The sequence below is a fragment of the Argentina silus genome, assembly GCF_951799395.1.
Source record: "Argentina silus genome assembly, chromosome: 19".
NCBI classification, from domain to species: Eukaryota; Metazoa; Chordata; class Actinopteri; order Argentiniformes; family Argentinidae; genus Argentina; species Argentina silus.
Genome location: NC_139673.1, coordinates 5500244 through 5571939, shown reverse-complemented (window position 1 = coordinate 5571939; position 71696 = coordinate 5500244). Strand labels below are relative to the sequence as shown.

The 71696-nt window shown below is 48.2% G+C and overlaps 3 protein-coding genes across 3 annotated transcripts; all 3 read right to left on the bottom strand.

The window, feature by feature from the left end:
• Window positions 1–12848: 12848 nt before the first annotated feature.
• On the bottom strand, window positions 12849–42399 carry cskl (c-src tyrosine kinase-like). Its single transcript, XM_083691011.1, has 13 exons — window positions 42275–42399; window positions 25474–25553; window positions 24100–24213; window positions 23742–23854; window positions 19783–20002; window positions 17229–17322; window positions 16705–16770; window positions 16337–16436; window positions 16153–16243; window positions 15854–15927; window positions 15365–15560; window positions 14839–14925; window positions 12849–14475 (listed from the first exon to the last, which is right to left on the bottom strand). Exons 2-13 carry the CDS (start codon window positions 25486–25488, stop codon window positions 14293–14295), a joined length of 1353 nt encoding a protein of 450 aa, XP_083547137.1. The 5' UTR covers window positions 25489–25553; window positions 42275–42399; the 3' UTR covers window positions 12849–14292.
• Window positions 42400–44072: 1673 nt separating this feature from the next.
• LOC310820120 (enhancer of mRNA-decapping protein 3-like) lies at window positions 44073–61509 on the bottom strand. The gene is made up of 7 exons (XM_083691647.1): window positions 61442–61509; window positions 60881–61055; window positions 59747–59952; window positions 55443–55814; window positions 49574–49727; window positions 47853–48070; window positions 44073–47511 (listed from the first exon to the last, which is right to left on the bottom strand). Exons 2-7 carry the CDS (start codon window positions 61042–61044, stop codon window positions 47177–47179), a joined length of 1449 nt encoding a protein of 482 aa, XP_083547773.1. The 5' UTR covers window positions 61045–61055; window positions 61442–61509; the 3' UTR covers window positions 44073–47176.
• A 380-nt stretch (window positions 61510–61889) lies between these two features.
• Window positions 61890–65682, bottom strand: cyp1a (cytochrome P450, family 1, subfamily A). Its single transcript, XM_083690951.1, has 7 exons — window positions 65607–65682; window positions 64151–65023; window positions 63912–64038; window positions 63704–63793; window positions 63437–63560; window positions 63228–63314; window positions 61890–63133 (listed from the first exon to the last, which is right to left on the bottom strand). The coding sequence occupies exons 2-7, from the start codon at window positions 64988–64990 to the stop codon at window positions 62836–62838; spliced, it is 1566 nt and encodes a 521-aa protein (XP_083547077.1). The 5' UTR covers window positions 64991–65023; window positions 65607–65682; the 3' UTR covers window positions 61890–62835.
• Window positions 65683–71696: the final 6014 nt, after the last annotated feature.

Genomic DNA, 71696 nt, shown 5'->3' with positions numbered 1-71696 from the left:
CTGCTTATAAAAATCTCTTAAAAATGTATATGTCCACCAGCCTCCGCTGGTTGGGAGGATTAGGAGGCTATCCCGGGGGACTGAGAGGCCTCTATGGATGCCATCCTCTCTGATCCTCAGCCTGGGTGTGTCACACCTTTGTTTCCTCAGACGGGGGATTAGCGTCATCCTGCTAATATGCTCTGCAGCACACAGGAGAGGTGTTGGAGGAGCTTTGCCTGCCTGGGGATTAACACCAATGAGTTTGAAGACATGAGGTCGGGTTAGAGTGTGTCGAAGACGCTGTTCTTTCGGGTCCGTTTCAGTAAAGGCGAATGTCAGGAGGGCCACTCATTGGCGGAAAAACGATGACAACAAAAAACACCTGCATATCGTAAAAGATGCTAAAATGTCTAAAACGTAAATGGTAGCTCTTGCCTGACAGCAGAAACCCAGGGCAGTTTTTCCCCCTATTTCTTTCTCTCCATCAAATCTATTCCAATATCAAAGAGATACGTATCAGGAGCATAAGTAAGGGTTTCATAAAATATGGCAGCCTGCCATTGGCCTGTGGGTCGCATGTTTGACAGCTTTTAGGTGATATTGTAGGTGCTAAACCACACTCCCAAGTTCAAGGCAATAACTGTCACTTCTGCTAACATCACCAAACTCTGGGTCTTCTTTTAAATCTCTTTAAACTTGCATGTCATTGTGGTTAATTTATGTAGATGTTTAAGTACTTGTAGTGTAATGTTGTCTATTGGTTGAAATATTATTTGATTAGTCTGTTTTAATTAGTTTTGTTTTATTTCAATGACTTGCCTGATTCTCAAAGACATTTATCATTTGAATGTTGCTTTCTTTCCGTTTGGAATTTGACTTCTGCTGATATATTTCTATAGTAGAACTTTCTAACCTTGCTTAGAAAAGCACTATACAAATAAAGGTATTATTATAACTATTATTACTATCAGGCAGTCGCATAGCAACTTAGCAAAACATTTAGTTTCTGCTTCGTATGAAAAGCCACCATGGTGCAGGGAGTTTAATGAATGAAATACCATTCAGTGGGATGGCCATGGGTTATGAAGTGGCCCGTCACCAGACAGCAGTGGAATGATGCCGTTCTGAACCTTCTCAGAATACAGTCAATATCCTGAAGATGAGCATACGGAGACTTACCTAAGATAGGAGAAGTCAGGTCCATACCAGCTCCTGATTCACTCAACCTCCTCCCCTCCCCCCTCTCTCCGCCTTACTATCTCACATTCCCACCCTCCCTATCCCTCCAATTCCCTCTCCCTCCTCTCCTCTCTGTCTCCCTGTCTCCCTCCCTTCCTTCCTCTCACCCTATATTGGCCTGATGTAGAACAGTTGCCCGTGAGGAATAGCACAGAGCACAATAGCATTAGTGATGGCTGTGCTTAAATGGGCTACGATAAGCCGGAAATGTTCTTTCACCTGAATTGCTGAAAACAATCGGCAGTAAGAGGCAAGAAAGGGGAGAGGAAGGGTGAGACAGGGCTGCCCAGGGAGAGGGAGGGTGAGACAGGGCTGCCCAGGGAGAGGAAGGGTGAGACAGGGCTGCCCAGGGAGAGGGAGGGTGAGACAGGGCTGCCCAGGGAGAGGGAGGGTGAGACAGGGCTGCCCAGGGAGAGGGAGGGTGAGACAGGGCTGCCCAGGGAGAGGAAGGGTGAGACAGGGCTGCCCAGGGAGAGGGAGGTGAGACAGGGCTGCCCAGGGAGAGGAAGGGTGAGACAGGGCTGCCCAGGGAGAGGGAGGTGAAATGAGGATGGGGGAGAAGAACGTTTGCATTGTTACATCAGAATTATTATGTTTATTATGCTCATAGTTATTTTGAGCTGGCCTTCCGATGCTACGGGTATTCATTATGCTGTCAATCAAACTGGATGCTGATACATCCTCTGGACATAGGAAATATACCAAAGACATACAAAAGAGCACCATTTTGTGTTTGATGTACAAGGAGAGGACTCTGCTTTAGCCCCACTTACAGTGGTTCACGGTGAATGGTCACAGCGCACCAATGGAAAAGGAGACATTGAGCTCAATGAACATAATAAGCAACACTCAATTCTCCTCCCAAACCGTCCGTCCGGCATCTGGTCATGTCCCGGTGGGCCTGCCCCGAGCTAGACAGTCCGTCTGTTTCCTGTGTGGAGCTACAAAGCCCCCCCCGAACTCCCTTACCTCCCCATGGCACCTCCCCATGACCCCCCCCCCCCCCCTCTCTGTCTTACATAAACCTCAGTCAACGTATGGAGCTGGACCCCATGTCCCCCTAACCCTAACTCCTCCATCACCCACCATCATACACAGCCTTCTACAATCACAAACACACACACACACACACACACGCACGCACACACACAGGCACCACAGAGCCCGGCTTAAGACTGTCACCAAGACGATACCCTGGCTAGAAGTGACGTGTTGCTTGAGTCACAGGCGAAACCGTGTAATTCAAATAAACAGTGTCCCTGCGTGTTTACAATATCTCCACTGACTCCCAGAGAGAGAGAGAGAGAGAGAGAGAGAGAGAGAGAGGGAGTGAGAGTAGAGAGAGAGAGGGAGAGTGTCCTTGGATGGCCGGGTTTGAGCCCCTACTCTGAGTGCAGAGGGATTTCTAGGATTCAAAAAAGACACAAAGGGAGAGAGCTATGGAGGAGACAGTGTTTGCCTCGGGCCCGGAACACTGACCGATGAGCCTGCAGCCCCACATTTAAAATGTATTTGTGTGTTTGTATAGCACTAATGTGTGTTTGTGTGTTTCTCTGTCTGTCTGTCTGTGTGTGTGTGTAGGCATGTGTGTGTGTCTGTGTGTGTGTGTGTGTGTAGGCATGTGTGTGTGTGTGTGTGTGTGTGTGTGTGTGTTCTTTGCTGCTCACAAAGGCTGCTTAAGTATTTGCCCACTTGCGATTCATTCACTCATTGGAGTGCTGGGAGCGCATGTATAACTAGTATACAAGAATAACTCATGCTTCCACACTCCCAGCGGACACAGTCAAACTAAGAACAGCTGAACAACCACAGACCCGGGACCCTGTGGAGTCTGCCCCATAAACATGTGAGGAGAGACATGGAGGGAGGAGAATTAAGTCATGCCCAAACACCCCCCCCCCCCACACACACACACACTCTTTCTTTTTCTCTCTCGCACACACACGCACAAGCACACACACATTCTCTCTCTTTTTCTCTCTCGCACATACGCACACACACTGACTTACTCAAAGAGCTGTCGCCCTAGTTAGGCTCCAAGCATCATTCCATCCCTGACGCCTTCACCTGATCTCAGTCCCCTCACTGAATAGAGATCATAGTTGTCCTCAGATAACTGTCACACAAAGATCACTGTACACACAAACACACACACAAACACACACTAGAAAATCATGTTTCATTTTGGTTGACAAAATGAAACGAGAAGAAAGAAATTATCTGTGTGACAACGGTACAATGCTGTTATTGAAAATGAATACCAGCACAGGTCATTTGCAAGTCACGACCACCCCATGTCTGCCTGGGGGACTTTCTCAAATCTGGCCAAAACCGTTGATGCAAACAGGCACGCACTTTTGTTGATTCAAACGTAACCAAATGCAAAGTTTCCACGGGGGAAGAAAGCTGTTGCAACCACAAGCCAACGGGGAAAAATACCACCAGTCAGTCATCATTCTTCGTATTTGAGAAGGGCAGTTTAAGCAGGACGCTGCATAGAATCACCGATCTACAAATCACCTGCTGTAAAGAAATAACCACAGATTGTGTGATCAGTATCAGTGAATCTGCTCAGTGCCTTGGGTGAGGCTGATCCTCTGAAACGCAGAGCTTGTTTTTTGCATTTAATACTGCCCTTTATGTGCCCTTTCCAGGGTTGTGACTTGTAATCGGCTGCAGAGTAATGTGTTCCTTCTGCCAATTTGGCTGTTGGGAAGAGAATCATGCGATAGGATGTTCTGCAGTAGAATATGTTGGTCGGACAAGGCTTTGCATGTTTGTATGTTTGCACACATGGAAGTCAGTGATGTATGCTTATGGGCTAATGAGGCAATACAAATGTGAGACAATGTGGCTAAAATGAAATGACATTAAATTTTGACAACAACTATACTAAGACACACACACAGACACACAGACACAGACACAGACACAGCTGTGTGTGACAGAGTGGTCATGATGAGCAAAAGGTGGTTGAGGGGAGGCTCCATGGCCCTGTGTTGACGTCCTTTGGCTGGACAGATGAGTAACTGTTGGGGGCTCAGCCTTCCGTCCTCATCCTGTCAGCCTTCCACAGACTCCTCAGGTTCCTGGCCCACAGCCACGGGACAAGCACAGACACAGCTCTATCTATATGCACATGAACAACGTTCAGAGCGCACGCGCGCACACACACACACACACACACAGCTGCTGTCCTCACCACATACTCCATCCCCTCTGTCTCTGTCTCTGTCCAGGCCAAAGAACATGAACATGAGATGGGTTCAGTGGAGGACGACTGATAGCGATTTTGATGCTTTTTTGCCAACCAGACTTGAAAACTGCTGCCCCCTATCCCCAAGGCAGACACGTCACCCCCCCCCCCCCCCCCCCTCCCTTTACTGGAGCATCGTTGCTCTTCCCCTCCTCTCCTCTTTTCCCCTAACCTCGGTCCTTCGCTCAGCTACCTCGTTAAGGCCGGACCAATCAGAGCGGCTGTCCGTGAGCGTGCATCGCGGTGTCCGGAGGTGAAGGCTAGGTGAGCTCCAAACTGGGCCATCAAAGGCTGCTGCCGCCGCCGCCGCCGTGGCGTCAGGGCCGGACGCGGGCGCCATCAAACTCCAGCTGGACAGGCCTGTTGATTTATGTGACAGGCTGCCTGGAGACGTTAGCGTTAGCTCGGCAGGGCGTCAGGTCCCAACTAAAGTGATGTGCCCTGGCTGTACACGTGACCGCCATCGCACGTCCGCGGAGACCACGCCGCTCGTCCCCCTGACCACACAACCTGTCACACACTCAATACGCAAGGCCTCGGGTGACAGAGAGAGAGAGAGAGAGACACACATGCACACACACAGACCACTAGAGAGAAAATTGAGCAGTTACACAAGCATCCACGTCACATCGGCCCTGAACTCAGACAAGATTTTATAAGCTGTTGTTATCAATGAAGTTAAACTGAACTGGATTTACTGTTGGACATAACTCAAACTGAACAGCCAGAAAACATCTAGTCAGTATCTAACAGTGCTGAAGCTAGTGGGATTTTACTGTCACTGAGGGAGGTCAGTGAGAAGGCATTTTCCATAAGCCCATGGCTTCGTTCACTTGTATCTGTTGTGTAACTCTCTCTCCCTGAAGGGTCCCTGTCACTGACAATTCCCCAGAATCTGCTGCTACCCCCCTGATTCCCGCAGGTCCTGCTACAACATATCCCCCTTCCACCAACACACACACACACACACACACACACACACACACACACACACACACACACACAGGCAGACTCCGAACACACACACACACACACACACAGGCAGACTCCGAACCCGCACACACACACACACACACAACACTGAGCATGGACGGACGGACCGACGCACGGAGCTGTCGGGGCAGAAAAGATGGATGGCCTTCACAACCGATCTAATCACAGCTCGTCTGAGACGCGACACCTCTCTCCGCTGCGTTTGTCTCCAGAATGCCACAGGTCCAGAGTTGAACCCTTCATCCAGCACCTTGCAGCCTCCCTGGGCTCGAAAAGGCTCTCGCAACAGCGCCGCATGCACACCCACGCCAACACAACGCATCAAGGGGCCCAACAAAGGCTCTCATCAACAACCCCAGGCCAAGCCTCGCATTGTACTACACACATCCACTAGCCTATCGAGACGCTAGCTAGCTACCTAACTTTCAAAGCGATACTGCTGCTCGCTCTCCTGTTTGGCGCTGTCTAGTATAGGGTTAAAGCAAGCATGTTATGTGTGTGGAGAGAGAGAGAGAGAGAGAGAGAGAGAGAGAGAGGGAGCCACGTGAGTCAGGCCACGTCCGCCCGTGTCTGCCTGCAAGTCCTGCAGGCTTGGTGAGTAATCTGTCCCGGGGTCCTAGCCTGAGACTGAGGAGGTCATTATTGTCAGCTGACCCAGAGAGGTCAGACAGACAGCTAGAGCCCTGGCAGATACCAACACCCCGCTACCCCGTCACCCACCATCACACACAGCCTCCCCCAACCTCCCTCCCTCCCACACAGCCTCCTCCAACCTCCCTCCCACACAGCCTCCCCCAACCTCCCCCCCTCCATCACACACAGCCTCCTCCAACCTCCCTCCCTCCATCACACACAGCCTCCTCCAACCTCCCTCCCTCCATCACACACAGCCTCCTCCAACCTCCCTCCCTCCATCACACACAGCCTCCTCCAACCTCCCTCTCTCCATCACACACAGCCTCCCCCAACCTCCCTCCCTCACACACAGCCTCCCCCAACCACCATCCCTCCCTCACACACACACAGCCTGCCTCCCTCCTCACACACACAGCCTGCTCCAACCTCCCTCCCTCCCTCCCTCACACACACAGCCTGCTCCAACCTCCCTCCCTCCCTCCCTCACACACACACACAGCCTGCTCCAACCTCCCTCCCTCTCACACATCTCTGCCAGCACAACAACATGTGAAGAGAGGCACAGAGCCTGACCGTTAATATGATTTAATTTCTATTAGTTTTAATGATCTCATTATGGCCAAAGCAAAAAGAAAAGAAAAACAACTCTCAAGTGGAATCGTAATCCAGTGTGACAGTGAAGACAAAAACACTTCATTAATATCCCCTAACTGTTACAACCCACCGGGTCAGCAGCTACCCCACTAAGCCGTTGAGGAGACTTTTGAGGAGACTTTAACAACCAAAAAAAAAAAACAGACCGCTTTGTTCTGTGTCAAAACGGAGAGGAGCATTCCTGTCAGACAGCGCATTGGGGCTTCAGTACAGCTCTTTGGCAATTCAGACAAATGTAGTAACTTGGGGAGACTTTAACAAAAGACCGTTGTGTTCTCTGACTGTCCTGGATCAGGAGCAGTGTTGGTGTTTGTGAAAAACATGTCTGCTCACAAACAGATTGTTGGTCTGAGGCTGTGTGATTATCTGTGTCTCTTCTCATGTGAGTTGCCACAACGCATCATCTTAATTAATGTGAATGTGCTCGCAGGAGCCGCGAGTCATTCCTGCTCACGGTACAGGGGCTGTTGTTACATCACTCACACACGGCCGGCCTGCCTGAGAACACACACATCTATTTGGAGACATGTTTCAGTGTGTGTGTGGGCTGTGTGTGTGTGTGTGTGTGGGGGGGGGGGGGGTGTGTGTGTGTGTGGGGGGGGACCCTCTCTCCCCCAGCCCAACCTAAGCCCCCTCATGCAGACTGATCCATGAACCATGAGCAGAGCCACAGTCACTTCTGGGTGTGTTCGTCAGCCCAAATGTGTCTGGGTGGGTGGGTGTGTGTGTGTGTGTGACCTGTGAGGACCTTCCTGACCCACCCTCTCACTAGACCACACAGTGCACAGCGACACACACACACAGTTACACTTCTGGGTCCATTCGTCAGCCCAAATGTGTCTGGGAGCGCTGTCGTCTGAGCCTGCCGCTGTCCTTTCAGTCCTCATCTCGATCAGGAGCGAGGGGGTCCAGGTTTCTCTCCTCTCCCTGGCAGGGACCCAGGGGGCCAGGCTCCTCTCCTCCCCCTGCCAGGGACCCAGGGGGCCAGGCTCCAGAACGGCTGAGGGTACCCTAAGGCAGTCCATATCCCTGGAGGGACTGGGCTTACACGCTCTCAACCTGCCCCTAAGGTAACAAACACTGGAATGTTTTATTTACATTCGCACACAATACAGTAAGAGCACCTGCCCTACAATGTGGTCCCATAGACACCATTGTTGGATGTTTCCATACTTGCTGTTAGTCTGAATAATAACATTACATCCAGTGCACCACAGGCATTATTCACGGTTGGCTGTGATTTCACGTCATGAGTGTTTACAATGTGTTCACTGCGGGCGTTACAAGCGAAGACTCTCAACAAAAAAAACAACACAGACATTATTACACAAACCCAGATAAACCTCACCAGACCGGGTAACCGAATTACCCTTTCTATCAGTGCTCTCTTTGGTTCAAAGACAACATGGAATATTGTTTGTGCTTACGTAACCACTGTAGTAGGACGGTTATGAAAGAGATATGGAGTTGAAGTAGTCTGGAGTTTGTGATGAACCAGAATATGGAACGTGAGAAAAGCTTGCAGAAGCTGCTTGCTCGGGGTACCTGTACCGTACTAGCCTGCTGCCCGTGTACATGAAGTGATACCATATATCCACTAGCTGGTGACAGCTAGGCTGGGCTAGTTAATTTAGTCCTTATGTAAATGTCAACCACCGATGCACGTGAGCGTACGCGCGCACGCGCACATGCCTAAGATTTGTGTATGCACGTATAATGCATCTAGACTTGTTATTCCATGCCACCTCTGATGTAATGATGTTTCAGGTGGAGAGCAGAAGAGATGATGGAGGTTGGAGGATAAAGGGAGCCAGGGGAGGTGGTGGTGAGGGGGGTGGGGGTAGATGATGGTGGTCCCACGGTGCCCACGGGCCCCTCACCCTGCACGCAGAGAGATGTGTGTTGGCACAGTTCCCCCCCACCGGTATGCAGTGGGCGGAGGGCCGGGGGCAGAGGGGTGAAATGTCACGGACTAAATGCAAATTGAGCCTGACAACTGGTGCAGAAAACATGTTCTCTCTGACTCGAGGAACCTTGATATTTCACAAAGTCAAACGAACATGTCAGCCAGGGCCCGGGGCTTCCAATTGGGTTATTTAAAGACGCAAAAAACAGTGTTACGTCATGGCGATGGCTTTGTTGTTGATGTTCTTTCTCATCCTCCTCCTCCTCCTCCTCCCTCTTCGCACCTCTGACTCCCCAGGAGAGAGCGCCACAGATTGGCCAGATGGGAGTCACGTTGTAGCAGAAGCTGATCAAGAGTCAGAGTCCCACACTGGTTCTTGTGAGCGGATCATCACCATCTTGAACGCCGTCCAACAACATACTGTTAGACTGAACCCCTGCTGCTGCGCTATCTATCCATGATTTGTTATGCTACGTGTCACTGAGTCTATGCTAAGCTAAGCTATGTGGATCGGCTGCCGTGCGTCCTGAGTACAGTGTGAGTGTAACGTGCCTGTAAGCAGTTCGATACATCGCTCACAGGCTCGTCTCCAGGAACCTGCTGTCCATGGGATGACCCCCCGCCCGGCCCAGCCCGGCCCAGCGAGAGTGACGTCACGAGGCACGTTCCTACGGTCACAAAAGTGTATTGGAGGCTGTATGAAACATCTCTGGCCTGGGTCGATGACAAGCTCTGTCTGCAAGGTCACGCCTCATGTAGTCAGACATGAAAAACACACCGATTTGTCAGCTCCACTGAGAATCATACTGAGCACCATTGCAACTGCCACAACGAGACACTGAATATCATTACAAATGATAATTCAGAGAGCCTGAATTCAGCCGGCTCGGAATACGATTGCCCCAAAAAGCGATTCAGCAGACGTCTAACCGCACACACCAATGTGACACAAGGCAGTAGATAGTATTACAACCGACCAATCAAAGCCAAGGCAGGGCTGCCAAAAGACATCAACAATGGAGAATCATGCTTTTAACTCCATGGCAAAAGCCATCTGGCTCCACACAGCACAAGACTCAGAACGAGAAGGGCCGCAGTGACATCCATATCTGAAATGCAAATGCTCCTGTCTGCACACATAGCCCCAAATAGAAGCTAATTGCCAGGGAGACATCAGCTGAAGTAACAGCGCATATTTTTAGGCTGCTCAGTCAAGTGAGAGAGCTGAAGCCAGACAGAGAGGGGAGGTGATGCGGCTGTGTGACGGGGGGTTTGTCAGTAGTGCCGGAGAGCAGGGCTGAGGCCAACGTGCACAGCTGAGGCAGTCAGCCAGACATCGGCATGACATTGTCAATACTATTCCCTTCATCACCTCAGCTGCGCTCTCACCTCCTGTCACTGAAATGGGGCTGGAAACTGACAACTCCGCCCCCCACCCCCAAATATCCTCTGCTGTGACAGTACTAATTAACCCGGTCTAATGCTGCCTGCGTCCCTTTGCTATTATCAACAGGGATATCCACAGACTGAGAAGCCTCTCTATGTAAGGGCGGGTGCTTTTACCCCTGAAAAGATGTGAACAACGCAGAGGGCGACATGAGTGGCAGGATTTCCCCCCCCTCTCCATCCCCCCTCTCCCTCCCCCTCCCCCCTGTTCACATCCATGACGACTGTGTGTGTGCGGGCAGGGCTACGCAAAGCCCACAGATCGCATTGTTCACCGGCAGCCCACAGATCGAGCGGCCCATACACCGCCCCCACGGCCCACAGATTGACTGGCCCACCGGGAATTCTCCTGGCGCTCCAGATGGCCAATCCGCTACTGTATACTGGGTTAGGGTATTTAGCATGTCAGTGTCAATAGTCTTGTATGTGACAGAACAGCACGACCAGGCTATGTAACTGGACCAGGGGAGGCTGGTGGCGGTAGAAATTGGGAGGACGGGCTCATTGGAATGCATGGAATGAGGAATGTGTTTGATACCGTTCCTCATTCCGTTCCATGCATTACAATGAGCCCCCTCCTCCCAATTTACACCTCCACCCGCCTCCCCTGACCTGGACTCATATTGATTGAACTGTATGGCCACACGATGAGGTATGGGTTGCTATGACACTACAGCTGCAACACACGCAGTGAAGACAGATGCGATGACCTCATCTTCAGCATCCCCCCCCCCCCCCCCCCCCACCCCCCTCACATGTGCGTCTGTCGACTCACCTACTAAAAACAGCCAGAGGGGCGAAAATGTACGTGCCAACTCTGCAGTCCACACTGAATTACCAGCTTCCTCCTGGATTTACCCCCTCTCTGTTGGCGTAATCAGACTAATTCGAGGTTTAATTTGGTTCCTGTCAAGGACGCGTCAAGCAGAGATCCATAACTCATCAAAAGCTGATTAAAAACTATGCATCCACCTCCTCCTTGTGCTTGGCAGAGAAGAGAGCCGTGTGGTTGTCAGGATTATGGCATTTAAGCGTGAACCTGAGTGACAGAAGCCTTCCAGAAAGAAAAAAAAGTCATGGAGTGAACTCTGACCCTTCTCGGGCTCGGTGACATCATCCTGATACGGGCTGCCACATTAGAACATGCGAGAGAGGGGTGACAACAAAGCTACATCGTCAACAACGACGTGAGCAACAGCAGTGTACATCACAACGTCCCGTATGGATGCCCATTAAAGCGGGTCAAGTCAATTACAAGGCAACGCTGCTGTACAGCACGAACCTCCATCCGTCTTATCCACAAGCACCCTGCTGGAGCCCACTACACAGTGCCACCTGGAGGACACCCCCGGTAGTGTCCCGTGTCCCAAAGGCAGCAGCAGGAGGACAGGAGGACGAGTAATGAGCTGCACTCTCGTCTGCAGCGGGGCTCCCCGTGTTTACTGCAGCGTTGTACATACGAGTTAGACTGACGGGAGACCATGTGATGATGGGTCCTGACAGCAGCAGAGCCTTGGCCATGAGCACAACTGCCTGCCTGCCCGCCTGCCTGGCCGCCTGGCTGGCTGGCTGCCTGCCTGCCTGCATTGCGTAACAGGCCCATTGTTAGCACCCTGTCTGTCGGAGCCATGAACAGTCATACTGTAGGACTCGTACGAGTCTGGAATCTGGAGGACAACTGTTGGGTCTGTATGTGCAGCAACAGGGGGGATCAGAGGAGAGCTGGACCGGACAGGACACAGCCTCTGAACCAGAAAGAGCGAGACAACAGCTGGGGATAATTGAGTCAAAAACTTTTTTTTTTTTTAGACAGAGTACACCACACACACACACAAACACACACACACACACACACACACACAAACACAAACACACACACACACGCCATCAAAACTGTTCGATTGGAGCTGAGCCGTGCTCATTCCAGGCGGTGAGTCACTGGTTGTCGTGGCGTTTGCAGCAGGACTTGACCTGAGGCGAGTGGAGGATTGTAGTAATCGGAGGCCGGGCTCACTGCAATGCATGGGATGGAATGAGGAATGGTACCAAACTCCTCACTCCACTCCGTGCGTTGCAACGAGCCTGTGATACCATTCCTCATTCTGTTCCATGCGTTACAATGAGCCCCGTCCTCCGATTCCTACGATCCCCTCCAGCCTCCCCTGGGCTTTCAGTACGTGACCAGTGAAAACGAGCTCAGCTGACGCTGAACGGTGCTAAAGCTTCACACCTCTAAGGCTCTCGCTGGCACCTCGGCTATATCTGTTCACCGTCACACCACCATAACACTTGCGCTATCGGAAAACAGTGTGTGAGGATTATTTTAAACTCCCAATCTGCGACGTGAGTGACAGTCAGGAGGAACAGCAGAAATTCAATTCCATGGGGTAAAAACACCTTATTATTAGACCAGGCATATGATAAGATAAAGCGGACCCAGTGTATAGTTGAGTACAGAGGAGGCTGGTGGAGGTAGAAATCAGAGGGCGGGGCTCGTTGTAATGCGTGGAACGCAATGAGGAATGGTATCAAACATGTGGTTTGATACCATTCCTCATTCCGTTCCATGCATTACAAATGAGCCTGTCCTTCAATTTCTACCTCCACCAGCCTCCCCTGGTTGAGTAGATGTGTTGTTGCTAGCGTGCGTGTGTGTGTGTGTGTGTGTATCCGTAACCCTTTCCCTTGTCTGTGTGATGTCATCATATCATGCAGATGCTGTCTCCACACTGCGTCAGATGGAATGATTTATTCATAATCATGGCAGCATAATAAAACGATGAACATTGAAGAGCACTGACAGTTAAACCCAAGGCCTCTCACGTAGCATGCACCAACCCGCCCCGGCGTTCTCAGGGACACTGCACATCCTAACCTCAGTCCTCCTCTCTTCTCTTCTCAAACCCATCCTTTTTTGGAGTCTCCTTTTTCTTTTTCTCGTTCTTCTTCTTCTTTTTTTTTTTTTTTTTATCCTTTAAATATATTTTTAATATAAAACAAGCCCACGTATGATGATAATTGTCCATGTTTGTGACCGACCGACCGACCGGGCCCTCCCTCCCCTCCCCTCCTCCCTGCAGTCCAGTGTCCTGTGTTGACTTGGAGAGGACATCAGCTGGGGAGCACCTGTGTTCTGGCCCACGGCCACCACGCCTCCTCTCTCTATGTTCAGTTTCTCTTTGCGGACACAGACGAACCCGTTCCGGAGGGAGACGGCACAAAGCAGATAAACAAAGCAAGAAAAAAAACACAACAACAACAGAAAAAACAAAACACAATTTTTTTTAAAAACAACATTATTTAAAAAAAGAAAAAAAGGAATAAAAAACCAATAGTCCGAGAGCGGAGGAGTGCTGGAGGCGGGGTAGTCTGGAGCTCTGTATACTGGAGGCACTTTGGCACAGAGTGAAGACCCCACACACACACACACGGGAGGGGGGGACGGGGGACCGGGAGCATGCAGCGCCAAGTAACACAGAGATCCAGGAATGATCAGGGCACAGAGAGAGAGAGAGAGAGAGAGAGAGGGGGAGCGGAAGGGAGGGAGGGAGGTAGAGGGTGGGGAAGATGGGGGGGGGGGGAGAGAAAGAAAGAAAGAAAGAAAGAAAGAAAGAAAGAAAGAAAGAAAGAAAAAGCACCTGACAAACATGTGGAGGAAAAGGCCAGCCTCCCCCCAGTACTGTCACGTTGTTGTGGAGAGGAACAAAGAAGAAAAAGAACTTCAGGAGAAGACACAGGAGAGAGAGAGCTTCAGGAGAAGACAAGGTCCGAGTGAAGAGACCGAGTGGGAACACCGAAGAGGAACAGGAGGAGGACGATGAAGATGCCGATGGAGGGAGAGAGAGGAGGGAGGAAGAGGAGGAGAACCAGTCGGCAAAAGCTATACAACACGGAAAAAGGTACAGGTCTGGTTCACGGTAGAAAGAACAAGAGGAGGGGGTGGAGGTGGGGGTGGGGAGGGGGATGGTGTAGTAAGGTCCCCCAGGTAAACAGGTCTCAGGGCAGGGGCGTGGTCCACAGGTGAGGCAGGCAGCTCAGATGAGGCCTGCTCCAGTTTAGTTAGCTCCTCTCTCTCTCTCTCCCTCTCCTCCTCCTTCCGTCCCTCCACCAGAGCTGTGTTAGAGGCCGGGACCGGGCCAAGTCTTCCTCTCCTCTCCTCTCCTCTCCTCATCCCCCTCTCTCACAGGTAGAGCTCCTTGGCTCTGATGTGCTGCATCTTTTCCCTCAGTATGCGGAAGGAGGGCCGCAGCGCCACGTCCAGGGTCCAGCACTGCTTCATCAGGTCGTACACCACTGGGGAGCAGCCGTCCGGGGCGTCCATCTTGTAGCCCTTCTCCACCCGAGGCACCACCTCCTTCAGGGGCTGAGGAGCACAAGAGAAGAGGGTGGGTGGGGGGGGGGGGGGGTTATAATCTCAAGGCACAAGATACACAGATGCCCACACACCAGGGGAGGCTTGGTGGAGGTAGAAAACAGAGGGCGGGCTCATTGTAACGCACGGAACGGAACATGGAATGGTATCAAAACACACTGTGTGATAAACATGTGAAACACGCATCGCACACATTTTTCAGAATTATCATTATTTATTTATTTTTTATGCCTTGTTGCGAAAACAAAGACAGTGAAGCCTGCCCCCTGCTGGTATCAAAGCTACCCCACACATCTTGATATGTAGAAACACATGTTTCAGCCATGGCAAAGAAATGCAGCGTGAGAAGCTTACAATTCTGGGGTAAGGCACGCGGCCAAAGGAGTAGATCTCCCACAGCAGGATACCGTAACTCCACACGTCTGACTTGGTGGAGAACCTCTGTTGAGCAGGAGACAGGAAGAGGGTCAACAACAGACACACACTGGTACAGGCACAAACACCAACAAACACTAACAACTCTGAAAACTTTATTGTGCCAATCCTGGGCAATTGGTCTCACAGCTGTAGAAAAGACATCACACAATAACACACGATATAAAAAACACACAAACACACATTTGCATGCCCCCTCATCTGCTTTCCCGACGTCAACTTCCTCCTCTCTCCCTCTCCCCCTTGGCCTTACTGTTTTGATCCTGTATGTACTACTTGTTTCTCTGTAAAGTGTGTTGAGGCTCTGTAAAGTGTGTTGAGGCTCTGTAAAGTGTGTAGAGGCTGTATGTACTACTTGTTTCTTTGTAAAGTGTGTTGAGGCTGTATGTACTACTTGTTTCTCTGTAAAGTGTGTTGAGGCTTGCGAAATAACACTTGATGTCACCTTCTCTCTAAGGGCTTCGGGCGAGGTCCACTTGACGGGCAGTTTAGCCGTGTCCTGTGTGGACGAGGCCTCCTTGGTCAGGCCAAAGTCGCTGACTTTGGCAATGTTGTCATCAGACACCAGGACGTTGCGGGCCGCCAGATCTCTGTGTACAAAGTTGTTGGCCTCCAGATACTCCATGGCTTCACACACATCACTGCACAGGGTGGGGTGGGGCGAGGACACACACACACACACACACATTAGAGAGAGAGAAAGAGAGAGAGAGAGAGAGAGAGAGAGAGAGATCACACACATACAACAGAGACTCATGTCTTAACTCCCACGGAGATCAATCACAACAGCTATTTAAGAGGTTTTTAAAATTCAAAAGCTTTATCGAGAGAAGCGCCTCGTCGAGGGAAAAGAACAAGAACAAGTGAAAATGAGACATCAAAGAGTGGTGCTGTGAGCCACCAACACAGGGGATGTCTGGTGAGGAACACTCACAGGGAGAACTTGAGTAAGCAGTCGCCCCCCAGGACGGTCCGTCCTCGAGAGCGCAGGTAGTCCACCAGGCTGCCCTGTGGATGGGGAGAGAGAGAGAGAGCGGGAGAGAGAATGAGAGAGAGAATTAGTTCCCAGTGTTAAGAGAGAGGGGGGAAGAGAGAGAGTTCCCAGATGTAAGAGAGAGAAAGGGGGGGGGGGGAGAATGAGTTCCCAGACGTAAGAGAGAGAAAGGGGGGAGGGAGACAGAGAGAGAGAGAGCAACTGACAAACATGTGGAGGAAAAGGTAGGGCTGACGGACCTTGGCCATGTACTCTGTGACGATGTAGAGACTGCCCCTCTCCTCCACGATCACACCCAGCAGCTGGACCAGGTTGTTATGCCTCAGCTGCCTGTGGGACAGACACAGGCTTTAATCTCTCTCTCTCTCACACACACACACACACACACACACACACCAGGGAAATGGAGAGGTTGAGACTTACGTCATGACTGAGGCCTCTGCGATGAACGCCTGGGCTGTGGCGTCGTGTTTGATGCACTTCACTGCCACCTTGGTCCCTCTGTAGTCACCCACCATCACGTCTGAGAAGGACACACACGTTTACTACAGGACAGCACCACACACACACACACACGTTTACTACAGGACAGGACAGCACCACACACACACACACACACTTACCACTTGACAACACCACGCAGACACAGAGGATGTTCTCTGCTTTCACAGAAACTGAAAGTCACCAAAACAACACTCTAAAATAGTTCTCACATAACGGTTTAGGACCTTTGACAGATGTCAAGAGGATGTGGTCTCACACACCCACACAAGCTGTGGCAGGGTCCTTACCTCCAAACTCCCCTTTGCCAATGGTCTGGATGAGCTTGAGTTCCTTTCTGTTCAGGGCCCAGCCACCTGGGGAGCAGCAACATACACATGAGAGAGAGAGAGAGGCGGAGAGAGAGAGTGAGGCAGAGACAGAGAGAGACAGAGAGAGACAGAGACAGAGACAGAGACAGAGACAGACAGAGAGAGAGAGAGAGAGAGAGAGAGAGAGAGAGAGAGAGAGAGAGAGAGAGATTAGCTGAGTCTCTGGTGATGCAGAGGCACTGTACTGTCACAGCAGACTCCCATCCCCAGACAGGGCAGGCTGCCCCACACAGTTAATTACTGCTGATTAAAGCCCTTCAGCCCAGGTTTACTGTAGAGTAGGAGACACACTGTGTGTGCGCATTTGTGCATTCTTAGTCCTTCTAGTCTACAGGAGAGATTGGGATTTACACTGAGTGTGTGTGTGTGTGTGGGGGGGGGGGGGTATTCTCCCTTGAGTCAGGTGTTAAGTCTGAGGTAGGTACTAGAGTAAGTCTCCTTACTCCTGGAGAACTCGTCCTGGGCAGCCACCGTTCCCTCCATCAGCTTTGGCTTGATCAGTCTGGTACAGAGGCCGTCAGCATCTTTGGTGTAATGCTGCAGAGAGAGAGAGGGAGGGAGAGAGAGAGAGAGACAAGTTAAGGGCTTTACACACAGCAGGGCCAACCTGAACCAATCTGTGCCGGCTCGGAAATGTCCCTTAAAAGCAAAACGTCCTTTAAAAAAGGTTTTAAAAGGTCCTTTAAGGCAATGTCTCAGCAACAGCTGGATACGTAACCAGCCCAGGCCAGAACAACTCAGTTCACATCGTCTCTGTAGTGTAAATGAGGATTTAGTTAGCTAATGTGTCAGTACCAGGGGAGGCTGGTGGAGGTAGAAATCTGTTTGATACCATTTCTCATGATGTTCCATGCATTACAATGAGCCCGTCCTCCGATGTCTACCTCCACCAGCCTCGTACTAACAGACAACCTGCTATGAAGACGCCCCATGTCTCAACAGCAGGGCTCCAACCTCAACCCCCTCACTCAGGGCTCAAAGCGAAATTAAAATTCAATTCATGGATTGACGAAATCCACATGGAAAATGAAAATGGGCGAAATTCAAACCGAATTTCAAACCGAATCCCCCCCCCCCGACCTTACTCAACAGACAACAAAGTGTGAGAGGAGACTCAAAGCCAATCGGGGGTGGGGTTAGAGAAGGGACTGCTAATTAACTCATGTTGGGGAGGAGGAGGAGGAGGAGGAGGTGCAGGGGGTTGTGGGAACAAACAGCAGGGGATCATGTGTGTGGGTGTGAGAGAGGTCGACCACTTCCCCTTCACTTCACTTCAGATCAACAACTACAACAGCAACAACAACAACAAACACAGCTCCGGGCAACACCAACTGATCTGTATATGATTAGCCCTCACGGGTCACGGACATTCTCATGGCCTGTGATGAGATGTATAGTCTAATAAAGGAGGGAGAAACCAACCCCCCCCCCGCCCCCCCGCCCCCCCGCCACAGATGTGATGTGATCTGACTGACATTGACTCCCACCCACGTTATCAGCCCAGTAGCCTTCTCCAGGGCGTCAAGAGTGTGCCACTTTCATTTCTACTTAGTTTTGACGCTACGTTATGTTCCGTTAGTCAGTCCAGTCCAGTGGTCCCCCCCCCCCCACACACACACCCCGCCTTAGGGTGGGTTAGGGTGTGCGTTCCTGATTCCTCTTCACTTTACTGATCTGACTGCTTGACAGTCTTCGGCTGCTGTGGCTGTTCACCGCCAGCAGAGGACAGTGTGGCACAAGAATGTGCTGCTGCTCAGTGGTCTTCAGCACAGCCTGCTACTGTCCACTAGAGCCTCATCCCAACACACACACACACACACACACACACACACACACACACACACACACGAACTGTGTTTGAGCTGGACACCCGTCACCAGATCTGCACTTTATTTCTGAGGTCATAAAACCTAGTTTACACTTCTAAGTGTTTGAGAGAATGCCAAGAGACATTAGGACACACACACACACACTTATATAGCCACAAACTCAAAGCAACAACAACCTAGTTGTTGATATATGTGCATATGTAATCCCTTAAATACACTTGTGGTGGGTTGATTGCCTTTGTGTGGTGAACACCACAAACCCCACTGGATGTGTGTGTGTGTGTACAGGAATGCTGAGACTGAATGTGTGAGCGAGTGTGTGTGTTTTTTGAATGCTTGTGTGTGTGTGTGTGCCCGCATGTATGTATGTATGTATGTGTGTGTGTGTGTGTGTGTGTGTGTGTGTGTGACCCCATGTGGAGCCTGTTGTGACAGGATGGTTAGAGCGAGGAGGAAAAGGACCGAGCAGGAAAAACACAAGAATGTAAAGAATTCAGTCATGGATGCTATTACAGAGAGAGAGAGAGAGAGAGGGCGAGGGAGCCATGGAGAACACACAGGGGAGAATCACTAGAGAGAGAACATGAGAAACAGGGAGGGAGAGAGAGAGAGAGAGAAGGAGGGAGAGCGAGAGAGAGAGAGAGAGAGAGGGAGAGCGAGAGACGGATAAGAACAGAAGGAATAAGCCAAGGATTGTGGAAGAGTGATAGTGTGCTAGGCTAGAGAGATAGAGAGATGTTCCTTCGGGCCAGTGTGCAGATTCCCGCCCAAATCCGGGTGCCTCAGGGATCAAGAGCCTTGATGAACAAGCCTGTTATCTTTGAGGAAGTAGTGGCAGTAGTGGCTCTCCCTCTGAGAGAGAGAGGGGGGGACGGGGGGTTGTAGGAGGGAACGTACACTCAACGGGTACGTCCAGAGGAGAAGCACAGGGGAAGCTAAACAACATGAATCAGCTGCATCAGTAGACAGCACACCGTAGGGAGGGAGGGAGGGAGGGAACGGACTGGGTGAGCTGAGGGAGAACTGACGGGGTAGAACATACACAGTAGGGGGGTAGATGTGTAGTGAGTGTGTGTGTGTGTGTGTTGAATGCTTGTGTGTGTGTGTGTGTGTGTGCGTGCGCAGTGTATAGCGTAGTGTACCGGCCTTTGCGCGTCTCGTGTCTCACCTCCACCAGCTGCATGAGGTTCTCGAAGAACTCCTCCTCGTCGATGCTGAGCTTGCCGTCGTGGTAGATGATGCGGTAGTGCTCCACCTTGCCGTCGCAGCTCACGCAGAGGGTGTAGTCGCCGGGGTAGTTGGTGCTCTCCCTGACCAGGTACAGGCCCGTCTCCGGGGGGTAGAGGAGACGCTCCGCCTGCTCCCGCGTGATCTTCCCGTGGAACCATCTGGAAAAAAAAAAAAAAAAGGACAAGGAGAACTTTAAAAAAAATTACGATGCATGCCACGGACAGCTAACCTATTAAGGACATCGTCTCCTGTAAGGAAAGAAGAGGAGGGGGGGGGGGGATGGGAGAGAGTGAGAGGTAGAGATGGAGAGAGATGAGAGAGGGAGAGATGGGAGAGAGAGATGGGAGAGATGGGTGGGAGAGAGAGATGGGAGAGAGAGATGGGAGAGAGAGATGGATGGGAGAGAGAGATGGGAGAGAGAGAGAGATGGGAGAGAGAGATGGGAGAGAGAGATGGGAGAGAGAGAGAGGGAGAGAGAGATGGATGGGAGAGAGAGTGAGAGAGAGAGAGATGGATGGGAGGGAGAGGGAGGGAGAGAGAGATGGATGGGAGAGAGAGTGAGAGATGAGAGAGAGGGCCTCTACCATTGGATTTTGCCTCACTGCTAATCCATCACCCAGACTTGGAGCATATGCGATACACAGTATATGCAACCCAGAGATTACCCAAATACAGTAAACACAACATGACGCACACTAAGCCCTGTGTAGCGAGGTGAAACGCAGTCAGCCTCAGACAATAGACCAGGGGGAGAGAAACCACAGCTAGCTTCACAACGCAGTGGCATTTCAGTTGGTTCTGCTCTAGCAGGGAAGGGAGGGAGAGAGAGAGAGAGAGAGAGGGAGAGAGAGAGAGGGCCATCATGTCTTTAAGGAGCCAGTAGGAAAGTACCTGAGACCCAAACAACAGGAAACCCTGTGCACACAGATGCGGGGCAGGGAGGGGGCAGGGGCAGGGGCAGGGCGGGGGAAACTGACACACAGGCGCTTGCAATAACAGGAAAATGCAAAGCTGCTCAGGCAAGACGCCGGGCATGCCGGCCCCCTCCATTAACAGGGAGGTGAGACCACTCTCAGAAGAGAGAGAGAGAGAGAGAGAAACAGCCTCTCTCTTCACCTCACAAGACAAGTCCATAAAAGCTGCCCTCGGCTGACCGCGAGGCGAGGCCAGGCCACTGCACAGCTCTCTGACAGCAAACGTTGTTCTTTTAAAACATCAATAAAGGCACTTTATTTTCAACTTTTAACAGAAGAGTGCCTTGGTCTGCTCTCTGTCTTAATCGTCTCTCATGTCTTCTACGTACATATCTAGTCTAGTCTGTGGAGCTCCAACTAGACCAGCTCCACTGCCTCTCTTCCTTCAGGTCGTTTAGATTTTGCGGTTCCCCCCCGTACTGTACTGGCGTCCCCCTCCGTCAGCAGACTCTCCCAGCAGTTAAACAGGCCCGGGCAGACTCTCCCAGCAGTTAAACCGACCCGAGCGACAGGACCTGGGAGGTCTATACAGCCCGTCTCTGTGGACTGGTGAGTCAAGGGTAATCAACGTGTGTAATTGATTTGGACTGTTCCCCCTGCCGCACCATGCCCTGCCCTGCCCTGCCCTGCTCCCCTCCCCTCCTCCTCCTCCTCTCCCTCCTCCTCCTCCTCCTCAGACAGACAGAGCAGGGCCTTGTGCAAAGCAGCTTAATGCGGCTTGAGTTGATTAGATCAGCCGATCTGCTTCTCCATGGACAGCAGCTCCTTTACTCCCATTAATCTGAGAGGAGGAGCGGCCGGGCGCCAACCAGAGAGAGAGAGAGAGCACCCACCCAGAGAGAGAGAGAGAGAGAGAGAGAGAGAGAGAGCACCCACCCAGAGAGAGAGAGCACCCAGTCAGAGAGAGAGAGCACCCACCCAGAGAGAGAGAGCACCCAGTCAGAGAGAGAGAGAGCACCCAGTCAGAGAGAGAGAGAGCACCCAGTCAGAGAGAGAGAGAGCACCCACCCAGAGAGAGAGAGAGAGAGAGAGCACCCACCCAGAGAGAGCGAGCACCCACCCAGAGAGAGAGAGAGAGAGCACCCCACCAATCACTGGGGCACACAGGAGGAGCACAATCAAGCAAACAGCCTCTCAGTGTCTTCTACACAAGGATGGCTGTTCTACAGTATGGCCCATAGGCTCTTCTACACAAGGATGGCTGTTCTACAGTATGGCCCATAGGCTCTTCTACACAAGGATGGCTGTTCTACAGTATGGCCCATAGGCTCTTCTACACTGGGGTTGGCTGTTCTACAGTATGGCCCATAGGCTCTTCTACACTCGGTTGGCTGTTCTACAGTATGGCCCATAGGCTCTTCTACACTCGGTTGGCTGTTCTATGGCCCATAGGCTCTTCTCCACTCAGTTGGCTGTTCTACAGTATAGCCCATTGCTTCAACAGCAGAACTGTGTAAGACATTACATGTTAGGCGAGATTTGTGATGTTCCTTATTCAATAGGAATGGCTGGAGAAGGACAGAGAGGGGGGTAGAGAGGAAAGTAGAGAAAGAAGGGAAGGAGAGAGAGAGGAGAGTGGAGGGGAGGGAAGAGAGGAGAGACGGCGGGAAGGAGTGGACAGTGGCAGTCTTATTTAGGGTGGGTGCTGCCCTGTGCTGTGTTCTCCTCGCTCAGCCCCGGCACAAGTGCATTTCTACCACCAGGGAGCAGCAGTGAGAGCTGTGTGAGGTCAGAAGAGCACCTTTCATATCAGGGTGTGGGGACGCAAGACCACAGCTGAGATGTTATATAATCCAATGGGGAGAGAGAGAGGTGTGTGTGTGTGTGTGTGTGTGTTATGGCCCAGCAGGTTTCGTTGAAACGACCTCAGACACCTGACTGGCACCATCTCCTAGCCCTGTGAGTGACACAGTGGTGATGTCCACCCCCCTGTTTTATCTCATTTGCATAAGTCTCTCAGGTTTTGTTTTTTTCCTTGTTTGAAATAGCTGCCCTTCAAAGAGCCCGATTCAAATCTCACACCCAGTTGGCCCCACCCTTAGTGGCAGCCACCCAGAGAGAGAGAGAGAGAGAGAGAGAGAGAGAGAGAGAGAGAGAGAGAGAGAGAGGCAGGGAGAGAGAGAGAGAGAGAGGCAGGGAGAGAGAGAGAGGCAGAGAGAGAGAGAGAGGCAGAGAGAGGGAGAGAGAGAGGCAGGGAGAGAGAGAGAGGCAGAGAGAGGGAGAGAGAGAGGCAGGGAGAGGGAGGGAGAGAGAGAGAGGCAGAGAGAGAGAGAGAGAGGCAGAGAGAGAGAGAGAGAGGCAGGGAGAGAGAGAGAGAGGCAGGGAGAGAGAGAGAGGCAGGGAGAGAGAGAGAGAGGCAGGGAGAGAGAGAGAGAGGCAGGGAGAGAGAGAGAGGCAGGGAGAGAGAGAGAGAGGCAGGGAGAGAGAGAGAGAGGCAGGGAGAGAGAGAGAGGCAGGGAGAGAGAGAGAGGCAGAGAGAGAGAGAGAGGCAGAGAGAGGGAGAGAGAGAGGCAGGGAGAGAGAGAGAGGCAGAGAGAGGGAGAGAGAGAGGCAGGGAGAGGGAGGGAGAGAGAGAGAGGCAGGGAGAGAGAGAGAGGCAGAGAGAGGGAGAGAGAGAGAGGCAGGGAGAGAGAGAGAGGCAGAGAGAGGGAGAGAGAGAGAGGCAGGGAGAGAGAGAGAGGCAGGGAGAGAGAGAGAGGCTGAGAGAGAGAGAGAGGCAGGGAGAGGGAGGCAGGGAGAGAGAGAGGCAGGGAGAGACAGAAAGAGAGAGAGAGAAAGAGAGACAGACACACAGACACATGGCCATTTCTGATGATCTTCCAATCTTAAACCAGAGCCCCACACTCATACATTCATCACTCTCTGAAACCTGGTAATTTGTTGCAGGTAAAAACACAACATGCACACCTACTAATGTACTTACGGCATGAGACTGAGTTTCCCTCCTGACTTCACCCCTTCCCTTTTCTGGACGTAGTTGGCTGGGATGGTGCCCTCCCGGCCCCCTGTGTTCTTAGCTTTGTACCAGTTTGGATCCTAAGACATCAGGAGGAAAACCCTTCATCACCACCTGTATCACCAATGGTTAACAAAAACACACGTGCGCGCGCACGCACACACACGCGCGACACAGGACACACGCAAGACACACACACACACACAACGCACAGACCACACGCAGACGCGCGCACGCACGCACACATACGACGTGCACACACACGATGTGCGCACACACACAACACGTGCACACACACACACACACACACCACTGCCTTGCTTACCCTGGTGACTCCGATGATGCTCAGCAAATCTCCTTTACAGAAAGGCAGGTCCTGCTCGTTGGTGGACTGGAAGTTGTACTTGGCGACACACTCTGTGCCAGGCGACCACGGTACCTGGGGTCAGGAGGGAAGAAGAAGACAGCGTCATGGTTAGGGTGGGCAACAGTCTGACTGTCTAACAGTCTGACTCCAGGGTGAGCTTGGATGCCTCGACAGAGGTGGGACCGACTAAGCCTATATTTTGCTGTTCAATTCAAACCACGTGAGATGTGTGTCTTGAACGCGGCTTATCTGTAGGGCTTCTAAGCCTAGCCTGCGGTGTGTGGAGTGTTTTAAGGCAGCGTTCGAACTTCAAAGGACTCAGAGCCACTGTTCTCAGTGACATGCAAAGAGATAGAATGAGTACAAAGCAGTGTGTGTGTGTGTGTGTGTGTGAGTGTGCGAGTGCGAAAGAGCAGAGAGACTTGTCCTCACATAACCGGAATTATTCCTGAAGCAATTCCCAACTCAACGTGTCTGATAAGCGCATCTGACTGGAACACGCATCCCTCAATTATTTCATGATAGGAGTCAAAGAGTCATGAGCGTCAGCGAGTGTCAGGGAGGGTTATGTACTGTTCTCTGTCAAGAGATTAGAGTCAGTTGGGTTGATAGGCAAATGTGAAGGCTGAGGATGCAGGGAGATGGTAATCCTGCTGTGTGCCCATAGCTGCCATTTGAGAAGCAACGGTTCAGTCAGTCAGTAGCAAACCTGGGCAGGGGGGGCAGGGGACTTAGATTAGTAGAGGTGTGTGTGTGTGTGTGTCCTCAGGCCTGTCTCTGGCCTCCTCTCCCCATCCTTAGGGACAGAGAGCAGAGATGGTATATACTCACCGAGATGGTATATACTGGTGGTATATACTCACTGGCCACTTTATTAGGAACACCTGTACACCTTCTCATGGTGGAGGTGGTGTAATGGTGTGGGGAATGTTTTCTTGGCACACTTTGTGCCCGTTAATGCCAATCAATTATCTTCTAATGGCTACTTCCAGCATGATAATGCATCATGTCACAAAGCAAAAGTCGTCTCAAACTGCTTTCATGAACATGACAGTGAGTTGAGTGTTCTTCAGTGGCCTTCCCAGTCACCGGATCTGAATCCAATAGAACTCCTTAGGAATTGCGTGACGCAATCATGTCATCATGGACCAGAATCTCATAGGAATGTTTCCAACATCTTGTGGAATCAATGCCACGAAGAATTGAGGCTGTTTTGAGAGCAAAGGGAGGCCCTACCCAGGATTAGTATAGTGTTCCTAATAAAGTGTTCAGTGTGTGCGTGTGTTGGCACGTGTGTGTGTGTGTGTGTGTGTGCTTGTGCCATCCTCTCACCTGGATCCCAGACATGGTGAAGGGAGTGGGGCAGCAGGCGTCCTCTGGCAGGCGTCACTGGTCAGCTGGGACCATCAGAGCTGCAAGACAAGAGAGAAGACAAAGTCAATAACCCACCATGTTCACACGGACCGCAGGGTTCTCCCCAGGATGTCTGACCAGCGTGGCGCTGGACGGCATCATCAAAGCCCAATTCACTGAGGAACATCTTAATGCTTTCGCTGTGACTATGAACACACAACACAAGCACCTTCATTCTATTAGAATATGAGACACCAGAATGGAACAGGAGACAAAAGAAAGCGTTCTCTGTGTATCCTGCTGTGCTTCGCTCTAAGAGCTAATCGTTTCCCTATCAAGGTGACCTTCCCGGCGAGGGGAATGCAGGGGAGTTGATCCTCCCTCCCAGGAGAACAGAAAGAAGCCTCTCTGCTGTCTGCACTCTAAACACACTATCTGCTGTATGGCACAGTCAGGCACAGCTCCACGACACTAAACAATATCACGTGATATGATTAGCTCTATGCACTGTAGTGTGCGTGTGCATGTGTATGTGTGTGTGTGTGTGTAACAGGCAGAACACAGCAGATGCTTAGCCTGAGGCAGGTTTCTCTGCTCTCTGTCCCTAAGGATGGGGAGAGGAGGCCAGAGACAGGCCTGAGGACACACACACACACACACACACACACACACACACACACACACACACACGGTCTGAATCACCACAGGAGGTTAGGGTTAGGGTTAAGGCCACGGTTAAGGCCACTCCCCTTTTACCACCACAGACTGCTTCTCACTTCCTTCCGACTGGCCGAGAACAGGAAGTGAGGAAGAAAAGAAAATTGCGAAGAAGGGGGAAGTAAGTGGCTGACGCATATTTTCCGATGGGTGACGAGGAGGGGGGGGGGGGGGGGGGGTGGGGGGCATTAGTTGACTGTGCTTGGTGAGCAACACAGTGGGAGGCATTGTTGTGGTGGCTTTCTCCTCTCCTCCTCCTCTCTCCTCTCCTCCTCTCCTCCTCTCCGCTCATGTTCTGAAGAAGCCTGCTGGTGTGGTGGAGGCGTTCATGTTGAGGAGGTTTTTCCATGGCTTGCTTTTTTTGGGGTCTACGGCCAGGCTATTGTTTAGTTTTAAGCTCTTCGGTGAAGCGAGGGCTGAATGTACACACACTTGATTGAATGATTAATCGATTGTTAAAAAACACCAGATGTTCCAGAGCCACATACTTGACGGTAATCCAACGCCCTCTGAGTGCCAGGAATCTGGGCTACAGTAAGTCTCTTAAAATGATGCATATCTATATCCAGGGAGGGCCGGGTTCACTGATCCCATCCGATACAGTGCATCAATCAGGGGAGCCTCATGGAGGCAGAAATCAGATAACAGGCCATTCCTCGTTCCATGCACTACACAACGAGTCCGTCCTCCGATTTCTACCTCCCTCAGCCTCCCCTGGTACAGTATCAATGGCCATACAGCAGAGCATGTCATATCCTGTGTTGAAACAGGAAGTTGCCTAATGGCTGCTGCGGATCTGTATGCAAACTGACGGAGCCTAATATAGCCTCGCCGGCCGACCCAGAGGATGCTTCTCCCACTTCTCCGCCATTCTTTGGTTAGCTTGGCGCTGCGCTCCACAACGCGGCAGTCTCTGCCGGGGCTCATCAACACCCACAGCCAGACTCACCAACAGAGAGAGATGACAGGTCAAGTGAACGCCATTCCTCTCTCCTCTCGGCAGTGAGATATGCCTGGGAGCTGTTCAGCTGAGTCAAGAGCCTCGACAACAATGTTCATATTTATCTTATCCGTGTGTAGGTGTCAGACAGTGTTGAGCTGTCATATTCTATCACCAGAGGGCTTGTGAAGGGAGACCTACAGTACAACCCAGAGGCAGGGAAGGAAGCCAGTGCATGGGTTGATCCACGGTCAATAGGCTTGGAATAATTCTGACAAAAGAAACCGGTTCAATTCCAGTAGCCGTGCTGAAGCACACTTGGGTTGAAACGCTCACAGAGGAGCTTGCCAACCCACTCAGCAGAAAGGCTGAAGTTCACCTCAGACACAACGGAATAACCTTCTCTCCCTCCCACTCACCCTCCTCTTTCTCTCCTGTTTTTTTAATGAATAAATAAATACATACAATACTAGTCAAAATTTGGACACACCTTCTCATTCAATGGTTTTTCTTTATTTTTTATTATTTTCTACATTGTAGATTGTACATTGTACATTGTTTCCAACATGTTGTGGAATCAATGCCACGAAGAATTGAGGCTGTTTTGAGAGCAAAGGGAGGCCCTACCCAGTATTAGTATAGTGTTCCTAATAAAGTGTTCGGTGAGTGTATATTATAATTTTTTAACAGGTTCCCTTGCTGCTGCCACTGCTATGGCAACCCGCTTAGTAACATAACACCAGCCAGTGTGATGTACCACCTCACAATCAAAATACACCGTTTAGGCTACATCCACACTATGTACATACACACATAACCAAGATGTACTGTGGAAGAAACGGCACACTGCAAAGTTCTAGCCGTCAAAAAAACCCATCTCACTAGCCTGAAACCGTGCTTTCTGCCGTCTCGTTGGAAGAGAACAAACGTGGCCCCCCCAGAGTCAGCGTGCAGAAAACAAACCATCTCTTCTGGCGGAGAATCATCAATCCAAACCCATCTCTTCTGTGTCTCCATCTGGCTAGAATTGAAGGAACACTCTTCTTCATAGGCCCAGTAACTCCCACAACAAATCTCCCATCGCGAGGGAGCGGAACTGAAGATAGGAAGGTAGGAGCTGGTATTTACTCTGCTGGCGCAGTGGTAAGAGCTCGCAGGGCCACAGAGGAGCGTGGCGTGGGAGTCAGGCTAGCAGCTACAGTCAGTCAGTCTTCATGCTGGATCTCCAGCACAGCAGCCTCACGGAGGTGGTGACGGCCTAAGAGGGCTTCAGCCCTGAGCATCACTCAGGGACCTCCACAGCGTCCACGGCCAGTTAAGAGTTGTAACTGCCAGTGGGAGACCTTGCGAGACCTTGACATGCTGTGATGACCGAAAGCTGAGGGAAACAAATTTAAACAACTCACTGATCCTGAGTGGGCATTGCCTCCCTTCTTTTAATATAACAACAATAATAACAATAATAATAATAATAATAATAATAATAATATTATTATTATATGCCATTTAGCTGACGGTTTTATCCAAAGCGACTTACACTGCAGTGAGTGCATACATTGTTCAGTATAGATGGTCCCAGCGGGAATCGAACCCAGTATTGCTCTTCATCTCCTGCACCCCACCTTCAGTCAGGCAGGTCAAATTAGGCTACTACAGTTGGAGATAAGACTGTCACCACAACATCATGTTGTGCACTGGCCAACGGGCTGCATGTACTATATATAGCCGACTATGCAAAGTCTTCTTCAGGTACAGGGTGAGATCACCAGTTGCCTGAGCAGTACGCTCCACTCATTGTTTTCCTCTGGCTGACTCTCTGCGGCCGGCCAGATGGTCAAGGGCAAAGCGTAAATCACACTTCCAGCCTGCTTGGGACTTTACTGTGTGTTATTGCCTATTGTATTCTGTTATGAATCTCTGATTAATTACGTCCTCGTGTTTAAACACTGCACTGTTGAGGGGCCGCTCGTTACGAGCGTTTCATTGTACTGTTTACATCTGCATCCTGCGCGTATGATACAGTGAATAAACTCTGATTTACAACTTGATGTCTGGATCTAGGACGCCCGCACGCTAGTGAGAGTCAAACGGGTGGTGGGTGGCCAGGTAGAGGAACCTCCTCAGTGGGGTTTCTCAACTGCCTGCGCACGTCAGGCTGGTCCAACACGACCATGACGGCGCACAGGGGTAAGTTCAACGGTCAGGACTTGACCGCTGTCGCAGTCGCAGGCATTGCTGTGTGGGTGAGGGAGTGACGGGCAGGACTCCACTGTCACCACTGTGCAATTTAACATGGTTGTACGGTGTCATGGTCAACTGGGAGAACACAAATGGAGTCGGTGTGGCGGCGGCGGCGGCGGCGGTGTGCTGCGTTGGCAGGCTCACACTCCGGCTCAGCACAGAGTCGGTATTGTAGAGTTTACTGGCAGCAAACAAACGGGGAGAAATATGGAAATGTGACCTACACGCTATGCAAATACATAGCAACAGCTCACACACACACACACACACTGTACAGGCTCACACAACACGCTCACACACACACACACACAGTACAGGCTCACACACACACAGTACAGGCTTACACAACACGCGCACATAACATGCACACACACACACACACACACAACACGCTCACACACACAACACGCACTGTACTGTACAGGCTTACACAACACGCTTACACACACACACACTGTACAGGCTCACACAACACGCACATACACACACTGTACTGTACAGGCTCACACACACATACACTACAAGCTACCACACACACACATTGTACAGGCTCAGACATACACTGTACAGCACAGGCTCACACACACACACACACACACACACACACACAGTACAGGCTCACACACACACAGACACACAACTGTACAGGCTCACTCACACTGTACTGTCCAGGCTCCAGGCTCCGCAGAGAAGCCGTTCTGTTCATAAAACAGATTCCACTACTATGTCATTTCATTAAACTTCTGACACCATGGCTGTTATTAACCCTGTCACAGATATATAATAATAATATTATGATATGCCATTTATAAAGGGCTTTTCATTATACAAGAATAATCAAAAAAAAAAAAAAAAACGTATATATAACCATAAAAGGAGCATCATTAAAGCAGCAATCGAAGTGTGGAGGAAGGGTGGGCCAGTCTTAAGGCCTGCTTTAAAAGCCCCAACAGTCTGAACAGCCTTTAGACTGCCATTAGCATCATATCATGTGTCATTAGTGTGGAGTGTAACTGTCCAGCAGGAGTGTAATATGAATCTGACATGATGTCACACTGCATGGAGTAGTATGCAAATCACAAGTGCTATGCACACACACACACACACTATACAGAGGCATGTGTATAAACAGCAACGTGCATCAGACTTCTTCCACCCCTCCGTGAGGGCTGGCCAGTGGCCATGAACCATTGAGTCTTACTTTTCCACTCGTCTCAGTGTAATTGGGAGCAACTGGACACGGGTTCAACCCCGCCGAGCAGAGTTCACGGTGAGGGTGTTTGAGGCAAAGCTCTGTGTGTGAGAGGAGTCCACCGCAGGGCACTGGCCGACAGTGGCACTTGGCTAACCGCTATGCTATGCTAGATGCTAACATGGTCCAGTGAGCTGACTGGAGCACAGTCAGACATGAGGACCTGGCTCTAGCCTGTGTGTGTGTGTGTGTGTGTGTGTGTGTGTGTGTAGTGTGTGTGTGTGTGTGTAGTGTGTGTGCCTGGCCGTCTAACTCCCTTGGCCGGCAGCAGGAACCAGGAAGTTAGTGCTAGCTCCAATTAGTGCTAGCGTGGCGAGACACGATGTGCCCTGCGATAGAGCAGGCTCTAATAGGCCCTCTGTCCTTTTCATCTGGCGAACCCTCGGTGCCACGGGGCGCTCAAGTGGCACGGCGGTCACATGGCGTGGCCGGTCACATGGCATGGCACCGCCACAGGGCAGGGCGCTGGCAGTCCAAGGCCCCAGTCGAAGGCCCTTAAAAATAGGCTACAGGTGTCTCCTTGTGTGTCAGATGAAACCTTCTCTGGGCATACGCTGGGCTCTGTCTGAACGTTCGTACTAACCACTGATTAGTAAGTAGGCTATGCTACATAATACTACACACGAGCCATACTACATGCTTGGAGCCTTCTGTTTTTCGAAAAAACGTACGCAACACATTTCAACACTGCCTCTGGTTTGTAGTGAGAAATGGTCTTCCGTAGGCAGCTGAATCATGTTGTTCACTGGAATTGGGTTTTTTTCTCTCTGCAGCCCTGCCCCCCTTTTCCTGTTCCATTGAATTGTGGGACTGCCATTTGAAGTCATTTCCTGAATAGTGTGTAGTGAATTCCCAGAACACTGAAAGGTGAATTTCATATGACATCCTGTCATGTTTAAGCGGACCCAATGTTGGTGAGTTTTTTTTGCATCCTACAAAATGTTTCAAACCTTGCACACTCAAAAAGCAGACTAAACAGGTCATAGTAGGAGCTGTCAGGCAGACACACAGTTTCAAAATCTCCCCATTAAACCACTCGGTGCTAGCAATCCTCTCTTCAGCCAGGTGTGGCTGAGCCGCATCGGGTACACACACACACACACACACACACAACACACACAGCCACAAACACACAAACACGCACAGCCACACACACACACTACACACATGCACAGCCACAAACATGCACAGCCACAAACACGCACAGCCACACTGACAACTGTGCTATAAAAACAATTCCCCAGCACTTGATTACAGGGAAGCCACAACACAAAGCTAAAAGTGCAACAGTGCATGTCCTCTCCTCCATCTAACCCCTCCTCTCCTGAGACACACCGAGGAGGAGAGAGAGTCACTTGAATGAGGCGAGGAGGTGATAGATCTGGTTCCCTCTGTTCTTCTGAGAATCGGAGAGACGCTCTGAGTCATCATGTGGCGCGATCGGAGGAGAGAGGGAGGGGAGGGAGGGAGGGAGGAGAGGGAGAGCCATCTCGAGTGAGTGGAAGAGGGAAAGACAGGAGAGAGAGGGGGAGGGTATCTCGACATCCCCTGCACTCCGCTCCTCCAGCTCATTAAACAGTGCGCCTGGCTCTGCCATCTGCTGCGCGGCACCTTCTCTTCTCCATCCCTCGCTCCACCCGTCTGTTAGACGTGGTCGACTTCTCACAGTCCCACGGAAATGTCTGGAACCATCTGCTGTTGTTCCGGTTCTTCTCTCCTCGCCATTTCAGTGGATGGACAGACGAACAACGGGCTGAATGACTTCAGGAGAGAGAGAGACCCAACCTCAGAGGTACTCCTGTTCACCTCCCCGCTTCCTGCCAGCTGTCTGACCAGCATACTGTAGTCCCTCTTGCAGCGGAGCTTGCCCTGACAGGGGCCTTCCTCTGATTCAATCACTAGTCTCTATGCTGCTAGGCCACAACCCAGGTGCAAGTTCAACACACACTTCGTCCAACGTACGAACGCCTCACAACAACAACGCCCCACTAAACACAGATGGTTGAGACGGAAGAGCTTATGTTTTTTTTTTCTGTGGCCATCTGTGACCTACTCTGATCAGCTATAGTAAGGTAGGGTCTTATTATCCAATGTAGGCTAATAGCCTAGATATAGAGGCCTAAATCCCCAATTCCCTCCGAAGGAAAGAAAAAAAAAAAAAAAAAAGGAGTGTGTCGTGTGTGTGTCTCACACAAGATGGGCTGGCAGCAGCATTGTGTGCTTAAGTATGTCATGTAAAAGAAGAAGAAGAAGAAGAAGAAGAAGAAGGGGGGAGATTTGTGCAAATGTGTGCTTTTTGACAGCAGAAAAGAACATGAGAGGCAGCAAGAGAATACCCCTTGACTTCTGAAGCTGTAGAGGCAGACGAGAGAAAGGGAGAGAGAGGCAGGGAGAGAGAGAGAGAGAAGGGCGGTCTATTGTGTGAGCAGAGCAGCAGAGGCACTGAGGGCTGTGGTCACAATCTCAGCACACACAGGCAGTTTGCTCCTCTCGTGCTATTTATATCCCCTGAATATCCGGGTTAAGGGAGACCGCATTCATTTTCATGATTGCATACATTACAGAAGCTGTATGGCTCTGCGTGTGTGTGTGTGTGTGTGTGAGGGAGACTCTCTCTGCCGAGAGACTTTCAAGTGAGAGATGCTACAAAGGAAATGCTACTGGGGAAGGTGGGCAGAGGCGGATGTGGGTTTGGGGGGGGTTTAAACCTCCAGTTGTCTCCCGTGTGTAGAGGGGAGGAAACTCTAGGCAGGCAGTAGCAGGAGACACGAGGTCTTTCCTTGGAATAGAGACAGAACTAGAGCGGGAGAATGAGCTTGAGCCGTGAAAGGGGATTTGGGAGGCTGAGAGGCAGGAAGATGGGCTGGGCCGGGCTGGGCTGGGCCGGGTCCAGACACAGAGACAGGAGGCTGAGAGGCAGGAAGATGGGCTGGGCCGGGCTGGGCTGGGCTGGCTCCAGACATAGAGACAGGAGGCTGCCTGCCTGGGTAAGTCCTGGGAGTACGCGATTCTCCCGACCCAACGAGAGAGCGGCGTGGCTGTGCTCTGTTCTGTTCTGTTCTGACAGGCTACCGGCAGACGGTGACACCCAGAGAGGGAAGATGGGAGTCTGGCTGCCTCTCTCATCCTGGCCTGTTTTTTGTCTTTTTCTGCACCAGCAAGGCACACATGACATGACAGCTCCAAATGCACACCGCTACTGCCTACAGACACGTGCTGAAAGAGGGAGAGGAGAGAAGAAAGTAGAGAAGGGAGCAGAGAGGAGGAGGTAGAGGAGAGAAACAGGAGACAAAGAGCCTCATTAGGCTACCCACAGCTATGAAAGGGTACTGACTGGCACCATATGCCAAGTTAATTTGTAGTGAATCTACACGTCTCCCAGCTGTCAGATAAAACAACCTGTTCTGGTCCTGTTTTAAGTGGGCTAAGGACACCTGGCCTGGCCAAAACTAATGTCAGGGTTCTCCCCAAAGAACGTAAGAGTGGCGCTGCGCCACGCTGTGGACTTTTCAGCGCCACTTTGTGAACATTACAGGGCAAATTAAACTGTATATTTAGTAATGATAGTTACCTCCTATCTTTGATCGCAATTACATTGTTGTTAAAAAAACGAAAGCGTTACGATGTTCCTCAGTGAATTCAGCGGTTTAGCTTGCGCATTTGAACATAAATAAACGCGAGTCGGGTTTTGATAACGCAGTCCAGTGCCACGCTGTTCAAAAATAAACGTACACCCATGCAAACGTGCATCCATCGCACGGGTAAAACCAGGCGCCAGTGAGCAGGAGAGAGTGAGGGGCAGAAGGAGAGGGCGAGAGGGGAAGGGCAGATAGAGGAGAAGAGAGGGAGGGGAAGAGGACGGAGACGTTGTGGGGGAGGACAGGGAGGAGGGAGAGAGGTGATGAGGTTAAGGACTGGGCCGTGCAGTAGTCAAGGCGGCGGGGCTGTCAGGTGAGCGGCTGCTGCAGAGCCAGTCATTTGCGCCGACACTAAACATGAATAATGGAGGCCCCACCCCCGCGGCGATCGCACCCCTACGCCAGCGCTGTGAATAATTAATCCCTCAACCACAGACTCCCATTAGCACCCCTTCATAGTGGCGAGTATGCGCTCTCTCTCTCTCACTCACACACACACACACACACACACACACACACACACACACACACACACACACACGGCTCCTGTTGAGTTTAAACAATTCCATTGCGTAACCAGTATTTTTTATTTATTTTTTTATTTTTATTTTTTTCATTTTATCCTTTTTCTATGAGTCTTCAAACATGTAAAAACGTTCACAAAAAACGCTGTAATAAGCGGAATGACTGAAACATAATATATTTTAATAAAGCCACGTCATGGGGATATGGTTGTTGTTTCAGATAAGAGGGTCAGACAGTGCAAGTCCTCGAGGTTCAGGTCAGGCAGTGTGTGTGTGTGTGTGTGTGTGATGCATCACTCACTACATATGCCCTTGATTCACAGTCGATCACACACACCATATACAAACATAGTCAGACACAGACACAGACACACACATACACACACACTTCTGCCAGAACAAACAAGCATGACGCTCATGAGCACTCATATTCAGTTTGTTTTCATCAAATTGTTTTATGAGCTGTAAGGAGCATCCTCAAGGCAAGCTATTCATAATGAATCATACCCACCGTACGGTACAGGTTTCCCACAGCAGAGTGCCTGCATTCCCCATTCAAGGACAAGGGCCGAGAGACACCACAAAATGTGTGGAGGAGTCTTCATTAGTGTCTGGAGCACCAGGCATTAAATAGGCCATCTGTAATTGGTACATTCAATTTTTATTTTGTTTTAGTTTTAAGTGAATGATAATACAGCCATCGATTCTTGAGGAATATAACTTAAATGCCTAGTGAGCTTAGTTCAACTGTGTTACCTGATAAGAACCCGAAATATAAGCTTGTTTTACTCCATTGTTTGTAAAACAATGCAATTGTAAACACCGTATAGCTTCAAAACATGGTTAAAACTATAACTGTTCTCTCATGAATGGTCAGTGCTTGCATCCATAGCTCTGTCTATGAAATTGAGAGAGGTTACACTGAGGAACATTGTAACGCTTTAGCTTTCGTTTTTAACAACAATCACGTTGGCGATCAAAGATAGTTACTCTATCGTTACGAAATACATAGTTTAATTTGCCTTGACGTGTTGACATAGTGGCTCCCCGCCAAGTTCACAGCGTGGCGCAGAAACACTCTTACATTTTTGGGGGAGAACCCTGAACTGCACATTTGAGAGGATGACTTGCATCCAGAACTAAAACAATTAAGGGGAGTGTGTGGTCTTCAGCGGCCGTGTCAGCACCGAACTGATGATTTCGTCTTAATAGGCTGACAAACGGTGTGTGCGCATCGAGGGGCCTCATTTTGTCTGGCCTGCAAAAAGGGAGAACATTGGAGATAAGGTGAGCGAGAGATGAGTGTGTGAGTGAGAGGAGGAGATAGGGAGAGATGACGGCTTTCTGAGAGAACTTCTGCAAATGCAGTGCAAATGTTTGCAGAGGCAGCAGCTCTTCCGGAGAGCTAAAGGATCTGTGGAGTTCAAGTACAAAAACACACCACACCACACACACGCACACGCGCACACGCACACGGAGGTGGCCGTGGCACAAAGTCAACGCAACATCAAATATATTTTTTTTTTTTTGCAGTTCCAACCTTGCCATTGAACCTCTGATGGTTCAACACAAAGCATTGCACTCATCATCTCCGCACTTGTAACCAACCAGGGTCCAAAGCCAGGTCTCCCGCATGGAAGCCATGCGTCTTAGCTCACTAAGCTAAAGCCAACAAATGAGCTCAGGGAGCTCATGTGTTCAGGGTCTCAGGTAAGATTACTGATTAAGGGAGAGTGGTTCCAAACTAAACCACCTCCGCTACACTTTGAAGTGAGTAAGTTCTAGGCTGACCAGGCTGGCCACACCAGGGGCAGACAGCTCAGGGGACAGGTCAGACCTACAGACACAGGTCAGACAACACAGAGCCTACAGACACTATAGACAATGGTCCGACACTACAGACACAGGTCTGAGCCTACAGACACAGGTCAGACAATACAGAGCCTACAGACACCACAAGTCAGACACTACAGACACTACAGGTCAGACAGTACAGACACAGGTCAGACCCGACAGACACATGATCCAAGGAGGGCAGCTGAAAGTAGCAGGTTGTGGCAGCTGGATGTCACCTCCTCTACCCAGAGCCAGGCGGAGAGATGGACGGAAGGGATCTGGGCACAGACCACCCATGAAACAAGCACACTCCATCTTAAAAAAACACCCACATATGCAGCACCAAACATTTACCCAAGCTCTACCCTGACTAGCCTCAACGAGGCCAATTCCGAAAACAAATCAACAAACATCTTTGCTGGGGTCACAAACACGCAAGACGACCGCCTGGTACATTCTTGCATTCCCCAGAGGCTCAGAAGAGTTCTGGAGAAACTGGAGACGTCAGGGCTTTATTTTCCCAAAGAGCTGACCCTTATCCTGGGGCCCGGAGAGCAGCAGCTCAGGTCGGCTGTGTGTGTGTGTGTGGCTGTGTGTGTGTGTGTGTGTTACTTCCCCTAATGGGAAAACGTCTTAAAAATGCATGAAAAATGATGAACACCATTATTTAATTTAACATAAGCAATGAATTAAAATGATATAATACGCATTCCCACACAAAAAATGTTTGTCTCTGACATTGGAACATTGTCATTGTCAAGGACAGGACCAACATGTTTGTGAGAAATCACCTGTCAAACACCAGACAACCACTACAAGCCATCAACAGTCACCCCACTTCCTGAATCAGCTAGATTTATATTTATAACAGCTACAGAAAACTGAAGTGGCTCGACTCAACACTGATCACTCCGGTGAAAGACTGACAAAGAGCTTTGAGAGGAAAAAAAGGAAATCCAGTGCTGCCTTCTTTCGCTATGACCTAAGTATGATCAAGTGGTTGTGAAAGGTTTTCTACAGAGAACACCAGACCCCCACCACGAGAGTAGAGTGGGCTAGTAGGAAAGAGTATAAGACAAAGATATCACGAATCATGCTCAGACTTGACCAACGGCCCTGCTGCTATCAGAATATGCCATTTAGCTGACGCTTTTATCCAAAGCGACTTACATTGCAGTGAGAGCATACATTTCAGTATATATGGTCCCAGCAGGAAACAAACCCACAACCTAAGCGTTGTTAGCGCCATGCTCAACCAACTAAGCCACAGGAAACATCTATAGCTGATGCAAGTTTCTCTTGGGGCTGAGAAATCGCCGTGTCTCGGCCCTGAACCTTTCCTGATTGGCTGGTCGTGCAGCAGCCTTTGGCCTCATTGGACAGCTGCTGAGTGAAACATGCATCATAGGTTCAAAGGTTGCTTGTAAGCAGCGCAAATCTCTTTAAATCAAATCGGTAAATATCTGCTCAGAAAAAGTAAACGGCTATTCCGGCATCAATATCAAAAGTGCTAAAAGAAAGCTTCTTGTAGAATGGGAGATGCAAAAGCACTATCTATTGATCTCTCTTAGCTCTTGCAAGTGTCTACCAAACCATTACAGCAAATCCCTCTCTCTCTGATGTTCATTGTTATATGATGGTTAGATTGTACAAGTTGCCCTAAATTCCATCAGACACCAGATGAAAGTGGAGATCGTTTCCCCACTGAGACGAGATTCATCATCAATGACTCACTCAGTGTTCTATGCAAACGGAGGTCGGTCACAACAACAACAACAACAACAACAACAACAACGCAGTTACAGAGACCCCTCTCATCTCTGCTGAGTTAATCAGCAACCACCAACACAATTCAGGTTCTTTTTTATTTATGCTCATAAAATCTAAATGTTGCCATCTACCACACTGCTCCTTTGAGGGAAGTGCAGGGAAAGTGGTGTGTCCATAGGAACTGGGGGTGGGGGGGGGGGGGGAAACCCCGGCCAAAGGACACAGACAGGCATATCGCCCTGCAGTGACTTCCTGCTTCTCCAGTGGCCACAGGGCCAGATAAGCTTCAGCCTGTTTGCAGATGTGACGGTGTGCCACTTCTCACCAGATGTCCCTGATCTGAACCAAATCTAGTTTCATAAAAGTCTCATGCCAAACAAAGGGAGGGAGGGGGGGGGGGGGGGGGGGGGTCAGTCAGTGTTCATCAGGTCTGCCAGCTGTAACAAAGCTCCTCTGCCTGGCTCCAGTCTCAGTCGGAGGAGGAGGAGGAGGAGGAGGAGGAGGAAGTGACCTTCTGTTCCCATCGGTTGAAATTTATCTTGTGCTCATTAATTCAAATCAGCTCCCACAAACACAAAACCCCGACTGAAGCCATCCAAAGCCTAACATTTGAATAATTAATCGTAGCAACCTCATGTTTTACACCGCAGGGGAGAGGGGGGGGGCTTTAATGGTTTTCCTAAGCAGGTCTGTCTGAAAACATGATGGAAACTGAAGTAAGAGAGGCACAAGCATAGCCCTACGTCGCTTAGCTTGGAACCTCGGTCTCCAATCCATGTCTGATGACTCAGCTGTGGAACGCTTCTTAGCATCATTGCATCTAAACGGTCACTTTCAATCATGGTGAAAATGATTACTGGGATCAGTAACTCGGTGCGAGTTGCAGCTCTCGGGTCGGGCAGAGAGCTGCAGAGGCTGTCGGCTGGCTTGTCGAGTTAACGCTCCTCACCCCTCTCACACCTGGGCTCCTGCAAGCATCCACGAGCATGCACACAAAACACTGGGGCGGGGTTTCACACACTATGGCCTCTGCTTTCACAGCAACTGAAAGTCTAAAACCACACACTAGCAAAAATATTTTTTTCACAGGTCCTTTGATAGATGACATTCAAGAGGATGTGGCGGGCGCGCATGCACACACACACGCACACACACACACACACACACACACAACACCATAGGGAGTTACTCTAATCAGTTTTTCTGGGTCTGAGTGGAGATTCTCAGGAGTGAGTGAGTCTCTCCTGAGAGAGTCAGGCCCTGCGGCTCTGTTCTCCTTAGGAGAGCATGCTGCCTGGTCCCTATGGCCGCTCCACGAAACCACTCAAGGAGCAGGCTGCCTGGCCATCCGCTGCCCAGATGGAGCGCGCCCACTGTGTTTGTGCCCCAGACGGCAGCCACAATGCCCCTATTCTGCTGGGCGGCATTGGAGGGCTGGAGGGGGGGGGGGGGGCTCGTCTGTGGGCTCCAACACAGCTCCACAGCTACTAAACAGTGCCAGAGACATGGGAGCGACACAGAGGGAGAGAGAAGGGCTGTGGCTCTCTGCCACCTCCACTCTGATGAACATAGAGTGCTCACAGTGCTGGGGTTTATCTCAATGACAGGGAATCATCGGAGGTCGGAGTTCTAACAGCATAACAGCCAAAAGCTACTATTGCCCTAATGCAGAAGATACCCACACTCACACATCCCACAACAGTTACACCCCCACCCCCCACCCCCAGTCCCAGCATAACCAAACCTGGAACCATTCAGTATCTCCACACCAGAGTACTCATCACCTCTTCTCTCAGAACAACAGTTTTTCAACTAGAATTGGCTGAAGTGGTTTGTTCATCTCATGGTCTGAATAATGTAGAGAAAAAAAAAAAAAAACAGGAACGATTGCGTATGCCAGCCAGACATTGCCACTTTCAGTTCCCACAACTTCACACATGAATGAAAAACATTTGAGAAAGAGAAGATCTTCAGAAGAAAAACAAGAGAGAGAGAATTGAGGCAATTGGGTAAAAGTCAGTGGTGTTAGATAGGCTTCAAATGTCTTACTAGAGACAGACAGTGTATGTGAGTGTGTGTGAATGTGTATGTGAATGCGTGTGTGTATGTGAGTGTGTGTGTGTGTGTGAGAGTGTGTGTGTGTGTATGTGAGTGTGTGTGTGTATGTGAATGCGTGTGTGTGTGTATGTGTGTGTATGTGAATGCGTGTGTGTGTATGTGTGTGTGTGTAGACTCAGAGAAGCCGCCCTGCTGAGTGTGTAAGCTGAGCTCAGAGCCCAAGGTAAGCCTGTAGCACACAGACGAGTCTACAGCTCCTCGTGGTTGTTTCTGCTCCATACACACTGATGGATCCTTCTAACCAAGGGGACCAGGGAGAACAGAGATGAGCTTGAATCTGACACCCCTGGCCCTCTTCAGCCTGCCCTGTTCAGTGATTGGACTAATCTACCCGCCAATCAATCCATTCAGGAGAGAGAGAGAGAGACATATTGATTGAGAGGAGAGGAGAGGTTAGCGGTTTGGAGTGGTCGATTTCTACATGCATGGCTCTGCCTCAGTAGATGGATCCGTTCTCACAGTCCAAGATGAGACCTGTTCTGTCTGCATTCATCCAGCCTACAGTACAGGCCCCAGGTGGGCTTCACGACATGGCAGCAGAAGGCTCGGCTTAATAGACACAACATACGGACTACCAAATATGTTGCCGTCTGGTTTCCCAAGTTCCCCAGGGGATAATGGATGCCAAGACTGAATCTCCTCAACATCTTGATAACAGATTTCTCTAATGGAAACCCCACCGCTATCACGCTACATTTCACTTTGCACACACCCAGACAATTAAGATGGGGCATTCGTGCATGTTCACTCCACAGAATGCAAACATGTGATTTTCTTGTATGATATACATTGTGTATGACATACAGTGTCTCCAAGATATCGAGATAGAGAAGTCAAATCAATACAGGTAGCGCCATACATTGATCAATGAATCAAATGGTATTTCATTTCACCCCTGTGCCATAACACTCAGGCCCATCTCAAATGCCCCAACGGCTACATTGTTGCATTGCTGCATATAACCTGTAGTTTACATTGGATTGCAGTGTTACTGTGAAGCATACCACAGCATACCACGGCATACCACGGCATGTGCATTGCAACATTTGTGTCCAGTTCTCGACACGCTGCGTGCTACACTGCACTCTGTGGCAACAATGTAACAAAAACACTAGGGCTGACAGGTCACAAGTTGACCTGTCACACACACGACCACCATAACATCAACAAACATTGCACAACAATATATGGACACAGCAATCAAACGGACAAAAGAGAAAGCTTGTAGTCTTGTAGAGGGGAAAAAAAACGATACACATTGGCGTGACCATACTGTCAACGTTGTGCACTAGGGATACACAATCAACAATGCAATTCAGATGTACATTTTGAACTTTGCACAGACTTCTTTCAATGGTTTCACAATGAAATCTGCAATTATTGGTGACGCTGCCGAGATGTGGACATCCGAAACACAGAAGACAAAAAACTACCCCGCCGACGTTGTTTCATCAATGGGCTGACACTCGCGGCACCAGCCAGCCGCTGACCGAGGACCGCGGAGGTGGCTAATGTTGGAGCTAATACTAGGTGGAGCGTCTCATTGACATTTCTTGAGAAAATCCCAAACAACGTGTTATTATAATTTGCGGAAAGAAGTACAAGCGTGCTAAAAAAAAACTGCTTAACCACATAACAAAGTACCCCTTCTGTCATTTTCTTTCATTTATCGGCGAACCTTTCCTGTGCAGCAGCAGCATAGCGCCAAAAAGAGACAAAACAGATTGAGTATGCAACAACTCACCGTACGATATCACTTTGTGTTGACCAAATGTCTTTACAGTTTAAACGGCGGCCATGAAGATGACGGCTGTTATTGCGAGCATCCAGTTTGTCTGCCGTACACAAATGTGACAATCCTGAGTGAGGCTCGCCCGCTCTCTCTCTGTGTCTCTCCTACAGGCCTCGTAAAAGGAAATGGTCTCCCAGTCCAGCTCGCTGCAGTGCGCATGCTCATTGGCACCGTCAAGGAATTTCAGCTGTAAGCGGGAGAAGAGGACGAGGAAATGTGAGCTGTGAGCACCGCCTTGTGGTCAAACAGGTGATGTGGAATAACATATCAGCAAGACGCTGCGGAATAGATCATTTTAAAAATCAAAAATCAAGTACAAATATACAGTACCAGTCAAAGGTTTGGACACACCTTCTCATTCAATGGTTTTTCTTTATTTTTTTTAAAAATTATTTTCTACATTGTAGATTAATATTGAAGACATCAAAACTACTAAGTGTGTCCAAACTTTTGACCGGTACTGTATATATATGTGTATATACATATGTAGGTGTGTGTGTGTGTGTGTGTGTGTATATGTATATATATATATATACACACACACACACACACACACCTGAGTATATTTCCCTCCATGTATCTCTTGTGTGAATGCATCCCAATGTTCTCAGCATGATCAACATTCTAGAAAACAACATGAGTTGACATACTATTGTAAGCAAACAAAACAGAGACATACTATTTAAATTCATTTTTATTCCCTGGGACAAACTGGAATTGATGACAATCTCAACAATAGCCAAACAAAGAATATCATCTAGTTGAAGACATAACTGTTGAACACTGTTAGGAGATAGTCATACGTATACAACTTTCACAATATGAAACGCAAACTGGCTCCAATAGACTGTCTGAAAGGGCTATCAGAAGTGTCTCTATTACTCATTTAATGTTTCTGCAACTTTTAAAGGTACACTATGGAAGCTAAATGTTTACCTCAATTGTTTTTGCTTTAGTGTTGACTGTATAGTTATCATACACGTGATAGGTGATTTATTGACATCATTATTATTATTATTATCATCATCATCTTACTATAGGGGACCAATGTTGGCTCAAGAGAGGCTGATGTTCCATAGTGTAACTTTAAAGCAGTGTTGCAGAAACTGTTCAGAGCACAGCGCACAGACTACAGCAACCAAGTTGACGATGCCACCTAGTGGACAACCTGTGTAAGGATCATCTCCATCACCAATTTATGAAACAAAACAATAATACACTATCAATTTATTTATGCTACATTGAGGCTTTAGAGAACTGTTACCATAATAATGCTAACTCTCGCATATAAACAGTAGAAAAAAGCAAGAAGTTTCCCCAGAGCAAAATTCAACCAGTGTAACAGCTGCAGTCCTGTAGGCTACATCCCCACATCCCCAAAGTCTGAACCATGTGTACCCACAACAATCAATTATTTCATATCAAAATACTTGTTCAATATATTAAAAATAGTGAACTGACCCGCAACTGACCAGTGAAAATTGAAATACAAGTTTGAAATCGAGGCCCACAATCACGGCCCTTGAGAAACAGAATATTTCCTGAGCAGTTTCCATCACTGAAGCATTATCATGGAATAATGTCAACGTGGACTGGGTCCACAAACACACAAATGGTTAAAAGTACCTGTTGTGTATAATGCTTATAATGTTTCACTCAGGGGAGGCTAGTGGAGGTAGAAATCGGAGGACGGGCTCATTGTAATGCATGGCATGGACCTCATTCCATTCATGCATTACAATGAGCCTGTCCTCCGATTTCTACCTCCACCAGCCTCCCCTGGATTTTCACTGTCACCTGGGTCAACACCAACACTTTGAAAAACACACAGGCGGAAGTAAACAAGAGAGAGGAAACCCCAGACGAACCCTGTAATGCTACGATCATACGGTGTTTTAGCCCTTCAATTATAGGGAGTGAATATCACCATGTTGACAAAGACCTTCTGAAAATCACTGCAATTGGCAAAAGGAAAACATGGCCTACTTTGGGAACAAAAGAGTATTACTTCAGAAATGCTTGAACTGGGGATTTATTACGACCATAATTAAGACCATAATTTTGTGCAAGGTTTCTGAGGAGTGTTTTCAAACGACAATAAAAATGTCCTTCATGATTTCTCACCTCGGCACCCATAACTCAAGGCATCACATGCTCAGGCATGTGCTGGAGCACTCAACGCTGATTAAAACAGTAACCTCAGGCGGAGATGAAATCAACAAATAATACATCAGACGTGTTTCAGATTGTTCGTTGGGGGAAAAAAAAAGAGAAGCGTTTCTGATGATTTACATACCGGTTAATGACACATCGGCTTGGTCTACTCTCACACTATGTCTGGCAAGAACATGTGGACTATGTTCTGGATACATCAACATGGCAGTTTAACATACAAATAGTTAACATGCCACACACAGAGCAAGCACGTTCCAGGGAACAACATTACTGCACAACATGATCAGAGATCCACAGAAACAAATGACAAAGCATGCAAACCGGCCGTCGAGTTGCTGTGTTTTATGACCTTTAGTTGGAGTAACATCCGATCTATTGCACTCCTTTCACAACAGTCTGAGTGGGAGATGGAGTGCAAAGACGTCGGAAAGTGCTGGGAAATAGAGAAGTATAAGTGACAGGATGTTGGCAGCGTTTTGATCACACTAATTCTGATCAATCATCTGACCTCACACAAAACCCCGAAACAAATAAACGAGGATGTGCAAACACACGCAACAAACAACTGGAGTTAAAATGAACGTGACATCTGGGCTCCGGCTCTGAGAGAAAATACTTCTGGTCCTGGGGAAGACAGCCGTCAGCCGCAATAGCCGGCTTCAACGGCTTACACCGTGCGTGCCAAGGCCAATTGCTTTTCCACAGTCATTTCAGGCTTCAACGGTGCTGACTCCGCGCCTATTCGGCGCTTAAAACTCTGGCTTTTAGCCTCCTCTACCTCCTCGTCCTTACGAGGTCAAACGGGGCTAGGGGCGCGGTTTAGAGCGAGGGTGGTATATTCCTTATAGGACACTCTGATCGAGATAGCACCGGGCTCCGCTAGTAAGCCTTGGCACGCACTGATATATAACTGTTCTACCTCTACAGGCACCGCTGTCGAAAAGCGGCTATTGACTGGCTCTGTGATTAAAAAGTGCTCTGGGAGACGGGAGCCACACGTGAATCTAATCCATTCAGCACAGCTCCCATTACAGGATGTCTGCTTCAGAGCAAAACTAAACCATACAAAGATGCGAGGGAGATGTGTTTGGAAAAATTGCTCATCGTTTGCTTCAGACGTCCTGGGCAGTACGTGACCAAACGCGACGGCAATCAAATAGGTGTTTACACAGCAGCGGAACGTCTCGCACAAATCCATTTCTGGTACATGTTAAGATCCACTTGCGAAATAATTGAGGAAAATATATTTCCGTCTCTAATCTTTTGCGGCTTCTCTCTTCCTCTACACATCCGGGGCTTGTTCTTGTGCTCTGAAGAGAAGCTCAGAGTCATGCACAAAAGTTAATTTAAAGCTGAACTGGCGTGTACAAAGTAACTAAACGGAGTTGTATGCGTTTTGATATTCAGTGTTAATACTACTGGTCATATGAGGGGTACATAGACCAAGAGGAGTAGGTGTGGCGACACAGAAGCACTGATACTAAAGTGTTTGGCACTAGTTTTCATTGACTGTTTTAGTGTTCTTGCAAATCTAGCCCAGAGGCTTTTGGGATATACAATACATGCATTTAGACAAATGCAATCAAACCACCGTTGAATTCAGACATACATTGAGAAGAGCACACAAACAATAGTTGTGTGCTGAGATGAGGCCTCTGTAAGCTCAACACTAGATTTCAACACTGTAAGCTCAACACTAGATTTCAACACTAGATTTCAACTGAACAATTGCTACAATCACTTGTCACCAAAATGTGACATTTAATGTGACCACCTAGGTAAGCCAGAGAAAGAGAATAATTACATATTGAAAATCTACAATTGGAGATGTTCTTTACCTTAAGAAGCAGGTGGCGTTAAATAACTATTTACATAGAAATTAGGATCATTTATTGATCTGTTCTCTTAAATAGTTCATGGGGACTTCACGGTTGTAATTGACTTCCAAAGCAAGTGTTCCAGTGCACTGCTCCAGCTAAGTATGGACATATGTTACACAACTTGCCTGAAGAATACAAAAGTTAAAGAACAGCATATCAAATAATAGATTTTCATGGGAATGCCCCTTTAAAAGAGCGGTGAGGCTGAGCTCAGAGCTCTGCCGTGGGCCACTGGGTCAGGTCCAGTCTCTCCACACGCTATCTATTGTAGGAAACAGGAAGTCTGAGTCAGGCTTGGAGCTGGTCAAAGGGTCAGGGTTCAGGGGTCACAGATAGAGACTAAGAGCCGTCAGCTCTCTGTAAACAAACTGTAGACTGGGTGAGAGAGGGGGCCACAAAGAGCCCTTATCACAGCACGCAAAAGGACAGGAAACGGCCCTATCTCAGAGCGCTTCCCTTGTTTGAGTGGCACCTCACGCAACCCAACACACGAGACTCCCAGGGGGTTCTGCTGGGAGGAAAGGAGAGGAAAACACACGCCACCAATACAATTAAGTCCACATTCTGTTAGGAGAACAGCCCTCCACCGTTCTCAGTGACTCTACGCATCTCACTCTCAGAAAGGCCTTGACATTGCTGCTGGGAGCTGAACCATCAAGACTTGGCAGTGCTGGAGGCTGATCCTATGTATATCTGTGGGCACTGACACACTTCCTCCAACGCCCACCGTGTTGGCAGCAGAGGAAGGACAGTGGGCGCAGGGCTATACTCTGGCCTGGTGGAGTGTCCCGGGGTCCGGCTAGGCCGAGTGTAAGGGGATGACAAACTTGCAGCCGAAGGGCGAATGGTAGGCGATGCCTACTTCTTGGAACACCTGCTTGGGAATGCCAATGTCACACAGGTAGACCCTCCCCTCGCCCTCAGCCAGGGGCAGGGGCAGGCCGAGAGAGAGGCTCCACTTGGCTTCTACCGCCTGCTCCTGCCCGCTCACCGGAGGGTCGATGCTTAGCACCGGGGCTCGGTTCTGGTTGGCCCAGTCGGCCGCTGAGCGGTACCAGGGCTGGTCTCTGAGGAGGGAGTTCTCATGGCAGTCCAGACAGTTGATGACCAGGTCCACGGGGCTGACGGGCAGGTCTGCAAGGAGGGATGACAGTTAGTTAGAGTGATCAGATCACTGTGAACTGATCTCATAGCTTTGGATAGGACGGTGCGCCTCCAGCAGAGGGCAACGTTGTCGCAGGCGTAGGACTGTAAAACAAGTCAACAAGCACTGTTCTTTTACAGTCTGTGTCGAATATAACTGGAACAACACGCAAATGGTTTGCCAAAAATACCCATAAGGAAGTAGTTTCAGTTTCTCCCCCCCCCCTATAGTTGAGTTCGATAAGATATCGATAACATGAGATAGCTCCCTATCTTAGGTCTCTAGGCAAATGAGTCGTGTGTGGTCGGCGGGATCCATGCCGATTCAGTACCTTTGATGCTGGCCACCTGCTTGCCGCCAGTCTTGCTGTAGAGCATTAGCTCGTTGACGATGGACTCCTGCATCTTGACGAAGTTGGGCAGGAAGAGGATGACGTCCACGTCGTGGTTGGACAGGTGGCGGCCACAGCTGATGCCCTGGGCCCCCTGGACGTGGGGGCCACACAGTAGCGCCACCGTGGGCCGCTGGTGCACGTTCTTCGGGGTGAGCCTGTGGACAATCGAGAGGCGCAAACAGTCACTTGACAATTAACGGATAAATTAATTACTTTATTAATTACACATTATTTAAAACACAGAGTTGCCTCAGCTGTTTGAGCACAACAATACACACATTCAACATGATCGTGGACCAAAGACCAAGGTCTACTGACCTACACACACACACACAAACAATGCACTGACAGCGTAATTTATATTTATTTACATTTATTCTAATGTATAGTGTAATGCCCCATCCCCATGTCACAGCCTCTAGCCTCATTGCCTCTTAGCCTCACACAGCCTACATCATTTATTGTTCTATTTTTGTAAAAAAAAATGTTTTTTGCAATTTTGTTAATATTTGCTATTTTATGATTTTTTTGTTAATATTTTGCTTATATATTGTTGTTTTCACCACCACCAAGTTAATTTCCTGTATGTGCAAATATACTTGGCCAAATAAAAGAACTCTGCTTCTGATGGTGATTCTAAGTCCACTGTGGTCCTCGTGAGGATAAATCAAAAACAGAGGCTGATGCAAAATGTGTACCATATCTATAAATATCCATACTAGATCTGATTCTGAACAGGACAGGATATGCAAAGACACTGTAGACATAAGACCGTGTTAATGTGCCACACTGATACTATCAGTATTATAAACATGGCACTGTTATGCAAGGCTGGGAGATATACTGTAGGCCTTTCATGTTAATAACACAGCTCTAGGAACGAGAGTTCCAGACCTCTGAAGCCTTTGTCTGCAGCCTGTGTAATTAAGGTCAGTAGTCCATTGTGTGGTAGAGGCTCTGTCTCAAGTCTTGCCAGCTAAAGAAGGCCTTCAATGGGTTTTTTCCCTATGATTAACTGTGCTGAAGCAACACACCTCTCTTCCTTTATTTTGGAAGGTGTCCTTGGGTCTTAGAAAAGGTCTATATAAATTGGATGTATTATATATTTATTTTTTTATCGTTAATGTGACTATATAGACATACTTTTGAGTTTCAAAGCCTAAAAATAAAACAACAACTGTTTTCTTCCCTTTCTCTAGCTGATGACTGATTGTGGCACCTATTCTTATATAAAGTCTTAGCTGCGATGACTGTGATGTACAGTTGATTCACTTACTTTAGAATGTACTTATTTGTAAGTTGCTCTGGATAAGAGTGTCCGTTAAATGACTAAAACGTAAAAATGATTAAAAAAATTTGTTAAAATGTGAAAAAAAGCCTGGAAGGATAGTCTGACATGGAGAGGTGAAAGGGGAGATTCTCAACCTCAGACATTCTTGACCTAAGGTGTGTGTAACAATATCTGTGCCTTCTCCAGGGACTGCCTGGGGGGGGTCAAGATGAACCTTGTGTCTAGAAAACACACACACATATACACAACAGTATATCATATCACCACAGCAACCAAAAGTAAACAATCCCACAAAGGTGTGATTGCATAACTCCGGCGTGTTTGATGATGTCATGCCCCCAAGGTGGGGGGGGGGGGTGTCACTCACCGGTTGGGCCCCCCCAGCAGTGTGAGGGCCATCTGACTGGCACACACACCCGTCATCTCCAGCCTGCGCTCCAGGGACAGGCCGTGGTGCTCGGCTACCGCCAGCAGACGCTTGTGGAGCTCATAGGACACGCTGGGGACCACCAGCCCTGAGTCTGGAAAGGGGGTGGGGGAGAGAGAGAGAGGGGGGGGGGGGGGTGTGGAGGAGAGAGAGTGAGAGAAAGAGGGGGAGAGGGAGGGAGGGAGCGAGAGAGAGAGAGAAAGAGAAAGAAAAAGAAAAAAGAAACATATTAGAGGGAGAGCATGTGATTTTAAGCCAGACAGCTTGGGTGGAAAGCTGTGAGATGAGAGGGATTGCCATAAATGGATATGTATGTTTTACCCTAATGCTGTCACAAAGCTTCTAAAAATGAAAAGACAAGGTCCAGAGCTTTAGCAGTTCAAATCAGCACAACTGCAATAGTTAGCATTAGTGTAAACCGGAACATTTTTAGGAACTCTCAATACGCGGAATGAACTTCCGAGATGCACACACGCCCTCACTCGAGCACACACACACACACACACGCACAAAGTCCTTGGGGACAGGAGTTTATGTATAAGCAGCAACATCCTCACGCAAGGAGCCAGAGTTCCCTTGAGAAACCCCCTCTTCCCCCCCCTGATCCGATCTCTTTCCCATCTTGGAAGATTCCTTTTTTTCCCCTCTCTCTCGTTTATCACTGTTGTCTGGAGCAACAAAGGAGAGATTAGCAACCTTTACAAAACACCACTAGTATGAGACCCCCTCTGGCCCTCTGGAGGGGTGGGTTCACACGCTCCTGCTCATCCTCTCCTGAGCTCCCTCCGCTTCCCCAAAGTCACGGCTCTGTCCTAGGCACGACACACACACACGCACGCAGGCAGGCAGGCACACAGAGATGCAGGCACGCACACAGACACACAGACACACACACACGCAGGCAGGCAGGCACACACACGCAGGCACACACACATGCATGGACACACACAGGTGCACACATGCACGCACACACACAGCCACACCCCCCACACCACCACACCCCTCCCCCAGAGGGCCCAGTCAAAACATGGGGGTGCTATGACAGAGCAGGAAATGACACATCAGAGGGTTAAGGTGAGCGTGCATAGGTATTATGTTGGTGAATGGACACCTGGGTCTTGAGGGTGGATTGTGTGCGGAGCTGGGGAGAGACAGTGTGACAGATGCATCGGCGGCTTAGTGAGTGAACGGTAAGGTCAGGACTGCCTGTCAACACAGTTGCAGCTCGTAGGGGGTAGACCCAGGACAATCGCTCCAGAGAGCCCTGACTGCTGTCACCATGTCATTATTCCAGTAGCCACACACACACACACACACACACACACACACACACACACACAAACAGGTCTTTAAAGAGCCTGTGCGCTAATCTGTACCTATAGCCAGTGGCACATTAGACAGGGTAACCAGAGCCAAGCGGAGGGAGCAGCAGGGCTCAGTATCCCTTTGATAGTCAAGCCACTGGGAGGCGGTTAAGACCTTAATGGCCTCCTCCAAATCTCTGGCCTGGCTATTGAGCGCTCAGTGGCCTCAGAGGAGTGCACGCATGCATGCTCTCACACTCTCACACACACACGCACACACACACACCCACCCTAGCACATTCACATTCACACACACACACACACACATACACTCATAAACACACCCACCCTAGCACATTCTCACACACACACACACACACACACACACACACACACACACACACACACATACTCATAAACACACCCACCCTAGCATATTCACACACAGGTATACATTAACACACCCGAGCACACACACGCATACCCACACACACACACCCCCCAGCAGCGCATACACACGCACACCCCAGCACGCACACCCACAAAGACACACACATGTCGTGCCTGACTGAAATGAACCTTATCTCTTCCCTGTCCATATCTCCTCCCTCTGTTCCTTGATCGTGGCTCGTACAAAGACAACAGGTAATGTGTCACAGTGCTGTGAGAGAGACCCAGCCTGCTCTGATCCTCCAATCACGCGAGCGATAAGCACACTCCAGTCAACAGCTCCTTGTCATGCAACCTAGAAGAGCCAGAGACCTAGGAGGGCCTAATTGCTTTTCAACCATCGAGCCAACCAGGTGCGTTTGTAAATAATTCCCCCGGCCACACACACACACACCTCTACTCAACCCCCCCCAAACACTGTGGGGGGCACACATGCACACGCACGCATGCACACACACCTCTACTCAACCCCCCCCCCCCCAAACACTGTGGGGGGCACACATGCACACATACGCACGCACACACACGCACACCACACCTCTACTCAACCCCCCCCCCCCCCCCCCCCCACGCACGCACGCATGCCACAAAGCGGTATGGATATCCACACACGCAACGCTCAACCTGCTCAACTGGGTAGCCAGGAGCACGCAGCGGTAGTAAAGTAAACTGAGCTGGAAGCAATCCTTCAAGCACGACAAGGAGAACGCCGGGGCTGAAACCAATACACGCGGGCTGGACCAGGGCCATGTGTGATTAGAGCCTGGTGTCGAGAGAGAGAGAGAGAGAGAGCACAGCAGGGAGCTGCCTTCACAGGGCCTCTGTACCATACTGCAGACCCCCGCTGGCTGCTGCTGCAGCACACGCACGCACCGAGAGACAGAAAGACAGGCAGGCAGACAGACAGACACACACAGCACTCCCTCATAATGGAAGATTAATGCAGGTCAATTGATTAGAATTGATTAGTTGAGAATTGATTAGTTTACTCCAGTGCCGAGGAAATCGATAAAAGTTATGCATATTAAAAACACACACACACACACACACACACACACACACACACACACACACACGCCTCAGCTCTTTGCATCAAAGACAACAAGCAGGGCTGAGATTTGTGCTGTGGATCAGACACTCAGGTGTTTGCAGGGGAGAGATTGGAGGCAGTGGTTGGTGAGTGTTCCTACCTAGCCTACTGTACACAGGAGGGAGGGAGGGGAGGGGGGAGGAGGAGGGAGGAGGAGGGAGGGGAGGAGGGGGGAGTGATGACTTAGCTCAGCTCACTACGACTGTGATCAGGTAGATAAACAATGACTCTCTGTGCACACAAACACATAGCCCTCGGTCTTGTGTAGCAGGCAGGTAATACTCATACTCATACGCCAACGCACAACCTTACAACCAGACCTTTGTTATTCTTCCACCCCCCATTTTCTTTTCTTCTCCCACAGTGCTGTTGATTTAAATGTTTACAGGGCTGCAGAGGAGCCCAGGTTTTTTTTTTTTTTTTTTTTTTTGTTCCTGTTGGTGAAGGTGCTGTTTATGTAAAGCCTCGTAGGCGGCCCCTGCTAATTACAGAGTAGGACGGGGCCGGGGATTAGAGACGACAGTCACAGCCCGTTCCAGTCTCAGCAGACCTGCCCGTCCGGTAAAGAGGAGGAACGAACGGCTTTCCGCGTTCGGGCACCCAGGCACACCGGGGAACAGGTTAGCTCGCTCTCTAATGTTCTGGTCAAGTCGTCGTCCTCCTCCTCCTCCCCCTCCGCCCACCGTCGGGGCCCCGACGCCCTGGGAACACTGGCTGGCCTCGGGCCAAATGGGTGTCGGTGTCAAGCCTTTCGAGGAAAGTCACGAACGACAGACGTGTACAGTATGTGTGTCACGTACCAGGGTTGAGAGCATACTTTTCAGGTGACTGGTTCTGTGGTCGGTGGAAGCATAGCGTGCAGTCGCTGCGCTTCAGGTGCAGCGGAGCAGTCAGACGGTGTTTACTCACTCTCAGCACTCCTGACTGGACGTGGGCTAAGAGTGCACTGTCATGGTGTGACTAACCATCATGGAGATGCGATCCTCTCTTCTTCCCCATTGGCTGTCTGTGTGTGTGTGTGTGTGTGTGTGTGTCTGTGTGTGTGTGTGTGTGTGTGTGTGTGTGTCTCTATCCTCTCTTCCATGTTGCCCACTCAGACACACAGTATCTCACTCTCTGCAAAACACTCAAAAGTGTACCAGATTTGACCGGTTCTAAGATCCCAGTGTGTGTGTGTGTGTGTGTGTGTGTGTGTGTGTGTGTGATACACTAGTTAGAACTCTTCCTCTCACACCTTGAACCCCAGGGGCCTAGGCCTTGCGTGCCATTCACTTCCCCTCTGCTCTGCGTGTTCACCAGTTGTGTAACCACACACACACACAAGGTGTTGAGGTGTGGGGACTGAGACAGCATGGTGTGTGTGTGTGTGTGTGTGTGTGTGTGTGTGTGTGTGTGGTGGGGGGGGTTAGGGGGAGGGGTTAGGGGGGCAGTGTGCTCAAAAAAATCCCCTCCTTGTTAAACAGTAACCAGCCAGCCAACCAGCCAGCCACGGTACTATATCTAAGGTGGGAGGTGGCCCCTCTCTGGCCTATGGGAGACAGTTACTGTTGACCCGTGCCGAACGTGTTACATCACAGAGTAGCACAACAAGAATATCAGACTATCACACTCTCGCTCAGATAGCTAATACTATTTCTGTCTAAGTCAACACATTGGGGGGGGGGGGAGGAAATCAACTCTTTCTAAAGCAAACATTCCTTTACCTCAAAACCTACACACACACAGAACATATCCTGTGGGAAGACTTTGTTGCGTGACTACATTTTTTTGTTGTTGTTGCCACACTCTGGTTGAATAAGTCAACAATCTACACTGGTTGTTCTCTCCCTGACTAGGCAACGCAAAATACATTCCAGTGTCTTAAAGGAGGGAAAAACAAACATGGTGGCTGTGTATGGAGTGTGAGTGTATGGAGTGTGAGTGTATGGAGTGTGAGCGCTCGTGTGTGCGTGTGTGTGTGTGTGTGTGTCTGTGTGTGTGAGTGGAGTGTGAGTGTATGGAGTGTGAGCGCTCGTGTGTGCGTGTGTGTGTGTGTGTGCGTGTGTGTGTATGCGTGTGAGTACATGGCGGGGTGTGTCCAACCTTAGGGAGAAGGCAGGCAGCAGTGATTACAGGGAGGCTCTGCTCCGGGGCCAGTCACCCTCACCTCATGCACCACTGGAGGCTGTGGCCTCAAATCTCCTCATCTCATCTCAAGCCGATGAGCTCCGCTGACAATCACCACGCTGTTGTTATTCCTCACGGTTGTGTCCGATTACCGGGGCAATTTTCTTCTCGTCTGTTTGTAGAAGGCCTATTTATAGAACTGTACACAATGTCCTCTTTCTCTGTAGTCAGGCATGGAAACTTCACACACTGTCAAGTCGGGATGAAGTGGAAGGTAAACCATTAACATACATATGGGGTGAACTAACCATGTTGAGACCATGTCCTAGTTCAGAAAGCCTGGGGAAATCCTTTGCAGAAAGTGGCTACAACGGGGTGGAAACCCGTTTGAAATGTGTGACAGCTCGCAACTTGTCAAACCAATCAAATACTTCGCTTGGGCGGAGCAGAAAAAAAAAATGAATTAAGTTTTTCATTCAGGTTTTCGTCTATTTTCTTGGATGTCGCAGGCAAGCATAGGCAACAACTCTCTGCAAAACAGTCCTCCCTGGTTGGAACTGCAAGCACATTCTCCCATCGTTCCCTCCAGTTCAATCCAAGCCAGATTGGCTAATCTAGAATTGTCCAGACCTCCGGCGTGAGAACAACGTGATTTGGAGTTATGGCTCCACGAGATCAGGGTTGAACACATCAACACACAATTATAGTGGAGAGTGTTTACCGACTTTTTAAGGAAAATAAATAGATTTGACACTTTGGTCATTTTCTGGTGTTCTGCAGGGCTGCAGCTCTCTAGGACTGTGTGTGTGTGTGTGTGTGTGTGTGTGTGTGTGTGTGCGTCTACTCTGCTCTCTCTTACCAGTGCAGTACTCTTTGCCTCCGTTCTGCGGGACGCTGATCTGCCGGTAGACGATGGGCTTGACCTCCAGGATGTTCTCATCGTGGCGGTATCTTGTCGGGGTGCGTTCGCCGGCGGGCGTGCTGCGGGACCGCGGCCCGCCCTCCATTTGCGAGAACACGGCGGCCTTGTCAAACAGCGCCAAGTTTCCCTCAAAGTCAAAGTCCGTGTCCAGGCCTTCGTCCGTCATGGCGTCCCCCCCGAAGCACTCGTCATCCCTCAGCCTCAACTGCCCTCCTCCTGCTCCTGCTCCTCCTACACCGCCGTTCTTCACCCCGTTCTTCTTCGGCGTGGCCTGGTTGGGCTCCCGACTACTTGACGACACTGGGGGAGCTGTGGAACAGACAAAAGAAGGAATTTATATCAGAATAAAGACAAATATGTCTAATATATATATTAATATACATAAAAATATGTCATATATATATATATATATACACACATACAATAATAATTCAACTGAAACATTTACATAACAGTAATATTATGTCAAATAAATCAAGACTAGGCATTCATATCAGAGAAAAATTAAGATGGTAGCTACACCCCATTAGCAGTTACATAACAGTTATATTACTGTTACGTCAACATTGATCAGGTTTCAACTGATAAACATTGACGTAACAGCAATATAACTTATTATATAACTAATAAATGGGGTGTAGCTACCATCCCTAATGGCAAGCACACATTCCCCGTTCAGGAGGCGATCTTTCCAGTGTAAAATCTCTTCAGATCCAGTGTCTCTGAATCATATCATATTCACAACACTGATCTCATCCTCTGACTTCATCAAAGGAGATATATTGGTGCTGTCTTTCTGCCATGAGCCCTGTCTTTCTGCCATTGTTAAATCCCCCATTCATAAAAGAAGTAGCCTAACAGATTTCACAGAGTAGGAGTGATCATTTTAATACAGTATTCCTAAAACGTAAGGCCATCATTTTAACTGGCAAACTACCCTCATCTTCTCCATACCGGTTTCATTGAGAAACGTAGGAAGACATTCCTAACATAAACACAACGTGAACACAATGTTTCTATAACATAATATAGGCCTAGACTAGTCTGCGGCTAGAAAGTAGAGTACGGCCCATTGACAGCCCAATCCTCGACACAAACGTTTACATACGTGCCTGCACAAACAAAACAAAACCAAAAAGAACCAAGATGAGAACAAAAAAAACTGGAAAAACCTGGTGTTCAACCCTAACCGAACGCAGCTCTCACGCTCACCTAGAGAGAGAGAGAGGCACAGTCGCACGCGAGTGTCACAGTGACAGCTCAGTGCTTTGGGCTCTCACGCAAAGACACACACCGAGAGTCTGCACGAACACACACAATGGCATTGTCAACTGATCACACCGACCCGAGGCCTGCCACTACCCCACAATGCCTTTGGACACACAGTACAACCAACCTGACCATTGAAAATGGGGACGGTATCAACAATGAAAAATCAGTTTGTGTGTGTGTGTGCAAATATTTTAGAATGAAACCGCACTGAATTTATTACCTGTAAGTACTTAGCAAAAAAGCAGTCAATCAGATGTCTGAACTGGGCACACTGGGCAAAGATCCAAGTCAAATAAAGACTAAAGAACACCAGGTAATAGTCTCCCACAAGATGTGGAAATGTGAGAACACAGAGTAGCTTCGGGTTCAATGAACCTTGAGGGGGTTTTGCTTTGCCAAATATGGACTCAAGCCGACTTTAACATCTAGACTTCTGCTGTGCGAGAAACGAGAAAATCATTCAGAAAAAAAAAAAAGGCAACAAAATTTTAATGAATGAGTAAGCATGACCTACATTTAAAAGCTAAGGTGAGCTCGCTAAAACTCTGGCCAATAGCATTCGAGGACAACGAATCACCAGGGCAACGGTGACATCAACAGGAGCTAGACTGGAGTGACAGGGTGCTGTGACAGCGTGTGAGGCTTGTCATCGAGTGGATATGGGAGGGGAAATGTGTTCACATGCAAGGTTAGAATGACAGAAGGAAAACAATGTCAGCCAGCCGTAACACCTCCTTGTGACACAGCCCAATCAAGAACAGGAAGGAAGCGCCGTGAGTAGATTAGCTTAGCTGTTAGCAGGGGTGCGGGGGGTGGGGGGGTCAGGGGGGACACAGGACTGCGCAATGCACATAATGAGTTCACTTCTAGTTTTTACACTGACATCATCTATGCCAGGATATTGGGTTGGGTAAATTTTTCAAGGGCTGAAGACAGGCTCACATTCCCAATTACCCCTTTAATGAGGTCTGTTTGGGTCCAAGAACATAGTCTTCTTTTGTCAGGGTCTAGGCCTATGCATCATTTTGAACATTCCCATTCTACTCTCCCAGAAAGATGAATGTCAGATAATTAGAGAACATTTATAGAGCCCACAATATAGCAAGTCGCAACCCCACCTTTCCTCTTTGCGTGGCCTGGGGCTGGTTAGGGGCATGGCATTCCGTGTGAAAGGGTCAGCCAAACCCCTGCCACTCAACACTCTGGCCCCATGCAATTTGTGCATTAGCTCCTTGGCCACCGGCCCAAGAACTAGAGATTAACATAAAAAGTCAAAGGTAAACAGTGTCTCCACAATTGATATCGCCTGCCCCTTCCAGGCGCACTGGGACAACACAGCGTCCTGTTGGGGGGGGGGGGGGGGGGGGGGGGGGGGGCGTTTCCTGTGCCAAGCTGGAGAGACGGAGGAAGAGGAGACGGCGAGAGGGAGAACAGGGGGGCACTAAGGCACGTAAGCCGGGCCTTGCATAACCTCCTCCTTAGCAGCAGACACAGTGAGGGGAGAATGTTTATTGATCTTAGTCACTCACATATTGTAAAGAGGAACTTTGGTACTGGGCTTTAGCACGCTATGGGAATCAGTACAACAGTGGCCGGCCTCCACGCTCAGGCTTGTTAAAAGTAACTGGTGACACCGCAGGGGGAAGGACACCAGCATCACCGGACAGAAATAAACCAGACAGATAAAGCTACGGGAGGACAATTACCCCGCTGTTTCGACTAACAGCAACGGCTGCTTTATGAAATGGGTAGTGATTGTGATTATGCAGGCACAACTCAATTAAATATCATAAATCATATGATTTATTTATAATAAATGATTCCGTACATCTGACATCCGAGGTTCTGCTGCAACAACGTTGTGCCAAAAAGCATCGGAAGGGTTCCTGACTGTGTCTAAATGAAATATTTGTATGATATGTCAGGCAAAATACAAAGTGAGAATGCTACATGGTAGATCTAGGCCTACCTTTGCACAAGGCCAATCTCGCCAATTGTACATTCATCTTATGTAAACTGGCTTAGTGATCTAACTCTCAGAGGATGCGTACTAAGTCCATTGATGTTACTATGGGGAACATGACAATGAACAGAGGGTGAAAGACACTGTGTCTTGGCTCAGATAAAGTGACAGTTGACAAATGTGCATGGCCCAAGGATTAGGTGGTGAGTTATGTGTGACACTGATATATGTAGTTTCACATTTCCTCCTGTCATTGAACAAGGACAAGATAAACAATAAGAAGTTTCTGCTCTTCAATTACCAAAAAAAAAAAATACAGCCATGACGGTGCTTATGTAAGCATGTCGTAAATCAGATCATGCTCCCATTGCCTTGCAATTTAAAATGTTTTGAGCTGGCTTTCTAAGAAATTCTTAAGAGTTGGCATCAAATTCAGACAAAAAAAAGCTTGCGAAACATTTCTAAACACAGACATGCCAAATCTTACTCAGTCCACCTAAAAAGCTACAAGCTATTCATACACCGGGCTGCATGTAGCTGCCACTGCAGCCGGCTGCTTCCCTCTCGGGTTGCACACAAAAACATCGACTAGACCAGAAAAACAAACCTCCGCACTCAAACGTTGAAATGAAGTCAAAACTGTCACCAGAAGAGATGTTTTATCAGTGTTCCCCTGTGGTGGTGGTGGTGGTGGTGGTGGGTGGTGGGTGGTGTACTCTGGGTGTCGAGTAATGCCTGCTTTCCTCTCATCAAAATAAGAGTCATGCATTGTTAGAAGAATGACTTGACGAAAAAATAAAATAATAATAATAATAATTGAAATGCATTAGCCGGCACCCTGGAATACACCACCGCAACTGTAGTGAGGAGCAAGCTAGGCTGCACTGAGGGACTCACTCAGGGACTCACTCCCCCCCCCCCCAACCATCCATAACTCTGACTCCATAACTATGTACCTTTACTTTTCATAATCTCCACGTCATTGTGCCCCCCCCCTCAAACTCACCTCTACGTAGAATGGTAATTTGAGCACTAGTGGAGTGGGTGCTATTAGCAGAGTGGGTGCTATTAGCAGGGTAACTGGCCCGGCTGTTCTGACCCCCATGCCCTGATGATACAGAGCCGGGGTCAGTCAGGGTCCCCTGGCCTACACTGGTCCTGTTGCCACCTCCTTGGATATCCAGGAACTTCAGCTCTTTGATGTCCATAGCACTGCACACAAAGCAAACATTGGCAGAAACACATTATCAGCTGTTGTATATGATATGATATGATGCTTGAATATAACCAGTGCTGTTAGGAAGACATTTTCTCTTATGTATATACTCTTATGTATATACTCTTATAAGTATATAACATATAAACAATAACAAATCAGAGGTAGCTGGATAGCATCAGGTCCTATGGACAGAAACTTTGCTATGTATAAAAATAAAAATGTCCCCGTCAAGACAGTTTGTAATCAAATCCTTCTTTCACTGATTCTGATGGTTCGTCGGGTGGTTGTCCCCTTTGACGGGCATCAAGATGGCCGGATTTCTCTCGCAAAGTAATTTAATAGCAAGTAAAGGGAGGTAGTGAGCTAACTTTGACCAAAACCCAAGTTGGAGCTTAAGTTAGATTACTAACTCCCTTAGCTCGCTTTGTAGTATTACCCCTTGACTAGTTGAAAAGTGTGTGTTTATTTATTGTTTGTACATTTGGCTAGCTTGATACCCGTCAAAGGGAGCAACCACAAGAAGAACCATCAGAGTCAGTGAAAGGATGTTATAAAAAAAACGGCATCTTGGCAGGGTAATTTTTACTTTGACACATGGCAAAGTGTCCGTCCATAGGACTGCATAGAGGAGGATGCTCTCCGGCTAGATCAGAGTTGCCAATCTCATCTGAACGGAAAGAGGGTGAGTGCAGGCGCTCATTCCATGCACCTATAACCAACACCCTGACAAGTCATCAAAGTATCAGTTGAAAATTGTGAATTGTTGAATAAGCGTGTTACTCTTTGGGTGGAAAGACAGTCTGCACCAAAGCCTGACCTCTGCGGATAAGCCTAGACACACCTGAACTAGATGAGAATGGAGGCTGACTGATAGCTGCTGTAACCCCCCCCCCCCCCCCCCCTATATGATGACACCGTTACCTGAAGGTGACCTCGGGGACCGGGAACCTGACTCCGTTGTGGAAGGGCTGCCTGAGAGAGATGGTCTGGCTCGCCTGGTCCACTGATGACACTTCCCCTTGGTACATTCCCAGTGTCGGTCCACAGTTTATTGACACCAGACTGCCCAACCAGTCGGCAGCCATCCTCTCAAATTCTATATGTGACATAAACAAGGACAAGTGTCTTATTCATTGGGCTCATCCGATATATGTTGCATTTTCGTACATTTCTAGCTAGCTAACATTCTGCCACTAATAATACCCTTAACTCGACCCAGCTAGAAAACAGCTGTCTACAAAGACAACTCCACCACCAACCTTACCAGCGAACTTACGCACATATTATTAATATCCATAAGCTAGCTACCTGGTTGGCTAGCTGGCTAACTTATGAATAGCTAGCTAGCCAGTCTTGCTCTTTGGTTTGCTGCTGCTGTGAAAGCTAGCTAGCTACTCACAAACTGCCACCTTAAAATACGTGTACTGTGGCTGGTTATTTATGTCTAAATATTAGTGAAATGTATAAAGTAAAAGACCATACCTCGTGTAGCGAGCTAGGAGACTTTTTGGATGATTTTCTCGCTCTTGTAAACCAGATAAATTCCAAACAGACGATCTGCTTCCTGTTTTTTTTACGTCACTTCCTTTCCTTTCTTTTCAGCAAGCTGTTGACAAAGTACCTTTCCGTGTGTGTGTGTGTGTGTGTGTGTGTGTGTGTGTGTGTGTGTGTGTGTGTGTGTGTGTGTGTGTGTGTGTGTGTGTGCGTGCGTGCGTGCGTGCGTATTGTAAGACAATTATATCTTATTATAATTTTAAGTATGCTCAGTTAATCTTTGTGCTGAGTTTTTTGGATTGCAGTAAATGTGAAAATATCTGGAAAAATCTGCAGGTGCTAAACATTGACTTATGTGAGCAAATGCATCAACTGTGAAATAAATAGTAAATGTGACACTGCTGCTTGCAGAAATCACAGCCTAACCACAAGTGAATACATTTGATTTGCTTTTCAGATTTTATTTCAATTGCTACCAGCATAACAATGCACAGTTAGTGTACACAATTGGGGTTTTAGTTTAGTTGAACTGCAAGTTTTACAAAAGTCCTTCGTTGCATTACAAAATCTTACATTAACATCAGAGATACAGTAATACAAAAACATATTACATATGCAAGGAGTTGGTATCCTGATATGTCACACAATGCCACAGCGTAACATGTCACCACAATATATACACATTAAAAAAATTACTTTGCAAAATACATAACACAATAGGATTAAATATATACACAAACAATCACATTTTGGGATACAAAAATAGCTTCAGTGTCTTTTGCCCATATTACACATATTAATAGTGAAACAATAATTATTTAGCTTAGAAATGGAGACGATATCCATTCAACTCTATATTGGATCTATGACCACCTGAATGATAACTCAAATTTGAGAGAACTTAGGCACTTATGGAGAAATGTAACTGTAGCCTACATGGAGGTAACATTTCATCCCCTAATTACTCTACAGCAAAAATGATATCCCGACATGGATGTGAATAAACTATTGCTTGTTTTACCGCATGATGGGTTTTTGGTGCCTCTATAGTCTCTCATAATGAATGGATTGATTAAATTGTCTCTGAGACAGTATGAGTTGTGATCAAAGCAAGTGGATATGAAGGCAACTGATATCACAATGAAACTCCTGACAACTCTGTATGGGCTGCAATCAGCTGATATCCCAGAAACTACACTCAAAGAGGTTATGAAGATTGTTTTTTCATAATTGAAAGCTTGTTTGGAATCCCGCTACAAACCCATATCATAATTCCACAGATATTCGACTTTCTATGATTTTCTCAATACCATACCATCGAGTATCTATGGCAAACCTACGTCAGCTATATTGATGCTGAGAGCATGTTGGACACATGGAGCTCACTCCTGCCCCCGTGCCCGTAGGCTTGCCTTCAGTTGGCAACGTTTGTGCTTCATCGTGAGGCCGTATTTTGGGGTCATGTCCAGTGGGTGTCCAGGCATCTCATGGAAACACAGCTTCTGGACCAGGATGGCCAAGAAAAGGAAGACTTCACTCCGTCCGATGGCCTCGCCGATGCAGCGGCGCTTGCCCAAGCCGAAGATGAGCACCTTCTCCCCGTCCAGCTTGTTCAGTTCTGTCCCGTCAGCACTCAGGAAACGGTCAGGGCTGAAAGTGGAGGGGTCTTTCCACAACTCACTGCGGAGCAAAGATACGGAAGTTCAGAATAAAGGAAGGATACACAAGTGATTCACAGTACTGTAGCCAGCTATTATATAAGAATCATACTCACGGGTCATGGTTGACCTGCCACTGGTTGACAAAGACACAGGTGTCCTTAGGTATGAAGTAGCCATTGAGGGATGTGTCTTTGCTGGTGCTAAAAAACAACAATTCACCATAACAGTCAAACTATGTCACATTTTCACACAGTATGTACAATCAATTAATAACAATTAATATTTAAGAATATTTAAAACATTTAATTTTTATGAAACTCACCAGTGTGGGATGGTGAACGGGAGAAAGGAAGAGTGGCGGAACAGTTCCAGAATAAATGCCTCCAGGAGGGGTAAGTTGGGTTTGTCAGAGAGACGGGGAGTGCGTTCCAGGCCCACCTTTTCCTCTGTTTGGGGGGAAATGGAGCACATCAGTCACATGGCCAAGGGAGGAGCAGAAGAAGCTCAGTGTGCTGTAATATGTTGAATGACAACTCATTCAATTATCGGGAATCAGAGCATTCCATTCGAATCAGTAAGTTTCACTTACTAATTTCTTGATGAAGTCTGTCTTGGATCTCTGGATATGCCACCATGTACACAACAGCCCATGACAAAGCAGTGCTGATGGTATCAAAGCCTAGGAGAGAGAGACATGTATGTATTGAGACACTGAAAAAGTCCTCAACAATTATTTCATTTTTTTAATCTCTCAACATGTATAACTACTGTATAAACTGTTTCAATGTTCAACTCACCTGCCCCAAAGAGGTCATTGACAATGCCAACAATCTTCTCGTCAGAAACCTGCACATTGGAATTCTCATCCAACTTCCTGTCCTCACAATGGTCAATGAGAGAGTCAGTGATGTCACGGATATTGTCCTGAAAAGAGACCAATTACAGAAAATTCAGCATCACCGACAAGCAATGACAATGCAGATCAAACACAGAATATAGGAGATGATGTCAACAATGATGGAAATCTTATATTTACCTTGTCATAACTACGGTAGTGTTCGCTGACAATCTTCTGGATGAAATTGTTAAAGCGAGCATTGATGTCGACGAACCTTTTCATGCCGCCACTGGGCAGGAAACGAAGGAGGGGTATGAAGTCAGGAAGGTTGCCGCTGCCCACCACCTCTCCAAACTCATCGCTCAGGTTCACCAAACTTAGCAGCTCCTGGTCATTGTGGTTGTAGCGCCGGCCGAAGCACATTCCACAGATGACGTTGGCGACTGACACAACAATGTGGCGGAAGGGGTCAAAACTGCCGTCGGTCTTCATGACGGAGCTGAGCTGTTTCAACAAGTACTCTCCCTCTTTGCAGATGTGTTCTTCAAGCACACACGAGTACTCTGGGGTCGTGCCCTCAATGGTGGAGAAGGAGCGAAGGGCACTCATGGCCAACTTGCGGCGGGCACGCCACACCCCGGCCTGGTCGGTGCTGAAGGCGAGGCTCTTGCCGTCATTGATAAATTGGAAGCTGTACAGATCTGGCCTTCCGGCGAAGTCCTCCCCTTGCTTGATGAGAGCCTGTCGCACCGTTTTGCTGCCACTCAGGACCACCACAGGCCGCATCCCGATTTGGATCTGGAACACTGGGCCATAGCGCTCACTCATGGCCGTGAGGCTGAGGTGTGGGTTGTTACCCACTTCCAGCACGTTTCCAATGATGGGCAGAGGATTTGGTCCAGGGAGGCGACGAAGCCCCTCTGGAATACCTGTGTATAAGGACTTCATCAGCAGATATACCAAGCATAATGTTACTATGGCCACCAGACCCTCAGACACTGAGACTGAGCCAACGATGGGTAGTATCATCAGAACCATTTTGATATTTCCTTTTTCTGGCTTCTGTGCAACCTGCAGAGGAAAATAAGAGGGAGATGTTTTTAGCGGTGAAAAGTGAGTGAGAGTTTCTTCAAGGTGTCAACAGAGGAACAATGCTTGAACATTTGCTTGAAAAATTTCCTGGAGTTAGTTTATGCAATAAGAGCCTGTCTCCGTTATTGATTGTCAGTTTGGCATGCGTTTTCCCTTCACACTCCACACACTCTTTTCAAGCCATCCCGACAGCCCATAGGCCTTAACATCCCTGTCTGTACCGTTTGTAAGCTATTAACTCCAAATTGCTTTTGCCATACGTGCATAGACCCATCTATAAAAACGTTTTGCGATTACATTAGGCAACACCGAGACTCATGAATGAAGAGGATAAGGAAGACGCATGCAATGCGTTTTTTTTTTTGAAGATTGTAGCCTATTGGGTAATTTATGCAAAATAGTTAACAAGCACAGATATATTTATCTTATTTCCTCGGTTTGTTTTTCTTATGAGATGAGCCTACAAAAAGTGTCCTATTATTCCAACTTGCATCTGTTTACTTGTTATTGACTTCCTTGAAATGTAATTATATGCTGCAATAGTAATTTAGATAAAGCCTACCTTAAGCAGCGAGCCAAACGTGCCGTCTTCAAATTGTCTGAAGTTAGGTGAGGATAGTTCTCCACAGATTATTCTCCTGCTTTGCAGTGTCTAAAAGTTAGAATGAGTACTTCTTTTATAGTGCGCTTCGCAGCTCCATTGGCTGCTGTCTGCTGTGACGTAACCCCCCCCCCCCCCCCCCCCCTCCCTCCCCCTCTCTCGGGCGCCAGGAGCAGCGGCAGATTCTTTGAGGAAGACGCATAATAAAGATTAAGCGGATACATCAATGAATATCGTTTACAGGGAGAGAATTCGCCATGTTTTGGCGAGTATTCTATCAAAAGAATAGTGTTGGTAGTGAGTGCAGACACAGTTCACTGATTTATCCAACTATTTGCCCTCTTGTAATTTATTTAATTTAAATTTGAATTGACATGATTGGATGACAGATACCGAAGTGGCAGGTACATTTGGATGGAGTTAAAGCAGAGCCTGGATCCAGCAGACCCATTGCCGTCTGTATTTATAAAATCATCTCCTCATCAGTTATTTTCTATGCATTGGACCTTAGCAATTATATTGAATACTTATGATAATGTTGATAATGATAAAAAAAAGAGAAGAAAAGTAGTAGTAGTAATAATAATAATAATAATAGCTTCATAATAATCATTATATAATGTTACACCATTATATCATTGTTATTATTGTATGCATTCTTTCTCTTTTTTGGGCTATTTAACCACCAGCTCGGATTAAAAGACAATTGATGCCCCCCTCTCACTTTGTAAGCCACATATCCTTTTAGAATAGGTTAATGCCTAAATTAATTTAAAAAGTTGGCCTATGGCCCAATAATGACTGGCTAGATATAGCCCAATGACTTGAATAAATTATTTATCATAGCACTGATCTTAGTATACTAATCCTCCCAATGCCTGCACATCAGATCCACTGCAAATTATGTCACATAAAATGGACTAGGACAGCCTCTTTAATCGTAAACATTGTAACATGTGCTTTGTTAATACATTTCCCTATGCAACTAAAAGGAAATGATTATGCATTGCTTAATTAGTGATCTATATTTTGGCATTCGCCAACTCCCTGTAGATCTTGAAGCAATCTGTCTCGATAAGTGTTGCTATCAGCGCCTATTAGGGAGAACCTCAAGTTCCGAAGTATAGGACGAGCATCTTATTGAAGGTTTATTGTCAGAGTTGCTTTACCTATCAATTGTGCTCCAAGACATTCGATTGAATCAGAGTCATAACATTGTCGCGAGTGAAGCTTAGGCTTTTGCAATCAATCACAAGTTAACATCCGATCACTGTTGTCTTAATCAATTGTCCTCATCCTCAACTTTGTAGGCTATTTACTTGTTGACAATCGGTAGACCTATGTTAAATTTTAATCATGAAAGTGTCTGCACCGCAACAACCGCAGTGACGTTCTGAGCAGTCAGTTTTGAAACAAGTCTTAAACAGTCAAATGCCATTACGTGCGTGCACCTGTTAGCGCTCGAGTTAAAGATTGCCCAAGTTGCGTGAGAGCGCTTTGGCGAAGCCCTCGCCTCCCCCAACCCTTGGATGGGGATGCTGTGGGGAAAGTACTCGGTCAGCACAGCAGAGGTGAAAGGGTAAAAAGGGTAAATGAGTTCATTAGCCCCTTCCTGACTCTTTTCCAGATCCCAACAGTGCTATCAACTACTGTTCAAACATTTATCAATAAATTATAGGGACAAATAGAGACAAATTATAGAGTCTTAGATCAGCTGAGCACCATTATTGATAGGCTTAGCCTAATTATATGGATATCATAGGTGATGCATCATACAAAAGGATACATTGCCCATTTCCTCAGAATGACCCTTTAGTCAGAGTATGCCTATTCAATTTGATGATTATTTTCCTGAGTATATCTACAGTTTATTCATAACTCTGTACTGGGAACATCAGGCTGTCGGTCAGCTATTGAAGGACCCAACGACAGCTGGAGCGGTGCGCGTATTTGCGACCACGTGCGCACGCAGATTTGTAGATTTAACTTGTTACCGTAGGGGCTGCCTTATCTATGGCCTATACGCCTAACTCTATATGAAATAGTTCAACATTTCATGGTGTCAATATCTCGGATAGGCCTAATTAAAAAAAAACATGCTCCATCAGCTTCGAAAATGTAATTGGCTTTATATATATATTATATATATTCAATAATGTCAAGTATTTGGGCATATAGCCAACTTTGGCAAGAGGCTATCGTGGCTATAGTGAAAAGCTAACTTGTGTTCTGTTTTGGGGCATAGTGGATATTGTTCAATGAACAGGACAGGCTTTATAAGTCTAGATACCATACTTATATTCCCTGTAGCTGATTCAACGTAAATGTGTCTATTGTAGGGTATTGCAGAGCATAAAACATGAATATGTGCTCTCATAAGGCAATGAGACAACTTTGTTTTTCTATCATACCATAAAAAATAAAAGATTTATTTTTGAAGCAGTCTATTAAAAGTGGGCTACTTGCTAATATTTCATGGAATGAGAAGCCCAAAATGCGCTTATGTCAGCTGTAACAAGTCACCTATTTGCGTAAAGTGTAGCCATGAGGGCAAAATAAAAGTCATTATTGTTTGATGGAAATCCTAAATAGCTAATAGCAACTCGTTTGATGAGTCCGCTGAGCTTTCGCCTGTCGCCCGCTCGTCGTGCCTCTCAGCGCTGCGCTTCTGGTCCTGTAGTTCGCGTGAGAACGCGGAGCTCCCGCACGGAGGGGTGGGCTTGGTCATCGGGACAATCCTAAATCTGCTTGGTCAGTCACGCGAAGGCAGCAGCCCCTGGAAAGACACAAGGGTCTTAAACTCGCAGAACAAAGAGCGCAGGACATGAGACTTTTTCTTGGGCACGGAGGTGCACATATTTGCGCGCTATAGCTTCTGTAAATGCGAAGATCTTGGGCTTTGGAGTCATGCGATCTGCCACTCAGGCTTCATGCAGGCATGCAAGCGCTGTGCTAAAGTCAACTGCTTAACTCCACCAAATAGCAATTGCCCTAGTCACGGTAATGCCAACCATTGCAGGTACCGTTGCGTGTGAACCGAAAACATATTATGAAATTTCAAAGAGCTACTTAGGCGTAAACTTTTCAGAAGTTCTCTCAAAAAGTAATCCGTTCAGTGTACATAACACAGTCAAAACTGATTTATTAAGTAGCCTACCCACACAAGGAATAATCACATTCACCCTAAAGCACGACATTGTAAGAGGAAAACGATAGCGTGAGAGAGGGAGCACGGGTGGGAAATTCCATTCACATTGCAGCATTCAATGAGAACATCACCCCAGTTTCAAAACGATAGTTTTCAATGTTTGTTCTATTGTTGTGGTCGGCTACACCACTCCCTGTTCATCCTCAGTGACCGATCAGTTTCAACAGTTTCTCCACCTCTGCTCTGATCACCACAGGTAAGCTGCAGACAGATGAAATCCAATGCAGAGTGCAGATGTCGTCCTATTTCTTTTATTTTTTTGTGAATCATATTTGCGTAGGCAAATTTTCCACTGAATTAAGAGTAGGCCTAGCCTATGGGTGCGATTGGCAAAATAAGACTCTTTGCACATCTTATGACATGTCGCTCATGTCCATCTATGATAACAATCTAACCAAAACACAAGTTTTCCCCACAGTAAATCTTCTAAATAATAAAAAAAATTCTGAGCATGAGATAAATGCAAGTCTAATGACTGTGAAGTCAAAGTCTAAGCACACGAACACCTGTCACATTCCCATTCAAACCAGGTGTGTGCCTCTGTATTGGAGTGTGTGTGTGTGTGTGTGTGTGTGTGTGTGTGTGTGTGTGTGTGTGTGTGTGTGTGTGTGTGTGTGTGTGTCTGTCTGTCTGTCTGTCTGTCTGTCTGTGCGTGTGCATGCATACGTGCACGCTTGCCTTGCTGTGTTGGAGAGTTCGTGATAGATCAGCACATAACCTTCCGCACAGAATAGTTAATCGTTAAAGAGGTCAGACTATCGCTTTATTTGATCCATACACCTGTAAATGGCTGAGAGAGGTTTTGAAGTGTTATCTTTGCACGCACCACCTGCACATGAACAGAGACTGGGGAGAGACAGGGGGCTAGGCTATAGGGACTCATTGTTCATACATGCAGGACCCTCACAACAAAACAATGACAGGCCCAGTGTAGCAGACAACCCTGAAAAACGACCCTGCCTGTAATGCACTTATCGGTTTTGGGGAAATTTAAGCGGACTTGCCTATATTTGGATTTGATCATTTGTATTCAAGAATAGCCCAAATAAAACAACTGGAAAAAAGTTTTGAGGAAGGATGCTCTAATCAGTCGGAAATCAGTAAGCAGGCTTCTGGCCATGCGTGTACTCTGATCAGTCCGACCTTAATAGGATTATGTGGGACTGCAGGTCATGACCCCCCTTACTCATGAATTCAGACTGTGACCTCAAACAAACTTAAATTCAATTCGTGGATATCCTCTGACCCTCATTCTCCAGCCAACGAATGATATGCAATTGGCCATTACACCCGAGACTATATTCACATGGCACCTCATCCTAAAACATGGACTCATAAATTAAATAAAAACTATTTGTTGATATCATTATTTTAATCACTAGACGATCATCTAGTCCTAGATGAGAGGAGATACTACATACATAAATAAATAAATAATGAGGCCTAGTCGGTAGCATGTGAAATGGTGAGATTTAAAAGACAGTTAATTCCTTAGATGACGACATGGGTTAAACCAGTGCGTGAGAATCGATAGTTAATAGGGTCAGCAAAGAGGTATCAGATCAGTTGACCAGCTCTCGCTATCGCTCTCCGACACGCAATCGCCTACACAAACTATAATTGAGCAACATTCTGTCTCGCTCCCGCTCGCACAAAGAGGCTGGTCGGGTAAAAGCGGGGGGACCAATTGTATCACCTTCCCCTCGTGGACAGGAGTGAATACCAGATTAGTAACTGAGCTAACAGTCCCAGTCTCTCTCTGTCCCTGTGAAAGCCAGTGTTCGGCTCCGCGAGAATAACAATAGTTGCGTGCGGAAATATCTCGGTCATCCATCTTTCTGTCACCTCTCTATTCGGGCACGAACGTACCATACGGCTTTCCCCCGCTGACTCAGACTGTGCGAGCAAAAAAAGAGAGAGAACATAAAGGCGGAAAATATGAAACGCGTGTTCAAAGAGAAACATAGCCTATAGTGAAAGAAGATATGATTGACATGCTTGACACGCAAAACAAGCCATGCGTGAAACAGATTATGCTCGTGTGTGCCCCCCCCCCCCCCTCCCCTTCATTCTTTCAGAGGACTGTTTGCAGCGGAGCGGGTTGACAGCACATCTACGGGTTAATCATTGTGCCACAGCCCCGGCATTGCGTGCAGACTATGTTTGCTCGGGCCGTGCCAAGGGTCGTGAGGTTGTGTACAGAGAGAGCAGAGGGAGGCATCGGCCAGCCTCGCGGGTCACCCCTTTTATCAAAACAATCACCGACCGTTTTTTGGGAAGCACGCTACTGTTGTGTAAATAGCCTACTAAAGTTCGCAGTGATTGGCCAGCGTCTATGTGGATTTCCTCTAATGAAACTAGCGCATTTAATGCATATTTCCGTTCTTGGCCGTCTAAAGTTCAAGTGTTTATAAAAAGTCTCCCTGCATTCTTCCTTTTGTTCCAAATAGCCTACATTTTTATCCGGCCCTTTGAAAGAAGTTTGATTTCCCAGGCCAAAAACGGTTACTCCATTAGTGTGGGATAAATACAGGCAAATAAATTAACAAGCACGAATAAATAAAAAGCAAATACATGCATAAATAGGAAGGGAAAACAAATAGATTCCCACTTATTCAGAGTTCATGTGGTAAGTGGCTCTGGTTCCCAGAAAGTTTTTAGAAAATCAACCTCCTAAAGTTGTGTGCATGGCATATCTAGGGAAATGAGACACTGTGTCACTTCTGCATAGAGTTGGTCAGGAATAAAACGAATGTGAGCAAGGAATGACATTCCATGAGAGCAGCATCGCTGTTTTCCCAACATGATTTGAAGCTGTCCGTCATTTATTGAGGACAACATAA

Excerpts from the sequence above, each read along its gene's own strand:
- cyp1a (XM_083690951.1), bottom strand. The coding sequence starts at position 64,990 with ATGGTTCTGATGATACTACCCATCGTTGGCTCAGTCTCAGTGTCTGAG. Across the intron at positions 63,794-63,911 it reads CAATGACCTCTTTGGGGCAG|GCTTTGATACCATCAGCACT; the intron begins GTGAGTTGAACA and ends TCTCTCTCCTAG. Across the intron at positions 63,561-63,703 it reads CAGACTTCATCAAGAAATTA|AGGAAAAGGTGGGCCTGGAA; the intron begins GTAAGTGAAACT and ends CCCCCCAAACAG.
- cskl (XM_083691011.1), bottom strand. Across the intron at positions 17,323-19,782 it reads ACCTCATGCAGCTGGTGGAG|CATTACACCAAAGATGCTGA; the intron begins GTGAGACACGAG and ends CTCTCTCTGCAG. Across the intron at positions 15,928-16,152 it reads TCACAGAGTACATGGCCAAG|GGCAGCCTGGTGGACTACCT; the intron begins GTCCGTCAGCCC and ends CCCCATCCACAG.
- LOC310820120 (XM_083691647.1), bottom strand. The coding sequence starts at position 61,044 with ATGGCTGCCGACTGGTTGGGCAGTCTGGTGTCAATAAACTGTGGACCG. Across the intron at positions 59,953-60,880 it reads GTCCCCGAGGTCACCTTCAG|TGCTATGGACATCAAAGAGC; the intron begins GTAACGGTGTCA and ends CTTTGTGTGCAG. Across the intron at positions 47,512-47,852 it reads GCAGGTGGCCAGCATCAAAG|ACCTGCCCGTCAGCCCCGTG; the intron begins GTACTGAATCGG and ends CCCTCCTTGCAG.